At 43.0% G+C, this 72,089-nt stretch overlaps 1 protein-coding gene across 1 annotated transcript; it reads left to right on the top strand.

Annotated features, from left to right (window-relative positions):
• Positions 1 to 24,774: 24,774 nt before the first annotated feature.
• Positions 24,775 to 69,604, top strand: rin2a (Ras and Rab interactor 2a). The gene is made up of 12 exons (XM_070915954.1): positions 24,775 to 24,785; positions 35,577 to 35,682; positions 40,469 to 40,569; positions 43,234 to 43,444; positions 44,613 to 44,724; positions 49,531 to 49,603; positions 50,330 to 50,421; positions 57,488 to 59,134; positions 66,671 to 66,979; positions 67,098 to 67,229; positions 67,367 to 67,530; positions 68,132 to 69,604. Exons 2-12 carry the CDS (start codon positions 35,623 to 35,625, stop codon positions 68,606 to 68,608), a joined length of 3,378 nt encoding a protein of 1,125 aa, XP_070772055.1. The 5' UTR covers positions 24,775 to 24,785; positions 35,577 to 35,622; the 3' UTR covers positions 68,609 to 69,604.
• Positions 69,605 to 72,089: the final 2,485 nt, after the last annotated feature.

Below are 72,089 nucleotides of genomic sequence, written 5' to 3'. Positions count from 1 at the left end.
TTGAGTTGTGTTTGAATTCAGTAAGTGCCACTTGGTGGGGTGGCTGTACATGACATATCCTACAGTTTGTAAGAGAAGAGATGCCATTGGAATCACATTCGGATCACCTCAAATGGAGACATTGATGATTCTTGTGGTCATAAGTGCTTCTCTTTGGGGTTGTCTTGGTTGTGAGTTCTTCAACAGAAATGTAATCCTTTTCACTTGACCAGCTAAATGCATGAATTTATCACCAATATTACCCAAACACAAGCACTCACATGAGTTTTGAATGCAGTAAGTGCTTCTTGTTGGGGTAGTTTTGCTGATCCCTGAAGCCCCCAGAGTTCATCAGGACAGCAATTTTAGGTCATTTCTTAGTGGAAGAAGAAAACTGTTTTGGCATTTTTTTTGCAAGTCAGAAGCATTACCCTGACTTGAGCATTGACTTGACTGTTGACTTCAGTAAGTGCTACTTGTTGGGGCAGTTTTAATTGACAAAAGCAACAGAATGTATTGGATGCCATATTTTGTGAGAATCAATCTCAGATCACTTCAAACAGAGCCACTGGTGATTCTTGTGTTCATAAGTGCTCCTCTTTGGGGTTGTCTTGGTTGTGACCAATTCCTCAATGGAAATACAACAAGCTGTTGGGGTACCATTTGAAAAACTTCAATAGGAGATACACTGATTTTACTCACATACTGAGATGCAAGACAAGTCATTATGATGCACTCCAATTCTAGAATGCAAGACATGAAAAGTGCTTTGATGTTGGGATTTGATTCTTCACTCAATTCCTCTTTGTATTGCTTTACAGCATTTCTGATGGTGCTGCAACTGCATGAGACAATGAGTTGCATCAAGAAACCCCATTGGAGTCTGATTGACCACTCATCAACTTCTAATGGAATGCAAGAATGATGGTTGTCTGTTCAAGTACAAATAGTGCTATTGTTTACTTCCCATTGTCAAGACCATTGAAACTTCATGGAAAAGGAGGCGGAGTTGTGGACATTGCTGCATTCTGGATTTAAGATGGGCAAATCTGTGCAGGAAACATCTCTTCCATTGCAACTGGAACACAGCACAGAAAATACCAGAAAGAAGCATATGGACTAAGGAGGAAGTAAGCAAAGAAGATTGCTGACAGGGTGTCTGTGATATTGACCCAACTTGAGTATTGAGTTGTGTTTGAATTCAGTAAGTGCCACTTGGTGGGGTGGCTGTACATGACATATCCTACAGTTTGTAAGAGAAGAGATGCCATTGGAATCACATTCGGATCACCTCAAATGGAGACATTGATGATTCTTGTGGTCATAAGTGCTTCTCTTTGGGGTTGTCTTGGTTGTGAGTTCTTCAACAGAAATGTAATCCTTTTCACTTGACCAGCTAAATGCATGAATTTATCACCAATATTACCCAAACACAAGCACTCACATGAGTTTTGAATGCAGTAAGTGCTTCTTGTTGGGGTAGTTTTGCTGATCCCTGAAGCCCCCAGAGTTCATCAGGACAGCAATTTTAGGTCATTTCTTAGTGGAAGAAGAAAACTGTTTTGGCATTTTTTTTGCAAGTCAGAAGCATTACCCTGACTTGAGCATTGACTTGACTGTTGACTTCAGTAAGTGCTACTTGTTGGGGCAGTTTTAATTGACAAAAGCAACAGAATGTATTGGATGCCATATTTTGTGAGAATCAATCTCAGATCACTTCAAACAGAGCCACTGGTGATTCTTGTGTTCATAAGTGCTCCTCTTTGGGGTTGTCTTGGTTGTGACCAATTCCTCAATGGAAATACAACAAGCTGTTGGGGTACCATTTGAAAAACTTCAATAGGAGATACACTGATTTTACTCACATACTGAGATGCAAGACAAGTCATTATGATGCACTCCAATTCTAGAATGCAAGACATGAAAAGTGCTTTGATGTTGGGATTTGATTCTTCACTCAATTCCTCTTTGTATTGCTTTACAGCATTTCTGATGGTGCTGCAACTGCATGAGACAATGAGTTGCATCAAGAAACCCCATTGGAGTCTGATTGACCACTCATCAACTTCTAATGGAATGCAAGAATGATGGTTGTCTGTTCAAGTACAAATAGTGCTACTGTTTACTTCCCATTGTCAAGACCATTGAAACTTCATGGAAAAGGAGGCGGAGTTGTGGACATTGCTGCATTCTGTATTTAAGATGGGCAAATCTGTGCAGGAAACATCTCTTCCATTGCAACTGGAACACAGCACAGAAAATACCAGAAAGAAGCATATGGACTAAGGAGGAAGTAAGCAAAGAAGATTGCTGACAGGGTGTCTGTGATATTGACCCAACTTGAGTATTGAGTTGTGTTTGAATTCAGTAAGTGCCACTTGGTGGGGTGGCTGTACATGACATATCCTACAGTTTGTAAGAGAAGAGATGCCATTGGAATCACATTCGGATCACCTCAAATGGAGACATTGATGATTCTTGTGGTCATAAGTGCTTCTCTTTGGGGTTGTCTTGGTTGTGAGTTCTTCAACAGAAATGTAATCCTTTTCACTTGACCAGCTAAATGCATGAATTTATCACCAATATTACCCAAACACAAGCACTCACATGAGTTTTGAATGCAGTAAGTGCTTCTTGTTGGGGTAGTTTTGCTGATCCCTGAAGCCCCCAGAGTTCATCAGGACAGCAATTTTAGGTCATTTCTTAGTGGAAGAAGAAAACTGTTTTGGCATTTTTTGCAAGTCAGAAGCATTACCCTGACTTGAGCATTGACTTGACTGTTGACTTCAGTAAGTGCTACTTGTTGGGGCAGTTTTAATTGACAAAAGCAACAGAATGTATTGGATGCCATATTTTGTGAGAATCAATCTCAGATCACTTCAAACAGAGCCACTGGTGATTCTTGTGTTCATAAGTGCTCCTCTTTGGGGTTGTCTTGGTTGTGACCAATTCCTCAATGGAAATACAACAAGCTGTTGGGGTACCATTTGAAAAACTTCAATAGGAGATACACTGATTTTACTCACATACTGAGATGCAAGACAAGTCATTATGATGCACTCCAATTCTAGAATGCAAGACATGAAAAGTGCTTTGATGTTGGGATTTGATTCTTCACTCAATTCCTCTTTGTATTGCTTTACAGCATTTCTGATGGTGCTGCAACTGCATGAGACAATGAGTTGCATCAAGAAACCCCATTGGAGTCTGATTGACCACTCATCAACTTCTAATGGAATGCAAGAATGATGGTTGTCTGTTCAAGTACAAATAGTGCTACTGTTTACTTCCCATTGTCAAGACCATTGAAACTTCATGGAAAAGGAGGCGGAGTTGTGGACATTGCTGCATTCTGTATTTAAGATGGGCAAATCTGTGCAGGAAACATCTCTTCCATTGCAACTGGAACACAGCACAGAAAATACCAGAAAGAAGCATATGGACTAAGGAGGAAGTAAGCAAAGAAGATTGCTGACAGGGTGTCTGTGATATTGACCCAACTTGAGTATTGAGTTGTGTTTGAATTCAGTAAGTGCCACTTGGTGGGGTGGCTGTACATGACATATCCTACAGTTTGTAAGAGAAGAGATGCCATTGGAATCACATTCGGATCACCTCAAATGGAGACATTGATGATTCTTGTGGTCATAAGTGCTTCTCTTTGGGGTTGTCTTGGTTGTGAGTTCTTCAACAGAAATGTAATCCTTTTCACTTGACCAGCTAAATGCATGAATTTATCACCAATATTACCCAAACACAAGCACTCACATGAGTTTTGAATGCAGTAAGTGCTTCTTGTTGGGGTAGTTTTGCTGATCCCTGAAGCCCCCAGAGTTCATCAGGACAGCAATTTTAGGTCATTTCTTAGTGGAAGAAGAAAACTGTTTTGGCATTTTTTGCAAGTCAGAAGCATTACCCTGACTTGAGCATTGACTTGACTGTTGACTTCAGTAAGTGCTACTTGTTGGGGCAGTTTTAATTGACAAAAGCAACAGAATGTATTGGATGCCATATTTTGTGAGAATCAATCTCAGATCACCTCAAATAGAGCCACTGGTGATTCTTCTGTTCAAAAGTGCTCCTCTTTGGGGTTGTCTTGGTTGTGACCAATTCCTCAATGGAAATACAACAAGCTGTTGGGGTACCATTTGAAAACTTCAGTAGGAGATACACTGATTTTACTCACATACTGAGATGCAAGACAAGTCATTATGATGCACTCCAATTCTAGAATGCAAGACATGAAAAGTGCTTTGATGTTGGGATTTGATTCTTCACTCAATTCCTCTTTGTATTGCTTTACAGCATTTCTGATGGTGCTGCAACTGCATGAGACAATGAGTTGCATCAAGAAACCCCATTGGAGTCTGATTGACCACTCATCAACTTCTAATGGAATGCAAGAATGATGGTTGTCTGTTCAAGTACAAATAGTGCTATTGTTTACTTCCCATTGTCAAGACCATTGAAACTTCATGGAAAAGGAGGCGGAGTTGTGGACATTGCTGCATTCTGGATTTAAGATGGGCAAATCTGTGCAGGAAACATCTCTTCCATTGCAACTGGAACACAGCACAGAAAATACCAGAAAGAAGCATATGGACTAAGGAGGAAGTAAGCAAAGAAGATTGCTGACAGGGTGTCTGTGATATTGACCCAACTTGAGCATTGAGTTGTGTTTGAATTCAGTAAGTGCCACTTGGTGGGGTGGCTGTACATGACATATCCTACAGTTTGTAAGAGAAGAGATGCCATTGGAATCACATTCGGATCACCTCAAATGGAGACATTGATGATTCTTGTGGTCATAAGTGCTTCTCTTTGGGGTTGTCTTGGTTGTGAGTTCTTCAACAGAAATGTAATCCTTTTCACTTGACCAGCTAAATGCATGAATTTATCACCAATATTACCCAAACACAAGCACTCACATGAGTTTTGAATGCAGTAAGTGCTTCTTGTTGGGGTAGTTTTGCTGATCCCTGAAGCCCCCAGAGTTCATCAGGACAGCAATTTTAGGTCATTTCTTAGTGGAAGAAGAAAACTGTTTTGGCATTTTTTGCAAGTCAGAAGCATTACCCTGACTTGAGCATTGACTTGACTGTTGACTTCAGTAAGTGCTACTTGTTGGGGCAGTTTTAATTGACAAAAGCAACAGAATGTATTGGATGCCATATTTTGTGAGAATCAATCTCAGATCACTTCAAACAGAGCCACTGGTGATTCTTGTGTTCATAAGTGCTCCTCTTTGGGGTTGTCTTGGTTGTGACCAATTCCTCAATGGAAATACAACAAGCTGTTGGGGTACCATTTGAAAAACTTCAATAGGAGATACACTGATTTTACTCACATACTGAGATGCAAGACAAGTCATTATGATGCACTCCAATTCTAGAATGCAAGACATGAAAAGTGCTTTGATGTTGGGATTTGATTCTTCACTCAATTCCTCTTTGTATTGCTTTACAGCATTTCTGATGGTGCTGCAACTGCATGAGACAATGAGTTGCATCAAGAAACCCCATTGGAGTCTGATTGACCACTCATCAACTTCTAATGGAATGCAAGAATGATGGTTGTCTGTTCAAGTACAAATAGTGCTACTGTTTACTTCCCATTGTCAAGACCATTGAAACTTCATGGAAAAGGAGGCGGAGTTGTGGACATTGCTGCATTCTGTATTTAAGATGGGCAAATCTGTGCAGGAAACATCTCTTCCATTGCAACTGGAACACAGCACAGAAAATACCAGAAAGAAGCATATGGACTAAGGAGGAAGTAAGCAAAGAAGATTGCTGACAGGGTGTCTGTGATATTGACCCAACTTGAGTATTGAGTTGTGTTTGAATTCAGTAAGTGCCACTTGGTGGGGTGGCTGTACATGACATATCCTACAGTTTGTAAGAGAAGAGATGCCATTGGAATCACATTCGGATCACCTCAAATGGAGACATTGATGATTCTTGTGGTCATAAGTGCTTCTCTTTGGGGTTGTCTTGGTTGTGAGTTCTTCAACAGAAATGTAATCCTTTTCACTTGACCAGCTAAATGCATGAATTTATCACCAATATTACCCAAACACAAGCACTCACATGAGTTTTGAATGCAGTAAGTGCTTCTTGTTGGGGTAGTTTTGCTGATCCCTGAAGCCCCCAGAGTTCATCAGGACAGCAATTTTAGGTCATTTCTTAGTGGAAGAAGAAAACTGTTTTGGCATTTTTTGCAAGTCAGAAGCATTACCCTGACTTGAGCATTGACTTGACTGTTGACTTCAGTAAGTGCTACTTGTTGGGGCAGTTTTAATTGACAAAAGCAACAGAATGTATTGGATGCCATATTTTGTGAGAATCAATCTCAGATCACCTCAAATAGAGCCACTGGTGATTCTTCTGTTCAAAAGTGCTCCTCTTTGGGGTTGTCTTGGTTGTGACCAATTCCTCAATGGAAATACAACAAGCTGTTGGGGTACCATTTGAAAACTTCAGTAGGAGATACACTGATTTTACTCACATACTGAGATGCAAGACAAGTCATTATGATGCACTCCAATTCTAGAATGCAAGACATGAAAAGTGCTTTGATGTTGGGATTTGATTCTTCACTCAATTCCTCTTTGTATTGCTTTACAGCATTTCTGATGGTGCTGCAACTGCATGAGACAATGAGTTGCATCAAGAAACCCCATTGGAGTCTGATTGACCACTCATCAACTTCTAATGGAATGCAAGAATGATGGTTGTCTGTTCAAGTACAAATAGTGCTATTGTTTACTTCCCATTGTCAAGACCATTGAAACTTCATGGAAAAGGAGGCGGAGTTGTGGACATTGCTGCATTCTGGATTTAAGATGGGCAAATCTGTGCAGGAAACATCTCTTCCATTGCAACTGGAACACAGCACAGAAAATACCAGAAAGAAGCATATGGACTAAGGAGGAAGTAAGCAAAGAAGATTGCTGACAGGGTGTCTGTGATATTGACCCAACTTGAGCATTGAGTTGTGTTTGAATTCAGTAAGTGCCACTTGGTGGGGTGGCTGTACATGACATATCCTACAGTTTGTAAGAGAAGAGATGCCATTGGAATCACATTCGGATCACCTCAAATGGAGACATTGATGATTCTTGTGGTCATAAGTGCTTCTCTTTGGGGTTGTCTTGGTTGTGAGTTCTTCAACAGAAATGTAATCCTTTTCACTTGACCAGCTAAATGCATGAATTTATCACCAATATTACCCAAACACAAGCACTCACATGAGTTTTGAATGCAGTAAGTGCTTCTTGTTGGGGTAGTTTTGCTGATCCCTGAAGCCCCCAGAGTTCATCAGGACAGCAATTTTAGGTCATTTCTTAGTGGAAGAAGAAAACTGTTTTGGCATTTTTTGCAAGTCAGAAGCATTACCCTGACTTGAGCATTGACTTGACTGTTGACTTCAGTAAGTGCTACTTGTTGGGGCAGTTTTAATTGACAAAAGCAACAGAATGTATTGGATGCCATATTTTGTGAGAATCAATCTCAGATCACCTCAAATAGAGCCACTGGTGATTCTTCTGTTCAAAAGTGCTCCTCTTTGGGGTTGTCTTGGTTGTGACCAATTCCTCAATGGAAATACAACAAGCTGTTGGGGTACCATTTGAAAACTTCAATAGGAGATACACTGATTTTACTCACATACTGAGATGCAAGACAAGTCATTATGATGCACTCCAATTCTAGAATGCAAGACATGAAAAGTGCTTTGATGTTGGGATTTGATTCTTCACTCAATTCCTCTTTGTATTGCTTTACAGCATTTCTGATGGTGCTGCAACTGCATGAGACAATGAGTTGCATCAAGAAACCCCATTGGAGTCTGATTGACCACTCATCAACTTCTAATGGAATGCAAGAATGATGGTTGTCTGTTCAAGTACAAATAGTGCTATTGTTTACTTCCCATTGTCAAGACCATTGAAACTTCATGGAAAAGGAGGCGGAGTTGTGGACATTGCTGCATTCTGGATTTAAGATGGGCAAATCTGTGCAGGAAACATCTCTTCCATTGCAACTGGAACACAGCACAGAAAATACCAGAAAGAAGCATATGGACTAAGGAGGAAGTAAGCAAAGAAGATTGCTGACAGGGTGTCTGTGATATTGACCCAACTTGAGTATTGAGTTGTGTTTGAATTCAGTAAGTGCCACTTGGTGGGGTGGCTGTACATCACATATCCTACAGTTTGTAAGAGAAGAGATGCCATTGGAATCACATTCGGATCACCTCAAATGGAGACATTGATGATTCTTGTGGTCATAAGTGCTTCTCTTTGGGGTTGTCTTGGTTGTGAGTTCTTCAACAGAAATGTAATCCTTTTCACTTGACCAGCTAAATGCATGAATTTATCACCAATATTACCCAAACACAAGCACTCACATGAGTTTTGAATGCAGTAAGTGCTTCTTGTTGGGGTAGTTTTGCTGATCCCTGAAGCCCCCAGAGTTCATCAGGACAGCAATTTTAGGTCATTTCTTAGTGGAAGAAGAAAACTGTTTTGGCATTTTTTTGCAAGTCAGAAGCATTACCCTGACTTGAGCATTGACTTGACTGTTGACTTCAGTAAGTGCTACTTGTTGGGGCAGTTTTAATTGACAAAAGCAACAGAATGTATTGGATGCCATATTTTGGATCACCTCGAATGGAGACATTGATGATTCCTGTGGTCACCAGTGCTTCTCTTTGGGGTTGTCTTGGTTGTGAGTTCTTCAACAGAAATGTAATCCTTTTATCTTGACCAGCTAAATGCATGAATTTATCACGAATATTACCCAAACACAAGCACTCACATGAGTTTTCAATGCAGTAAGTGCTTCTTGTTGGGGTGGTTTTGTTGATCCCAGGACAGCAATTTCAGGTCATTTCTTACTGGAAGAAGAAAACTGACCTGAGCATTGACTTGACTGTTGACTTCAGTAAGTGCTACTTGTTGGGGCAGTTTTAATTGACAAAAGCAACAGAATGTATTGGATGCCATATTTTGTGAGAATCAATCTCAGATCACCTCAAATAGAGCCACTGGTGATTCTTCTGTTCAAAAGTGCTCCTCTTTGGGGTTGTCTTGGTTGTGACCAATTCCTCAATGGAAATACAACAAGCTGTTGGGGTACCATTTGAAAACTTCAATAGGAGATACACTGATTTTACTCACATACTGAGATGCAAGACAAGTCATTATGATGCACTCCAATTCTAGAATGCAAGACATGAAAAGTGCTTTGATGTTGGGATTTGATTCTTCACTCAATTCCTCTTTGTATTGCTTTACAGCATTTCTGATGGTGCTGCAACTGCATGAGACAATGAGTTGCATCAAGAAACCCCATTGGAGTCTGACTGACCACTCATCAACTTCTAATGGAATGCAAGAATGATGGTTGTCTGTTCAAGTACAAATAGTGCTATTGTTTACTTCCCATTGTCAAGACCATTGAAACTTCATGGAAAAGGAGGCGGAGTTGTGGACATTGCTGCATTCTGTATTTAAGATGGGCAAATCTGTGCAGGAAACATCTCTTCCATTGCAACTGGAACACAGCACAGAAAATACCAGAAAGAAGCATATGGACTAAGGAGGAAGTAAGCAAAGAAGATTGCTGACAGGGTGTCTGTGATATTGACCCAACTTGAGCATTGAGTTGTGTTTGAATTCAGTAAGTGCCACTTGGTGGGGTGGCTGTACATGACATATCCTACAGTTTGTAAGAGAAGAGATGCCATTGGAATCACATTCGGATCACCTCAAATGGAGACATTGATGATTCTTGTGGTCATAAGTGCTTCTCTTTGGGGTTGTCTTGGTTGTGAGTTCTTCAACAGAAATGTAATCCTTTTCACTTGACCAGCTAAATGCATGAATTTATCACCAATATTACCCAAACACAAGCACTCACATGAGTTTTGAATGCAGTAAGTGCTTCTTGTTGGGGTAGTTTTGCTGATCCCTGAAGCCCCCAGAGTTCATCAGGACAGCAATTTTAGGTCATTTCTTAGTGGAAGAAGAAAACTGTTTTGGCATTTTTTGCAAGTCAGAAGCATTACCCTGACTTGAGCATTGACTTGACTGTTGACTTCAGTAAGTGCTACTTGTTGGGGCAGTTTTAATTGACAAAAGCAACAGAATGTATTGGATGCCATATTTTGTGAGAATCAATCTCAGATCACTTCAAACAGAGCCACTGGTGATTCTTGTGTTCATAAGTGCTCCTCTTTGGGGTTGTCTTGGTTGTGACCAATTCCTCAATGGAAATACAACAAGCTGTTGGGGTACCATTTGAAAAACTTCAATAGGAGATACACTGATTTTACTCACATACTGAGATGCAAGACAAGTCATTATGATGCACTCCAATTCTAGAATGCAAGACATGAAAAGTGCTTTGATGTTGGGATTTGATTCTTCACTCAATTCCTCTTTGTATTGCTTTACAGCATTTCTGATGGTGCTGCAACTGCATGAGACAATGAGTTGCATCAAGAAACCCCATTGGAGTCTGATTGACCACTCATCAACTTCTAATGGAATGCAAGAATGATGGTTGTCTGTTCAAGTACAAATAGTGCTATTGTTTACTTCCCATTGTCAAGACCATTGAAACTTCATGGAAAAGGAGGCGGAGTTGTGGACATTGCTGCATTCTGTATTTAAGATGGGCAAATCTGTGCAGGAAACATCTCTTCCATTGCAACTGGAACACAGCACAGAAAATACCAGAAAGAAGCATATGGACTAAGGAGGAAGTAAGCAAAGAAGATTGCTGACAGGGTGTCTGTGATATTGACCCAACTTGAGTATTGAGTTGTGTTTGAATTCAGTAAGTGCCACTTGGTGGGGTGGCTGTACATGACATATCCTACAGTTTGTAAGAGAAGAGATGCCATTGGAATCACATTCGGATCACCTCAAATGGAGACATTGATGATTCTTGTGGTCATAAGTGCTTCTCTTTGGGGTTGTCTTGGTTGTGAGTTCTTCAACAGAAATGTAATCCTTTTCACTTGACCAGCTAAATGCATGAATTTATCACCAATATTACCCAAACACAAGCACTCACATGAGTTTTGAATGCAGTAAGTGCTTCTTGTTGGGGTAGTTTTGCTGATCCCTGAAGCCCCCAGAGTTCATCAGGACAGCAATTTTAGGTCATTTCTTAGTGGAAGAAGAAAACTGTTTTGGCATTTTTTTGCAAGTCAGAAGCATTACCCTGACTTGAGCATTGACTTGACTGTTGACTTCAGTAAGTGCTACTTGTTGGGGCAGTTTTAATTGACAAAAGCAACAGAATGTATTGGATGCCATATTTTGGATCACCTCGAATGGAGACATTGATGATTCCTGTGGTCACCAGTGCTTCTCTTTGGGGTTGTCTTGGTTGTGAGTTCTTCAACAGAAATGTAATCCTTTTATCTTGACCAGCTAAATGCATGAATTTATCACGAATATTACCCAAACACAAGCACTCACATGAGTTTTCAATGCAGTAAGTGCTTCTTGTTGGGGTGGTTTTGTTGATCCCAGGACAGCAATTTCAGGTCATTTCTTACTGGAAGAAGAAAACTGACCTGAGCATTGACTTGACTGTTGACTTCAGTAAGTGCTACTTGTTGGGGCAGTTTTAATTGACAAAAGCAACAGAATGTATTGGATGCCATATTTTGTGAGAATCAATCTCAGATCACTTCAAACAGAGCCACTGGTGATTCTTGTGTTCATAAGTGCTCCTCTTTGGGGTTGTCTTGGTTGTGACCAATTCCTCAATGGAAATACAACAAGCTGTTGGGGTACAATTTGAAAACTTCAATAGGAGATACACTGATTTTACTCACATACTGAGATGCAAGACAAGTCATTATGATGCACTCCAATTCTAGAATGCAAGACATGAAAAGTGCTTTGATGTTGGGATTTGATTCTTCACTCAATTCCTCTTTGTATTGCTTTACAGCATTTCTGATGGTGCTGCAACTGCATGAGACAATGAGTTGCATCAAGAAAACCCATTGGAGTCTGATTGACCACTCATCAACTTCTAATGGAATGCAAGAATGATGGTTGTCAGTTCAAGTACAAATAGTGCTATTGTTTACTTCCCATTGTCAAGACCATTGAAACTTCATGGAAAAGGAGGCGGAGTTGTGGACATTGCTGCATTCTGGATTTAAGATGGGCAAATCTGTGCAGGAAACATCTCTTCCATTGCAACTGGAACACAGCACAGAAAATACCAGAAAGAAGCATATGGACTAAGGAGGAAGTAAGCAAAGAAGATTGCTGACAGGGTGTCTGTGATATTGACCCAACTTGAGTATTGAGTTGTGTTTGAATTCAGTAAGTGCCACTTGGTGGGGTGGCTGTACATGACATATCCTACAGTTTGTAAGAGAAGAGATGCCATTGGAATCACATTCGGATCACCTCAAATGGAGACATTGATGATTCTTGTGGTCATAAGTGCTTCTCTTTGGGGTTGTCTTGGTTGTGAGTTCTTCAACAGAAATGTAATCCTTTTCACTTGACCAGCTAAATGCATGAATTTATCACCAATATTACCCAAACACAAGCACTCACATGAGTTTTGAATGCAGTAAGTGCTTCTTGTTGGGGTAGTTTTGCTGATCCCTGAAGCCCCCAGAGTTCATCAGGACAGCAATTTTAGGTCATTTCTTAGTGGAAGAAGAAAACTGTTTTGGCATTTTTTTGCAAGTCAGAAGCATTACCCTGACTTGAGCATTGACTTGACTGTTGACTTCAGTAAGTGCTACTTGTTGGGGCAGTTTTAATTGACAAAAGCAACAGAATGTATTGGATGCCATATTTTGGATCACCTCGAATGGAGACATTGATGATTCCTGTGGTCACCAGTGCTTCTCTTTGGGGTTGTCTTGGTTGTGAGTTCTTCAACAGAAATGTAATCCTTTTATCTTGACCAGCTAAATGCATGAATTTATCACGAATATTACCCAAACACAAGCACTCACATGAGTTTTCAATGCAGTAAGTGCTTCTTGTTGGGGTGGTTTTGTTGATCCCAGGACAGCAATTTCAGGTCATTTCTTACTGGAAGAAGAAAACTGACCTGAGCATTGACTTGACTGTTGACTTCAGTAAGTGCTACTTGTTGGGGCAGTTTTAATTGACAAAAGCAACAGAATGTATTGGATGCCATATTTTGTGAGAATCAATCTCAGATCACTTCAAACAGAGCCACTGGTGATTCTTGTGTTCATAAGTGCTCCTCTTTGGGGTTGTCTTGGTTGTGACCAATTCCTCAATGGAAATACAACAAGCTGTTGGGGTACAATTTGAAAACTTCAATAGGAGATACACTGATTTTACTCACATACTGAGATGCAAGACAAGTCATTATGATGCACTCCAATTCTAGAATGCAAGACATGAAAAGTGCTTTGATGTTGGGATTTGATTCTTCACTCAATTCCTCTTTGTATTGCTTTACAGCATTTCTGATGGTGCTGCAACTGCATGAGACAATGAGTTGCATCAAGAAAACCCATTGGAGTCTGATTGACCACTCATCAACTTCTAATGGAATGCAAGAATGATGGTTGTCAGTTCAAGTACAAATAGTGCTATTGTTTACTTCCCATTGTCAAGACCATTGAAACTTCATGGAAAAGGAGGCGGAGTTGTGGACATTGCTGCATTCTGGATTTAAGATGGGCAAATCTGTGCAGGAAACATCTCTTCCATTGCAACTGGAACACAGCACAGAAAATACCAGAAAGAAGCATATGGACTAAGGAGAAAGTAAGCAAAGAAGATTGCTGACAGGGTGTCTGTGATATTGACCCAACTTGAGCATTGAGTTGTGTTTGAATTCAGTAAGTGCCACTTGGTGGGGTGGCTGTACATGACATATCCTACAGTTTGTAAGTGAAGAGATGCCATTGGAATCACATTTGGATCACCTCAAATGGAGACATTGATGATTCTTGTGGTCATAAGTGCTTCTCTTTGGGGTTGTCTTGGTTGTGAGTTCTTCAACAGAAATGTAATCCTTTCACTTGACCAGCTAAATGCATGAATTTATCACCAATATTACCCAAACACAAGCACTCACACGAGTTTTGAATGCAGTAAGTGCTTCTTGTTGGGGTAGTTTTGCTGATCCCTGAAGTCCCCAGAGTTCACCAGGACAGCAATTTTAGGTCATTTCTTAGTGGAAGAAGAAAACTGTTTTGGCATTTTTTGCAAGTCAGAAGCATTACCCTGACTTGAGCATTGACTTGACTGTTGACTTCAGTAAGTGCTACTTGTTGGGGCAGTTTTAATTGACAAAAGCAACAGAATGTATTGGATGCCATATTTTGTGAGAATCAATCTCAGATCACTTCAAACAGAGCCACTGGTGATTCTTGTGTTCATAAGTGCTCCTCTTTGGGGTTGTCTTGGTTGTGACCAATTCCTCAATGGAAATACAACAAGCTGTTGGGGTACCATTTGAAAACTTCAATAGGAGATACACTGATTTTACTCACATACTGAGATGCAAGACAAGTCATTATGATGCACTCCAATTCTACAATGCAAGACATGAAAAGTGCTTTGATGTTGGGATTTGATTCTTCACTCAATTCCTCTTTGTATTGCTTTACAGCAACAACACGAAATTGTTTGAAGAAATCACGTCTACAATTGATAGACAAATTTTAGGCAGAGATACTCTTCAACTTAAGTATCTGACTTCAACACTAAGACATTGCTATACAGTTTGGGTGTCAGTGTGATTGGATTTAATGCATACAGTTGTATTTAACAAATGGCTGGGCAATATGGACAAAACTAATTACAATATCTTTACCCAAATATGTCTGTTTTTAATAACATAGGGATTTCGATAAAGAGGCACTTGTAATATCTATGTGATTACCAAATAAATACAGCTGCCCTACCAGAATATTTATAATGTGAAGCATGACAGCACAAAACGACAGCATGTCTCAAGACAATAAAAATATGATATACGCCCCAGCCTTGTAAACTCTGACAGTAATTGAAATCTGCAGCCATTTATATGAAAATACCATATTTACATCTACCCTGTGTTAAAAAGGGGATAAAATGAGAAACTGAACATCGGCACAACTATAGGTACGTAGCCATTGTAGGTTTTAACTAAATATTTGACATCACATTTTTAAACTCACAGCACAGCGTTGTATTTGTTTGTAAGAAATTCTTCAATAAACCTCCAAAAATCCGACGTGGATGTACCTCTGCCTTCTGGGAAATGTAGTTCTGGAGCCGCTCCCAATGTTATTCCAACATTTCGGTGACGTTTAAGCAACGTGACATCACGCGCTGGGAACCGGCGCTTCGGCAACAACTTCCGCTCTCTCCCTGTCGCAAGGCGAGCGGGAGGGAAACGTTATCGAAAGGTTCCGGAAGGTTTTCAGGAACGTTCCGTCGGATCGCAGTTTGGACGAACTTAAATGGAGCTCGACAATAGCGACGACCACGGGTGGCCGATGCAGCGACGAGTGGAGGGACTTGTGAGCAAACATATGGCAGACATTGCCGTGGAAAGCCTGCAGCAGAGGCTGTCCGCGGTGTCCGACGAGATGCACAGCCTGGCCGAACACGTCTCCAGGCGCTCGGGGGAAGAGTTCAAAGGCGAGCCGCGGCGAGGGGACGTGAGCTTCGGCGTTGAGCCGCCGCTCCCCTCCGCCTGTGGCTCCGGAGCCGCTGCCAAGTTCGTGTCTGCCCCCTCCACAGGTAGACGGTTAGCCGTCAACCGTGTATTTCACTCCACAGCAACACCTGGAAATAGTTTGAATTATAATGTCAGAAAGACGGATAAGAAAGTTAATGTTAGATTAGACGGTTAAACTTTAGGGTAACATAAGTTAATTTAACTTTTTACCGCAAAATGCACGATTAAGTGCTTTTTATGTTTAAAGCAATGGTGTGTGGTGTTGTGTAAATTCTAATGCACGTATTTCCACTGTATGCCAGTGTTCGTTCCCTGTTGTCAAAAATAGAATAATAATAATGCAATTTGACATATATTCAAAGACTTTGGGGGGGTATTATTGTAACACCCTGTAATCTCCCACTTTACATAAGGACCAATGCTGTATTTATTCCGAAAATAGAAATATAATTGCTGAAATTTAAACTCACTTTTTCACTCACCTCTACACTTCTGCCACACACACACACACACACACACACACACAAAAGCGTTGTTATTAACAACATAATAACACAAAGCACAGATGAGACTGTGCTGACTGCTCCATCGCCAATAAAAGCAGCCTTGTGGTAGGAACCTATTTTCCAGACTGCCCAGCTCTCCTCTCTTGGATCAGCCATCACCGTCTCTGTCTGGCAGTGTGATGCTGGTGGAGCTCAGGATGCGCTCCAAGACGATTGTTCTCAAACCCACGAACCGGTAAATGTCACCATCTTACTCGGTGGTGCTTCTTCTCTCTCTGGAGTCTGTGCATCAACAGTTTGTACTCCATCTGAGCCTGTTCTGAATTGACCACCCCCACTGTAGTGTGTGCACGGCTGGGGCTGCTCGAGCGTTTGAGAAGAGGTAGGATCTCGTTGCTTGAATCCGTCTGTTGCAGAGTGAAAATGAACCGGCATCTCCTCTTTTGGACGCGTCTGTGCCTGATTTTGCCGGACAGCTCTGTTTCGCAGTCATCCGCGAGCTGTGCAGCTGTTGTCCATCATCAGTCAGTGTGAGAATTCTACTCAAGGCCACCAGATGGAGACAGAACTCAAAACCAGTGGCTTCCCTCAGTGCCATTACAGTTCCTGATGTGTCCCGGTAAAATGCGTCACTGGTCTGAATCTGATTCGATGTCTCAGTGCACAAAGTATGCCCTCCCACTGCTCTGTTTCATGATAGCTTGCACACCCCGATGTGTTCCAGACATAGCAGCCCAGACACCATATCCTTGCCCGCTGATGTTCCATGGTCTCCATGAGATTCTTGGCAAGACCAGCGCCAGTTGCGTCTTTCGCATGCACTAAATCGATGAGGCACTCCTGTGTCTTGGCCGCTTTGTCAACAAATGCGTCTGGAGTTTCACCAAAGCACATGGAGAACAATTTGACCTCCTTTACTTCTATCATTTTCCCTCTGAATTCCGATACATGCCATCATCTCATTCCGACTCTGTGCAGACGGATAACTTGGGACACCTTTAGGGTGCATCTTGGCAGATTCAATGTGTGCACAAAGAACTTCATCATATCTTCCAACCAAATCAGTGATTTCCCTGACAACACCTTTGTTGTTTTTTTGAAGTCTCTGATTTGTCATGGCCTCGAAGGGGCAATCTCAAGTGGGCTAGTGTGGAGGTTATGTCCGCTAGCCGAAGGACAGCGCTGCGTCTGCTCTCCTGTTCTTTTGTCTTCGGCATTATCTGATCAGCTCTTTGGGCTGACAGTTGTTCCATCAGCCGGAGTATGTCAGTCATCAAATGCACCTGCCACTTTTGAAAGTTTTCCACATGCTGTCGGCTTGCATTGTGTGTGGCAAAACCTTTCCCAGTCTTCGAGGCTGAATCTCTGAAACCCTCAACAGACAACTTCCTGTCATAGTTTAGAGTGCATCCAAAGACAACAGGCTGCATCTGTCGTCTCATTGTACTCTATTGGCCCATGACACAATTAGAAGAATAGGTTTGACTCATAGTATAAAATGATCATAACCACATATTATAAAAAATAATAGTAATAAAATAAAAAAATGTAACATATCTAGATATAAAAAATCTCTTGCATGGGCATGATGCGTCTGCCCTGTATAATGTGTCCTGAACAGTATCCTATTTTCATATTATTATTTCCAAAGGCAACCTTTTTATTTTACTCTAAAATTCAAAACCAGCATCATTATCTACTCCCTATTTTATTTGGCTTTTTAAAGTATTATTTATTTATTGAGTAGTATTGGGTGATATGTAAAAAGTATTATTTTGAACATAGTAACTAAAGCATTGAAAAACACATGGTAAAACACTACAAGCCATGTTCACCTCCTTGAATTTATATGAAAAAAAAAATGCAATGCTATACTAATAAAATTTGAAATGACGTCATTAATTAAGACCAAAGAACTGCGAACCCAAATATCTCGGTGGGAATTTCGCCATGAATATATACAATAAAATTGATTATGATTATGATCAAATATTATAGCTCTGTATTAACTTGATGACATTTTAGTTTAGGTTGTCCTTGGTGCTAGCCGGGTGAAGTCCCCTAACTTGAACGCTAATCTTCACCCTTACCCCATCCGATCACACTCTCCTCTCTACTGCTTCCTTTCTAGAGACCGCTGCTCAGCGGAAGATCATCTCCCTGCTGGTGGAGATCAAAGAGGAGCAGCAAAGGCAGTGGGCAGTGCTGAGGGACCTTCAGGCCCAACTGCAGTGTCAGACGGGCTACAAGGACGAGGACGTCGAGGCTCTGGACATGGATCTCCCCCTGAGGACCCTCGAGCAGCTGGATGAGATGGAGAGCCAGCTGGAGGACGCCGGGATACAGAAGAGAATGGTAGTTAAAGTGGTGCTGTTGGTGTGTGATGTGATGCTCAAGGCCACGTGTACCTTGAGCTGCTCGCGGTGCGAATGCTCAGTGCCTGCCGCGAAGCTGATGTTGATGCCTTGTCCAAATTCAAGGTGTCTTACCTGTCGCGGATGGGCGGGGCTACGGTTGACGATGCAGTGCGACGCCTTATGCAAGCTGTGCTTTCGTTCGCTCTCGGCTCGGAGCTCAACTGGGTGGGCCGCGGACAGAAGAGAAGCTTCAGGAACACTCGTCTCCAAGGGGTCCTCTTCTGTAAGTACTCATGCTGCTTGAAACAAGGCCTCTGTGATAAAACACTTCATCAATAGCAATAGGGAAACTGTTTGATGGAATGTTCGATAGTTTCACTTAAAGGCATCAGATGCAAACCACCATGAAAGCACATAACGAATACCCCACAAACAGCCAATTGTGTCCCTTGAAAACGGAGCCACTGCGAGTGACACGCAAACAGCCAATCGTTCAACAGGCGGAGGGAGAAAATGAGCGCAGACGGTGAGGAAAATTGTCAGCTCCCGAGTATACTTTCTCTGGGTATGAGACTAGCTTGCAATTACAGCAAATTCAAGTTAAATGATTACATTGGTTAAAGTGGTTCAGTTCACCCTATTTTGTCCACGTCTTTATTAAAAACAGGCAATTGAAAATGATCAATAATTATCAACTGAAATGACACATTTTATTGTGATAAAATGCTCAGCTGTATTGCCCAGCCCTACTTGAAACTACTGAATATAATAGAAGATAAACTCAGTTGATCCCACACAGGGGGAGTGAGTTGTCCCAGCAGCAAAAGAAGCACAGGAACTGATGCATAATATACTGTAGATCTGTAAGCTTAAAAGGTTGTCTGGTAATGTTCTTTATTCGTCTTAATGTAAACGAATAACATGAAAAGACTAAAATTAACGATGAGTTGATCCTGCTAAAAAGTGTCATGAACCGGCTCAGAGTTCAGACAAAACAAGGGAGACCACACAGATGATGACGGTTTAAACAAAACAAATTTATTTAACCGATGCTAACCCATACACAAAAGAACAAAGAAACTGGTAAATCAGTATTATCAGTGGTGAAGGGAATGCATGAGTGTGGGCAAAAGTAATGTAAATAAAATGGATAACATAAAGTAAATCTAATAGAACCCAAAACACAACCAAACAAAACCCTTCTGGCTGGGGGAGAGAGAGAGAGAGAGAGAGAGAGAGAGAACTGCCAAATCCAGCCCTCTTATATGGCAAGCAGGAAGAGCAATCAGGAAGAGTTGATTCAGATGTGGCTCATCCTCCTGGCACACCTCTGCCACTCTGTATCGTACACAATAGGAAACACAAGAGAACACACCAGAAGCCACAAGCAAGAGTGGGAGAGGGGTCATCACACAAGTATTAAGAAAGCCAGATATATCTCATATATCTCATCTTATCTCAGCCATAGAGCCCCATTTTGGTCCAAAAACTATGAAAAACACACGCCAGGTGACATGTTCCTTCACTACCATGAACACACACTGTAGTTTATTTGGCTCAATACCGCTTACACTGTCCTGCAACCCCAAATACATTAATTCGCAGCTGAAAATAGTCCCCAACAAATGCACCATTTCCTCCCTTTTGAGGTCACGACAGTGACCAGCTGTTTTGAGGAAATTGCTGAGCCTTTCTTAAGATGTGATTGTGAGCTGCTTTTAAAGATTCACCTCTTCAGGAGGAAGCAATGGGCCTCGGAGCTGAGAGCCGCAGACAGGGTAGGGAACCAACACGTCGTTGGCTTTGGTCTGTTCATGAGATTTGTTGACAGTAACAAAAATAGAATATCGCCTGCCATATTCTTTTAAAAACTAGAATACCACAGCATACATTACGGGTGCTAATTTTGAATTTTTTTTTCTAAAATGTGCTATATAGACTGGACATATGTCTGTGGGCCCATTAAAAACAAAAACTAATAGGCCTGTTACAAATGTTTTTTAGGGTTCATTTTTACATGTGCAGTGGCAGCACAAACAACAACATAACATGTAGGCTGACTGTATGGAACATTTAGTAGACACAACAGCCTAGGTCTCCCGTGCATAAACATATTTTATAACTTAATAATATAAATAGCCCCGGAAACAGGAGCCAGGCTTTTGTAAGAGGCTAATTACTGATCAAGATAAGTCTTTAACTGATAGCATTAATCGGTCAAAATTCTTATTGTCGGTGAAACGGTTAATTATTAACGTCCCCAGCATACAAACATTAGGAGCCTGTACTATATAGAGGAACTCTAATGTCCCATGCTGTGATTAAGTAATTTAATTCGTATGTCATTCTTTCTGTATATATTTTGTGAGTCTATTGTATATTTTATACATTTGCCTAGCCATTGAAAAGCGCTCCTGTTTAGTTTTCACTTTCACAATAAGGAAAAAACAGCAACAACAATGTGTGCGGTGCTACGCATCCAGGTGTTTTTTTTTCCACTTGGGATGTCCTGATCAAGTTATTTTGGTTCCTGATCCCAATCTGGGTTATTACGGTTCAATAGCTATGGTAAATGAATGACGCTGAGCTGCACGAATGATGAATTCCCAGCTTCTCCTCTTAGGTGCCCTGAAACGAACACCGGTGGGCAAGGAGGCCACACATCACCAGTACGCTGACGTGGTGAAGAAATGGCTGCGGTTTGCCCCGTTCCGGCAGGGGGGGACTGGCCGCCGCTGCTGCAAACCTCCGCCGGAGTTCCCAGATTCGGAGGAAACTGACAGTTTTAAACAAAGCTGCACACATTGACATTTATCTCGCTTATTAGCTATCCCCAAGATACCTAAACATTAGGGTTTCCATTCTGGAACATACTGTGCAACACTTTTTTGCTGTTATGATAGCAATATCATTATAATTATTATTTTCTTAAAGGCACATGCACACGGTACACGTCTGGTATTTTACTGCCTCTAATGGGTGCTAATAGTTCAAATGTCCTTCTTAAAGAGCTGAATGAAGAGGCATTTTCTCCATTTCAGTGAGCTGTGGTAGAGAAGGGAAACCTGGCAATGGTGTGCCTTTCAGAACCTTACTTTTAAACATTTTAACATGTTATAAGGGTGCAATCTTTCTTATGAAAAAATATCAGTGCACATCAACCTCAACTGTTCATAAATGTACAGTATATGTAGAGTCTTGAATTGAATCTGCGTTGATGCATTGTTTCACCTCTTGTGTACCTCCAACAATATTGTTCCCATTTAATTGACTAATGCAAGTTTGTAACTTTACTGAGGTTTGCACGATTTGTACAGTGGATGTTCACGGTTTACGCTGTAGGGGGCGACAAAATCAAAGCATTTGTCTCAACCACACTGGATCATATTTCTCAAAGTGGCATCCACGTCATCCCCCGCCTCCAAATGGAACAGCAATATCTAACAGTATTTAATCATTTATTAGTAAATTGAGTACTATATCGCCCGGAGAAAAAAAAGTGTCTCCATTGCTTTTTCCACTTGTTCTTGTGTAGTTGGAACTGCGAGATCAAAAAACATAACCCAACGAATCCAAATGAGACACAGGAGGAAAGTGCTTCAAGTGACGATTTGGGAATAATTTTATGCTTCAGATATTTCAGGAAAGGTACGTAGCAACACATATGGATTATAAGGATTTCTTTAAGCACACACATGTTGGTTACAGCTTTATAACATGGCCTTTCTTTATTTATTTATACCTGAAATACACAAAGACTGTTAAAAACACGCAGGATTTGACCTCATCTTTGATTAAGTAATGATTTTGCCAGATGTAGCCCAGCAGCATATAGACAGTGCGGTGATAACTGCAGCACATCAGGTTAAACAATGTAAATACAAAGTAGTCCGGAGTTTCAGTTATTTAATTTGGACTATAATGTGGTTTTGCAAGTTTTTAATGTAAGGCAATGTAAAAAATTGGTGTTCATGATGTGCTTCAGATAGAATGTTCTTACTTCTTAATGTGTGTTTCTGTTTTGTTTTTAACTCCAGTGAAATTATACACAACTCTTCATTTCAGAAGGAAAGGAAACTCAACCGGTTCTGTGTAAAACGTCTTTTCAAGTATAAACCAAGCTGAACTAAATGAAATGAGTCTCTGTGGGATTTTATCCCGAGTCAGGATGCTACTTCAACTATGCTGAACCATCTGTCCGTCTTCAGCCTAACTCACAACAAGTACCCATTCATATTTATTATTATTTTTGCATGACAATTGGTCACTTGGGATAATGCATCAAAAAAGAAAGTTTGACATCAGCTTGACGTTCCTCACCTTTGTGCTTCATTTTTTTGTTACCCAGATAGGATGGCGCAAGAAGACGTTTAGCTGCTTCAGTTTCAGGCTGCTGGGATTACTATTACGATTACTATTACTACTAATACAGGTCAAAATGTCTGCTGTGAAAAAGGCCTGTTCTAATGCCATTTATTCTTAATACTTAATACTCAATAAATGCCTCTGTAAAGATACAAGTGCCATGAATACAGCACGTTTTTCTGTTTGTCATGAAATGTGTGCAGGTGCACAAACCTCGGATGCTTTGGAGCTGAAAGTGGCACATGGCCACAGTTAATATGATAATAATAATATAATATAAAAATAATATAAATCAAACTAAATGTAATCCCATGCCGTTTCAACTCAGCGACTCTAAACCCGAAAGCGGCAGGGCTCTGATAAATATAAGTTGGTTTGACAGTGATATTTCTTCTACAGAGGTGCAATATCAAAAGTATGATATATTCTTTTCTTTTCCTCTTTCCACTTTTGATGATAGCGCTGGCTTCAAAACCTCAATGAAGGGGACGTACATTTAATCACCTGAGGAAAAATAACAAAACTCTTACAATGTTATACAATTGAAAATCACTACAATAGACTTTTTTCTTTCGTGAACTAATTTGATTTGTAGAAGCAGTAAAATCTTAATGTACTTATGTTATCATATACAAACATTCTCCATCCATTTCAGCGCGCTGCATTTTTCACATTTGAACTGTTGTCTTTTGTCATTATTGTGCTATCAAAATGTACTTAGTCTTCCTCTAAGAGCATCGTGAGTCATTTTCGAGAGGGGCATCACAGAAGGTTGATATTGCCCTGGACTGGGGGGAAACCCTCAATCTTCGGAGAGGGACCCACAACATTTTCCCAGTCCGGACACGTGATGTGAAAGTTAATGCAGAGTTTGTTTTTGCTCCTTTGCAGTGCTTTGGGGGTGGGATGGGTTGGGGGGGGCGGCAGCAAGCTGGCCAGTCAGGAGAAGAAAACATCCGGAAGTAGTGCGGCTTTGCTTTTTAAATTAAAAGCATGGGATTTGAGACCAATGAAATGCTGCTGCATGACAGGTCTTTTCACCATTCGGGTATTAAAGCAGGGTACATTTGGGAATTGATTTATATTAGACCATAAACTTTGGGATGAGGGATGTAACCCCCCCCCCCCCCCCCCCCCCCCACAACTTTATAAGTAACGCATAGTATCCTGTTACCCCAGACCATATCATGGCTTTATCTATTTGGGAAATGCTGTTGTCACGTTCATGTGCACAACGGCACCGTGTCAGACAACTCTGTGTGCCGTTATTTTGTGTCGTCTTTACACGTCTGATCAAGTCAAATCAAATCACTGAACCAACTGATTTTCTACTGACCCAACTCTATTGTCTGGCCAATTAAGTTCAAAAACCCACTGAATAGGTCAACTGAGCTTACGTTGCACCATGTACTTTGGAGTATCCTCAGGGAACAATAAACATTGGAAATAAAACAGTTTACCACAGGAAGCAAGTTACTAAATGGAACTTTTTTTGTGTGTGGAAACAGCACAGATCCACAAATCTACTTCTCCCCCCCCCCCCCCCCCCCCTTTGCAGTAGGTACATGGAGTGTGCTGCTTTACAGGGACGCGTATTTTATTTTGAAAAGTATAAACGGAAGTCCTCTCTGCTCCTGGCTCGTTTTACACAAAGGCAACAACGCAGCCAGCCAACGGCTCCTCAGAAGAGTTTAGGACCATGGAGGCAGCCGGCGCAGGACGGACCCTGTTCACTTGTTTTCCTCAGCCGAAACTATGAGAAATACGTTTTTAAGTATCCGCCATGGTGCTATAATGGTATCGACATACCCAGCAACTCTCGGAGCTGCGCGGTTGCCTTTAGCCAAACTGGAATAACACTCGCCCCGCGATAGGTAAGTAACGTTAAAGTTAGCTGTCCTTTGTGTCGGACACCCTGCACTGGCGAGATACCGTGTTTTTGTCGTCTTTTGCCAGCTGTCAAAGCCTGATATTTAGCCCCGTCTCTCGAGAAAGCCTCAGGGTCGCTGTTTGTCGTTGCACTGTCCGTCGTGAAGCAGCATTATGTGTGAGGAATCCCGCGGGACGTGTTGCACAAGTTATCGCCACCTGTTGCGAGACGTCAGTGTCTAACCAGCCCCGATGAAAGCGAATGCACCACTGATGCACATCGCATTTCGCTTAAAAGAGGTGTGTGTGTGTGTGTGTGTGTGTGTATGTGTTATGCGAGGTCACGTAGAGCGTAAAGTGTGATTTTTTTTTTTGTTTGTTGTTGTTTTTTTGCGAATCTCTGGGAACTAATCTTCAATTCGGCATGCTAATAATCCAAAACAACCTGCATGCAAATGTTTAAATCATTTCTATAAGGCTCAGTAGTATATTTAGTGTAGTATTTGAATACAGTATCTTGATATCTTTTACAGCTCGTTATACGCTATTGTTGCTGTACCATACACTCCATGGCCAGTACAGACAAATGTGAGCTCATTAAATAGGCAGATTTATGAATAGAGTTTGGTGTATACAGTACTGTAGCTGTGTGTCCTTCTTTATTAGAGCCATTGTTATACAGCGCTGTTGACAGGGAGATAACGACTGGGATTAGTGAGAATAAACTAGAGTTAGAAAAAAATGCTGTTTGGAAAGTGAGGAATTAGTTACAATAACCAAGTAAATAAGATCTGAATCATCATGTCAGGGAAACAAATTGAGCCCCCCCCCGAAAAGAAAAGGCTCTAACAGCCTGGAGCATCTGTTATTGTGTGAGCAGTGTGATATTTCAGCTTCGCCTGGAAATCCACTTGTCTGCAGTGGTGTTGTGTAGCTGGTGACTCAAGACCCAGCTTTCTTTGGCCCCCTGAATGTTTCCAGCTCACAGGCTGGTGTGTCATCTATTGTTTGCATGGTAATTAGGCTGCTGTTTAGTCAGTTGCTGCCAGGCATTTGCAGGGTTCTCGGACTATAACCTTACCTATTATCGCCGGCCACTTGCATCATATATCGTCTCCCTTCATGGGAGAAGCATGAAAAAGAGGCCAAGCATTTCCGGGTACCGGCCAAGACCCTGGTTTTCCAATCTCCTCAGAAATCCTGCTAATGTGCTTAGGGCTCAGTGTCGGGACCAAGTCGGACTTGCACTGTTGTCACTGGTTAGGAATCCAATAAGAGTCCATTGGCCTCCTTTGGAATGTCAAACTCACTCTCTTTGCACAGGTGGAGCGACAGGGTTCTGGGCTATTTCAGTGTAATCAGTTGCAAGAATGGGTCAAATCAACTGTTACCTTTACATAATTACCACAAACAAATTAGACAATTGAGTGTTTTCAAGTCCACATTTCCCGTATACCTTGTTGCCTGCTGACCCTTCCTGTTTTTTGATACTGAAGCAAAGACCTGGGTAATTACGGGTTCTTTGAAGCCCTGCTTACTACCAGGGGTTTTACAAGGGCCAACAGTGACAGTGGGGACTTCTAGCCTCCTGATAACCCCTTCAGACCCTCACAATGATGCAGGTCAAACCCACACTGACAGTCTATCTAAAGGGGTCAACGCTCATTGGCCGCCCCCTCCTCTTGAACAGGGTTGAATGCAGTTCAGACACCGCCAACCTTTGGTGACCAAAGGCACATACATTTGACATGCGACGGTGGGGAAAACGCACAGGTGTAATGAATGACGGCTAAATTCCATTAAGCTGCTTCAGTTCCAGGGTGTCACGGCTTACTGGGACACTTGAATTGAAACAGAACCACCGTTGATGTTATTCGTTTCCCACTATGACCAGTCAAAATGTCTGCTGAGAAAATGAAACCGTCATTAAGCATTGCATATGTACAAGTTATTCATTTTATATCTGCCAAGAAGGCTTTTACAGTAACAAGGAACACACATGGCGTAATAAGCTGTTGCTTCACGCAACATTATTTCCCTCATTTCTGCATTATTTCTGATGATTCATTCTTCTGCAGACAACATCATTTTATTTTCCTCGTCATTGTATTTCCTGCTCCAAGAAGACACAGTAGTAGTTTACAGTAAGTTACGTCCTTTTGTGATAAGCGCCGCTCAGAAGACGTTTCTGGTAACAGAAAATGAAGGGGAAAATGCAAATAATGTCTCACTAAATGAGTAAAAAAGAAAAATTCAATGTGAGAGTTCATCATTGACGTGTTCAGGTTTTTAGATACTGTTTTCTGGTCCCAGGAGGAGAGTGTGCGAACCTCTCTGTGTCGGGAAGGTCTGGACTGAATGTGAGGTGTATGCCAGAATTCTTTAAAAGGCACAGTGCCATGCACGTTATACATCACAGCATATGCTTGCATATGCTTTAAAAAATGGTCTCGACATATGGAACGCATGCGTAGAGTGTTTTGATCCAGAGGCGCCCCATTCCTAACTCTAGGCCACATTGTCACATCACAGAACCCTCTGTAGAGCACAGGGCATTGCCCAACACCACAGAAATGTTGACCCAGTGGCAGCTCACTGATTTTCAGAGGGAAGAAAGTATCTTGGGGGAAAAGCTGCCCGAAAACAGGGCCCAGTGCCATTTACTATAACAAGGCTAAACATGTCTAGGTGCTAAGCTGCAAATTTGAGGTTTGCCCAAGTTGCGAGAAGCTCCTGGACCTCTCCATGTAACCGCCTCACCCTCGCGTGGCCCTTTCTCCTGTTTTACTCGCAAATCAAAAAACTCACCCCAAACTATAGCACTCCTGTGCAGTGCTTTATTCACTCCAGTAACCATATGTTCATTGTTGTTTATCATGCTTTGTCTTGAGATGTGCTAAAGTGTCATCAACAGTTCCTGAGGTAGCATCAACAGCAGCTTATGAACAGAGCATAACATGCATTTGATTTCAGCACATATGCAAATGGATTCATGTTGAAAGCCTCCAACATGGTTCTTGAAAGAACCTAAAAAAGCTACTATTGACCGATTAACTTGTTCTTTATCTGCAGGTAAGGCACCGTTGAAGCGAACTGGTTCTGTGTATATTACTTTGAAGTCGAGTTTGAGTCTTGATTCAGACAGATTTTCACGGAGGTAGGGTGTCCACCATATATAGTTCAGCACTTTTACTGAGGTGGTGTAGGCTTTGGCCCGGAGTACAGGGTGTGAGGGTGGGTGTAATGTGTAGGTAGCTGCCAAAGTCCTCAGCGGTGGGTGTGCGTGTGTAAAGAGTGTGGCTACAGAGCGCTTTCTCTCTTGTCAATCGAGATATGTGTGTGTGTGTGTGGGTGGTTGTGTTTTTTTCCATGGAATAAAACTTTGCCCTGAAAAGCGGAGACACACACCCAGCCAATGTAGGAGGAAATGGAATGCACACTTTTAGGTGCTAAACATAGGCATTTTATGTGGGAGGAGCTAAACGGCTGCCTTCATAGCCCCCAGTTTAAACCACGACCTACAGGAAATCCCGTCAGGAATGGTGGATGTTGACAGGGTCAGGAGGTTCGTCTTCAGAGCTGCTCTTTCCAGCCTGGTGCACCGCTTCACAACCCAGCCCGGACTTTTGATTTAAGGGGCCAGCAAGCTCAGTCAGAGGTGCCTGTCAGATGGTCGAATAGCCCCACCCGCACCTTTCGGACATCGGATTGTGTCCGACCATTTGTGTAACTTTTTTCGAAACTGGCGATCCGGCATTCACACCCACCTCACGCACCCTGTGATTGGCCCGGAGGTGAGAAAGTAAGCGGGGCAATTCTTTACGCAAGTCTTTTTGTCACTTTTCAAGCGAACACCCAAGTGCAACAGTATGAATGTCTTCCAGGGGGGGGGGGGGGGGGCTGTCTGGAAATGTGCACTGTTAACCCCATTTTTAAAAGTTTCTAGTAGGGGCGCAGCGGCCCTTGTATTTGTCCCGAACCGTTCGCTGCAGGACGTTCGGTTCGGTATGCGAGTTCCTTGGTTCAGTACGCCCTGCGACCCAAACAATTACTGTCACTTGACCCTGGATCAGGTTGACAGCAAAATGGGTACAAACCGCTGCAGCAGGTGCCTTATACTTAGAGGCAGGTTGATATTTTGACGCCTCCACCCCAGCTGCCCCTTCTTCTCTCCGGAGCACTACCTGGGAGTATCTCCCTGCCCCCCGCGGTCAAGGTCTGGAACTGGTTTGGGGTCTGTATTTGTGTAAAGGTAATAAAGCAACAGAATGATAATGGGAAAAACAGATCACACACACTTGGCTAAAAGACCTTCCACTTCTTCTGATGCACTGGGGACATTAGTTTCTGAATGCGCATATGTACACCAGAGATGTTATCCGAAAGCTAAAAACCAAATAGTGATTGTGAAATTGTCATTTGAATTCCGATGTAAAAGTGAGTCATGTAGGACTTTTGGGAAAACCAGTCACACCAATGGAATCTAGCATGCTACAGTGTTATGCTAGCTTGGGAGGTTGGGTAGTATGACACAATTGCTTGTGGCTGAGATAATGTGTGTGAACTCGACACATTATAACCCAGTTGCCTCACGTCTCAACAGACAGGCTTGGACATGTGGCAGTGACCTCAGGCGACATTCAGCTGCAAGACACAACCAATATTTACCAATACCCCTAACCCTACTTCATGCAGTGATCGGTCAGCTGTGTGTGAAGACGGGAAAGAAGGCAGGGTTTGAACTTCTCGAGCTCTCTTTTTTTTCATTTGTCACACGACCACTTCTGTCACTTTGGTGTTTACAACAAGTGTAACACCACGAAGACCTTCAAGGAAAGGCAGTGTAAGTTAGCTGGAAGCAGCCAGAAGGAGGCTACAGCGGCAGTCTTGTCACCCCGCCTTTATGTGCAGCCGTTCAGAATAGGTATAAAATACATTTCTTTAGACGTAGTCTGGTGACATGTCAAATAATGATAGAAAAAAGGTCACATTTCACAGGTGAACCACAACTCTAAAGTGCTGCTGTCAGTTTTGAAGGCATGAGCTTCAGTATTTTGTTCATGCTGGAGATGAAGAGATGTGTCCAAACCTTCCTGCTACAACAGCTCCAGACTGATGTCAGACCAGGACTTGGTTTCTGCAGATAAAATGATGCAGACCGTGATCAGCCATTAGAAACTCTGTCAGTAGATCCTTAGTGAAAAGCCTTATTGTTGACTGATGGTGACGTGGAAAGGCATGCAGCTTATGTGCTTGAAAGTAGATTGTCTGAGTCAGACGAAACAGGAAATTAGAAGACCCAACAAGGTTTTATTGGCGTGACGAGGCCAAAGGTCACTAAGCATTCACCATTGATATAGATTAACACACATTTGAGCATGTGTTTCATAAGTGTATAACCGTAAATGCGGCTTAGCTGCCGCGTAATGAATTCAGTTCCTCAGTCTGACCATGCCGCCTCACGTTTGTTATGAGGACTAAGCAGCTAAACCAGTTCGTTAGTCTAGACTCCTCTGATGTCATTCCGGGTGCTGAATCTTGCGTGGCACCTGCAGGTCCATGGAAGTTCACTTGAGCACTGATGCTAGGAGTTGTGGCTTTTAAATCCCATTGTACCCTTTTATTATACAACATTTTACCTGCGTCATGGAGGGAATCATGGGTTTTCAATCAAATAAGAAGCGATTCGATGCATCAGTCAGGTGAGGGCAGCTGAGAGCGAGAGGTGCCGGGAAAATTAGGATTTGACTTATTACCAATGTATGATTCGTGATACATTGTATAACTTTGATTAGAATGTTGGATGGTTAATTTTCTTTTAAAACCTCATGAGAAGAAGGTTGTGCATTTGGTATAATTCATAGTAAAAGGATGTGGCCCCTTGGTATGCTCTGGTTTTGAATACCTTTGTAACATAGTGGACTAACTATGCATATGCCTTATCATTATTATTATTAGTCCTAGCACAAGGACTAATACCAGGACCCTGACCACAATACATGTGACCGATGAGTAGTTTCTACTATAAGCCTGAGTTGTAAAGGGAATTTGGATTGTAGGTTAGAAAATATGACTCATCTGAGATGCTTGGCCATGATTGTAGAATCAGACATTGCCTAGCTGGTATTTCTCAACATGGCTAAACTAAAAACATTTTGCTTCCGCACTTCAATTCCAAGAATATGAAAGTACAGGTTTTCCTTTTGTTGACATGACTTATGTGTTGGGTTTTCTACAGAAAATGGAAACTACTGGAAGTCAGAATTACTCACCATGTTTCCTGTAATTTGAGATGTCCATTAAGCAGCCAGGTTTGCTTCACAGTTGAATAAATAATTAAGACAAAAAAAAGAAGAGAAGAAAGAAAATCATGCGACACTGTGCTGTGCTGGGTGTTTTACGGTGAAGATGGCAGACACACACACACACACACAGGCATGATTCATTTTCCCATTTCCCCATTTTGGACGCTTACAGTATAGACCCTGTGTATGTGACTCATGAAAGGAAAAGCTGAATAAATGAGTGGAAGAAAATAACTAATGAAGATGCTTCCATACTGTATGATACAATTTAAGCCAGAAGAAGACACTGTGGGGGGGAGGGGCACGGATTAGTTCGTTGAAGTTGATATGGCATAGTCTAAGTTTTGGAACTGTAATTCCCATAATTTGGGTATAATGTTGCCATGGTGTCAGTAAGTTAGCTGTGGGCTACAGTTTATAGCGTATAGGCCTATTTGTTCACCCCTTGGCAAATTGTAGTGCGTATGCAGAATTAGCGATTAGCAGTTCCTGTTTGCAGTGTACCCATGCATGTACAGAAAACCATCACTTAGATACTACAGGTTCTGGAGTTATGAGGAGAACCTTTTCTTCCCCCCTCTGATTTCTAAGTGGTTCAAGGACGTCCCACATCTCTCCTTTCATACCCTCCTTTGCAACCCGTCCCCTAACCCGTGTTGAACACAACACTGCCGGGATCTTTCTGGAGCCTTAAGTATTTCTCTGTAAAATGTTCATGATTAAATAAGCAACAATCAAAGTTGGACTCAGGACTGTGTGGGGATGGTTGTAGCACATTGACAGCGACATAACAACCCACTAACTGTAAACGGATAACAATTAAAATGTCGCCTTTTTTTTGCGTTTGCATGGAAGTATGTGACATTACCTTTTTTCAATTGAGCCCTGCCCACTTTCCGACCGGTAAGAAAAGAACACAGGAAAACGGAAACGAAATAACCAAAACTGTTTCAACTATGGAAGAAAACAGTGAGTTTATGTGGGATCCAACCACTCATAGTAATAGGCTAATTGAGAACATTGGTTTGCAGGGTCTTTAAAAAAGGGCCTTTAAAAACGTTGTTTTAAACGTTCCATCTGTCTGCCACAGTCGTATTACTAACGATGACGAACCCAAGCTTCGTGTGCTTCCAGTGTCACAACTGTGCCAGTAAGAATGTGTTCAGTTCGGTCCTGCTACCGCGGTAATGGCCACGCCGTGAGAGGGCACAACGCATAAATCAGCTTATTAGTCTATATTGGGATGGAAATTTAATTTGAATCAATATTAGCCAACTCCCAAAGAGAGAGAGAGAGAGAGAGAGAGAGAGAGAGAGTCTCGATCAGTAGACTCCAAACTATCTGCATGGCTGCATACAACCATGTGGCAAAATGTTTTTTTTGTAATTCTGGGTGTAGCAGCCCTTTAAGACTTGCCACTTGTGTCTGTAGGTCATACAGTTTAAAATAAGTATAAAAGATGCAGTCTATGTGCCTCAGGGGCTTTGTAGTGTATCACTGGACAACTGGCAGTCCGGTGTTTAATTTTCCTTGACTGACAGCCACAGGGGCCTTCCTGTTTACTAGGTCTGGTCTGGTCTGCGACCTGCACACAAGCTTGCAGTCACACACGTGAAAACACACACAGGTCTTGCTCCAATCAAAACAACCCCCAAAAAGCCCACCCCACTGCTTTTGTTTTGATAGAGTCCCACTAGAGCTGTGAAGAGGAAGGGGGGGGGGCTTCTGTCACTCTATGGCTGCCGTTCCTCAATCTTGCATGCACACAAACGCCAGTAAAAAACATGGGGATGTTATCCAGTCTTTTCTCCTTTGCCCAAAAGCTAGAGGCCTTATAGCTATATAGGCCTTACAGGGCTATGGCCTTTGGAGTAAAGAATTTGTTCACAAAACCATTCTTCAAAAGATAGATGTCGCCTAGGAGCCTTTATTTTGAGCCTTATTTGAGCTGATCTGCGCAATTTGCACAATTTCTAGATTCCACAATCAATTTGAAGCCAATATTAAAAATGTCACAAAAAAACTAGAATGTGAATTAAATGCGTTTCCATCAGCTGGTTTGAGGCAAATACACTGTATTTGCCCCCCCCCCCCCCCCCCGCCTTTATTTGAGAAAATACAGTATCAGACTTATACAATAATAGTTAATTGCAGTTATTTGTATTATAATTAATGATCAACTAAAATTGCATTGATTGTGACAGCCCTACACTTGAGTAGCTCATGTATGACTTCTTAATGCATGTCAATATCGGGCTATTACAGAGTGTATCCACCCATCCATTTGCCACCACTTGTCGGAGGGCAGGTTGCGGTAGCAGCTGGCTGGGTCCGAACTACCACACTGGAAGGTGGGGCAAGAATATGAATGACTTTTCTCAACGTCATTCACAATGTTGCACTCCCTGGTATGCACAAAAATTGGCTGAAGTAGTTGCGTTGCAAATCCTGCTTACTTTCTCATGTTTCTCTATAGAATATACAGTGTGTGTGTGTGTGTGTGTATATGTGTATGTGTATATATGTTCAGAGGACCTTGCTGGCTCTGGGATCAAAAGCATTCCAACAGTAACTGAACAGCAAATGTTTTGTCCAGCAGGTTTTCCTCTGAGTCCCTCCAGTGAGTCATATAGCAAACACTCCACTCCAAGCAGCAATAGCCACAAAATGCTTTCGCAGCCACCTGCCCAAACACTGTTGTTGAAGCCTCTGTGGATAGGAATTTGTTGTCAGTGAATGGATGCCGAAGGTGTTTTCCTCTTTCACATGTGTCTTTCTTAAAAGGCAGGTTCTGGGGGTGTGCTTGCACGCATTGCCACAGCTGGCTCGCATCAACTGCTGAAACACGACCCATCACAACATCTGGGTCAAGCGTGCCTGTGTGTATGTGTACATGTGTTCTGCCTCCGTTTGTGCAAAATCAGTAATGGCACTGTTGGTAGTCATTATTTGTTGAGTGGAACGGCTGTCAGAGCTCCATTTAGGACCTAAAGAAGAAAAGATTCTTGTTGCTGCAAGTAAGCTGGGTCTTTTGAGAGTAAAGGGATTCCAGCTTATGTTTTATCTACGTTTAACAACGGGATGTCTGTTCTGTAAGGTGAAATTGTAGACTTTATACTTTAATACCAGCCGAAACTTTGTTTTTCTTCGGATCTCCAGCAGTTGAGGTTCTCACCTGACTGTAGTGATGTTGGAGTGTACTCGAGGTGTGTTCAGGTACCGCATTTCAGTGTTGGGTGTGGTCACAGGGTGAAACACAGCGCGCTTTAGACTACACCCAACAGCGATGCTGGTCACGTTAAACTAATTATATTACAGGGGTTGACCCATTGGTGGATGACTCTTTACAATCTCATGCTGTGCAGCTGATATGATAAAATCCACTGTTTTTAAAATGCACATTTTGATTAATTGTGCAACAAAGAAAAATATGGAGTGTCAACATCATACAGCTTCAATAAAAGTATATGACATTGTCAGTAAGTGTGAATAAGATCATTTTTTAAAATATTAAACCCGCAATAACAGCCGTTTCACAAAGCAATGGAAACAGCATTGACACATCATCACCTGTTAAAGTTAAAAGTGATGGCGGCCTTGTTAGCAAGCAGTTGCTTATTTCCACGTCCAGCGGTCACAGAGCAACTTTAGCATTCATTTGGAGTCGGGTTTGTGTCAATTGATGGATATAAGTCCAATATTCTCTCTCTTTTAGCTCTGTTTTGGTCTCTACCGACTCCTGAGGGAAACATCTGGCTCTTTAGCTGCTAAACGCTCCGCTACGCTCACCAGGCTAGTCTCTAACCCTGTCTGTCTGAGGTTTGGTGCTGAGCAGGTAGTGCACAGTGGCTTTTTTTTGTTGTTGCTGAAAACACCTTATGGGAGTGCTGAGAGTGAACTGAAATAGTAAAGTTGTGGGCTAGACAGCCACACAATGAGCTGAAATTCACTATAAAGCTCTGTAAAGCCAAGCTCGCACTGTAGGTTCATCACTATGAGCGACCCCTTTTTCATTGTCGCACTATCAGAGAAACATGGATCATGGCTACGTTGAAGCTAATGCTAAAAACCTAATGTTAGGTAGGACACACGTGGCTGAGCTTCAGAGTTTTCGACGTTGGAGACAGCAGTTGGCAAAACAGTCTTACCTCACGGTCCATTCAATAGCTGCTCTGGAGCTTTCGGTCATATGACATGATCTTCATCGGCAGATCTTGTCTGCCCAGTTGCCATGGAATCTGTGGTTGTAAAAGTTGAGTTTCAACACACTCTTAGTAATTAAACAGCCTAATGATCAGTGGACAAGTGTTTGGAGAATGGCGGACAAGGCGAGAAGACCACGTGTGACTGGGAAACAGATATAATACATACAATATATACAATAACCTCTTTTTCAAACCGCTTTTGACTGATCTCGTGGGGAAAAAAACGAGCTGCCTTGTTTTGTGGTTCATTGCACGTGTAGCTCTTAATGTCCGATTTCCCTCACAGACGGTTCAGCAGGCAGAGGCAGACAGACGAGGCTCCACAGGCAACCATGTCCACCGGTTCCACCAGTCAACCCTGCAAGCAGGAGAGGAAAGGCAGTTTCTTCAAGGTACGTGCCACTCGATAATTCCATGGGGCAAAATCATTGTCACGCACAGCAACTGTAAAGACGGTAGGTTTTAGCCATTGTAGTTTACATACAGATCCTGGACAAGGAGACGTGGTTAGGGGGCATTGAACTTTTCAGTTGCAGGCAGAATCATGGAGAAGATTAAAGAGGAGGAACACAGAGGTGTGGTTTGTTTTCCAGTCAGGCTTTTCATCTCACTTTGTTCTGGTAAAGCTCAGTTTCTTCTGGGTTGCTGAACAGAGGTTAGTGTTCAAGGGAGACGTAGTAGTAGATTCATCAGACAATGGGAAATAGGGCTCTCATCAAATATTCCCACTTATGGTGTGATGTAAAAGAAAACAGGTTAGTTAAAACAGTTTAGCAGATGATAGCAGATTGCTGCTGCTGCTAATTTTAAGACGATTCATTTATTTATTGGGCAGTCCAAATCAGCCTGCTGTGAAATTCAGCATATCATGATTTGTATGCTATCCGCACTTTCCTGACATAGTGTCTACAACATAAATGGGTTCCTCAAAGATTTATGTTATTTGCTGGAGTTGATGGATCAGGTAACCGTGCCCGGGTACTGTACACAGCGTTCACAGTAATCAACAGGGTCAAGTGTACTCTGATCCGGGCTCGGGTCCCTGATGTGAAAGCCCCCTGGTCCTTGCCAGCCTGTAGAGTAAAGGCTGCGTTACTGTTTATCTGCAGCCTGTAATAATTACAGGCCTGCCTTAAACAGACATGCCCTTGAAGTGTAACCACACCTCACAGCAACAAAGCGAGTGAGTGTAATGTACTAAAGTGTTGTCCCGTCAAAGCATTATTTAGAGTTTTAGACCAGGACCAGAATTTATTTCTACTCAAGATCAGGACCAGTACATCAGTACACCCCCTTGCACATCTGCCCTTGGCTTTAATTTGGCCAAGGGCAAATAGAGGTGGAGTACCAAGAGAACTATTAATAGAAGACAGGGGTCAGTAAGTCCAGGAGTCTCCCAGTACACCCAAGAGATAAAATGCCCTAATGATACTGTTGAACTGAGGAGCTAGAACGTAGGGAGATAGTTGAAACACTAACTTAAGATAACACCCTACACAAAAGTTGAATTTCAGTGTGGTTATATAATTGTTTTTTTTTTTGTTATAATATAAAGAAATATCACACAGAGGCTTCAAAAATAGGTGGCTATGAACATGGAAGCAAGGCCCTTTTGACCTATCTATACAACTGTATATCAATAGTACAAAATAAGGTGCTAGAACATCCTTTGATCCTACCATACAAATTATTACAGATTTATGGATTTGGAGACAGTATAACAAGTGAGTGCAGTTTTCCAGTGCCAGTCCCAACACCAAGCACACACACTTTCCTCATGATGCCTGAAAGGTGATTTTGTTCGTTAGAGGAGGTTGTTATTTGCATGTAGTGGGCACTTGACCCTGTGGAATTTCCAGCAGTGCCCACTGTATGCAATTTTGTGTCAGCGGCCGTCTCATTGCCAGATATGGCTTCACGTTTCCAGTTTCAGTTTCCCCATAAAAGGTACAATGAATTTCAGCTCTTGCATTACTCACAATAGCTGCTGTAGTAAATGTTTTCGTTCCTATGGTACCCACAGTTTGCAATAATGTTTTCCATAGTATAAACTGTTGCATGCGAGCACGCATCTCAAACACCTTTTTCGTAGTTTTCAATTAGTATTTAAAATGTTTTAGCAGCAGATTAATAATATAGTGAAGTTTGCAGTGGATCTGAATGTGGTTGTGCCAAAAAGCACTTTAAAATAAAGTTCCTATCATCAAAAGCAGGTCTAATCCTTGAAATCCAGTACACCTCTGAGGTGGAGGCCACATGCCTGCAGACTTCATTCAGAATGTGGTCCTGTCATTGTAAATATTTGAGGTTATGAGCCTCAAATGTGCCGTTGGCAAATCGAATGAGTCAAAATGTGACAGTTTCTTTTGAAACAGCTGAGCTAATTGTTTTCCTCGCTCTGCTCAAGCAGCTGACGTGATGTTACCCAACAGAAACATTGCCCAACTAGACAGACAACTGGGAAACGAAACAAACTACGCCTGGAAAATAACCACATACAGTATTCCTATTAAACAAACGCTGTTGGAGCTTGGTACTGAAATGTATGAGATCAAGGACTTGTTTACAGCAGCCGAACAAACTCGGGGTCGTTTTAGGCAACAAGCAACAGCCAACAGTGGAGCTGATTTCAGCGTGATAAAATTGCGCCGGTGCCTCGTTTTCTGTGAATTCCCGAGCAAGAAAACTACTACATAGAGAGGTAATTATAGAAAGTAAATAAGTTGACAGTTATTGCAGAAACAAATGCTGATTATAAATAGTATCAAAATTGGGGTTTGATTTCATGAAAACCTTTAAAGCTCCCATATTATGCTCGTTTCAGCTCTGTATTTTTATTCTGGGACTGTACTAGAGCAGCTTTGCATGATTCACAGTTCATAAAAAGTCCTTATTTATCTTCTACTGGCTCTTTTTATGCAGCCCCTCAGTTCACCCTCTGTCTGAAACAAGACGTTTTAGACAAACTAGAGCAGATGACCTGCTGGGGGGGTGTGGCTGAGTGCGGTGACTGCATAGTTGTGACATCGCAACCTTACAGAAGTCCTGACGGCTCGTTTAAAAGGCACAGTTTCTGAATAGGGACCCAGACCTGCTGTATAATCAAACAAGACATGGCCATCTCACTTCCTACAATATGGGACCTTTTAAGGATTATACCTTTTAAATCATTCAGAAGTAAAAGAAAAAAAAAGAAGGAGAAGTAGGCCTGTCGCAATTATTAGATGATCGCCTGATCATGATTATTTGAGCTGACTATCAAGGGGCGTTTTGCAGTTGAATAATATTTGATATTATTTGCATGTTGATATTTTGTCATATTTGCTGTTGTGGATTTTGGAATATACAGAGATAAATGGCGGCCATTTCTTTTTGTTTAGTTTATTCTCATATGAGGGAATGTGGAATAATAAACGCTTTGGTTTTAATCGACAAGAGGAAGAAGAAACATGTGTCGACTTAAGGGCCACATTCTGGACCAGGTTTTTCACCATCAGCTGGGTTGAGGCAAATAAACGGTCTACCTGAGCACAAGGTTACAAAGTCAGGAAAAAAAACATGGCTGTTTAGACCTCATTGGGCTATTGATGACAGAGAGGTGCCAACAATGGGTCTCTGTATTTATAGCAGAGAGTCTCAGCTCTTAGGAAAGTTATGCTGGAGCTCATATACAGACAGTCCTCCGCTGCTTCATTTCAGTTTATTTAAACCCAGTCTACACTTGCACTTACAAACAGCAGATCTGTCATGTCATATTTGCTACATCATTTATTCGCCCATTTCTGGCATGAACTCTTTATGAACAAAAGGGGGGGGGGGGGGACACTTCAAGCGAGCATAAAAACCTTTTTAGCGATATTGTGGAAGTGAAAGACAGGCTTTTCTAATGAGACAATTTGCATAAAAATGCTTGGATGCAAACATGCCTTTGTGTTTCCCCGTCTTCTGAAAATAAAATCAGGCATCCTTCCACATGAAGTAACTGTCTTGAACCCCTTTTTTGCGTGACCATTAGGTAGGCCCACGCAACAGTTCTTGAACAAGCTATACAAAATAAATGTATGTGCAGCAAAGCGAGAGGTGACACGCTCACACTCCTTGTAGCAGCCGAACCCAACATCACTGCTGTGTGGCATTATAAAATTACCACAATTAAGACAATTAAATCGTTAATTGCAATTATTTGTATGACAATTAATTGTCAACTAAAATGTCATGATTCTGACAGCCCTAACGAGAAGTCCGTTAACATATAGAGGTGAGGCTCGTGTGTGTGTGTGTGTGTGTGTGTGTGTGTGTGTGTGTGTGTGTGTGTGTGTGCGTGTGCGTTGTCTTGACACTGAATAGCTGTTTGACTTAGAGGTGGTGTCAGGCTCTCCTCTCCTCTCAAAGGGAAGTAAATGCACTGATTCAGCACGGCTTTAATAGAACTAACACAGGGGTGAAGAGGAGGCCAGAAGCAGATTTCATAGTGTGCAGCAGATGTGTGGTTTGAAACGGAGACCTCTGCTGGTGCTTGTTTTTGGGGCCAAGAAAATGCTGATATGTCTTAATATTTGGTATTTTGACGTTTGGGCCGCAGAAAACAAATCTTGAGAAATTCCCGTACCACAGCAAGTCAGATATGTCTGTTCGTATTTTCTTTTTTTACTTTCTTTTTTTAAATCTTTATTTAACCAGGAAAAGCCTGGCTGAGGTTAAATCTCTCTTTGTTCTGGCCGAGATAGGCAGTATAACCGAGAATAACAGTGAGTTTCGGGCACACAACATAAAACTATTAGCACAAAATAAGAATTGAACAAAAATAATTTATTTATAATTATGAGGAACGTTGTTCTTACCTAAAGCAGTTCTACTGTGCAGACCTACCACCCTTTATGTCTCCTGGGACAAACTGTTCATTCACAGACAGGCTTTTTTGAATTGTTTCCTCTCTGTGTTCCTCTTTAGTAACTCCGGTGGGTCAATGGAAAGTGGTGAGGCTGGGGATACGTCTCGCACCCACCTACACACACACACACACACACGCCTACACCTAGGAACTTACAGAAATGAGAGCCAGTTCATACCTCAAGAAAAACAGTAGAAAACACCTGAACACACTTCTGCAGGCTGGAATCTTTGTACTGATCGCTGACCTGTTATTTTTCCTTAAAAATGAATGCGTCTCTTTCGCAGCTGATCGACTCATTTGCCTGGGAAATTGGCACGTTGAAGAAGGAAATGGGGAAAAAAGCTGAACCGGCAGAGGGAGAGCCCAAGACAGATACACTCCTTGGGTGAGCTCATAGTGTGTCTGCATGTAAGACAGTTTGCTGGTTCTGACAGTGTGTGTGCACATACATACTTTTCCATGTCCCAGCCAGTATTGCCATTTGATTTACTGTCGTGCAGTTCCCCGTGGCTACCAACAGAGAGTGCTCTTAAAAAGCCTTTTAATGTTGTGCTATTTGAAATGTTGTGCGAGTGACCAAATACTGATACATAGCTGTCACCAAGCTATGTCAGGAATCAGCAGATAGCATGACAAACTGATGAGCACTCTGGGAAATGTAGTGTGTGAGTGTGGACTTTTCCCCGTTAGTCAGAATAACGTCTTGTAGAAAAAACTAGATCCCTCCCCATCTCTGATGATAATGTCAGCAAAGAAGAGTCAGAATATGTATGTGCATAATCTCAAGTTGAGTTTCAATCAGGCCCAGCATACCTTTGCTGGAATGTGTAGTGTGCATTTCTGGTAATTAATTCCTCTTCTAAGACTTAGTTTCTGTAGAACTCAGAAAGTACCCATTAAGTGTTGAGGAAGTGTGAACGAGGCTGACCAGTGCTGCATACACATTTTAAAGTTTGTGCATGCTTGTGTAGTGTGTGTGTGTGTGTGTGTGTGTGTGTGTGTGTGAGAAGACCTGGGTTAACAGGGAAGTCATGAAACGATGCTTACAACTTGTGTGATTTGGACGAATACAGGAAGTAACTACCAGGGCTCTAACACAAGGAACATGTGGTCTGGACAAAGAAGTATCACTAGACTACGAAAGGAAAACCAGCAGTGTTGAGATAATGTCTGCATCTCCCCCCAAGGAACTGAACACCTTCCATACACGCTTTGAAAAGAACAACTGCCCCGGCTGAGGAGGGACCGAAGGCCCGGGACCCCTACCCACTCGTGATATCCAGGGCAGATGTGTGCGAATCCTTCAAAAAGGATTAATCCACGCAAGGCACTTGGACCTGATGGCATCCCTGGCCGAGCTCTCACAGTGTGTGCAGATCAACTGGCAGATGTCTTCACAGGCATTTTCAACACGTCACTTCTCAAGTCTGTGGACCCCACGTTCCAGGAAGACCACCATTGTCCCTGTCCCCAAAAACACCCAAACCCTCTGCCTAAGCAACTATCGCCCAGTGGCACTCACCGCCACCATCGTGAAGTGCTTCGATCGGTTCAGGATTCAATACCATTGGGCCCTCCAAGCTCATCATCAAGCACCTAGGGCTCAACCCCTCTGCGATTAGATCCTGAACTACCTGACGGGCAGACCCCAGGCTGTGCGCATAGGCACCATCACATCCTCCATCCTGAACACCGAAGCCCCCTCTTTACTTCAAGTTCACGCACAACTACGCGGCCACCCACAGCTCCAACACCATCAAGTTGGCTGACAAAACGACTGTCATAGGCCTGATGAGACGGGCTGCAGAGAGGAGGTCAGAGTCCTGACATCTTGGTGCCACGACAACAACCATCTCAATGTCAGCAAAACAAAGGAGCTGATTGTGGACTACAGGAAGCGATAAGGAGAAGGACACAAGCTCATCACCATCAATGGGACTACGGAGAGAGTGGACACCCATCAAAAGAACACCAAGACAAGGTCTCCTCTTCCTCCAGGATGCTATGCAACTTCTACAGGTGCACAACTAAGAGTATCCTGACTCATTGCATCACCGGCTGGCATGGCATTGGCACCACCGTCAACTGGAAGGCTTTACAGAGGGGGGTGAAAACTCAGCAGCTCGGCACATCCCCAGGACGAAGCTGCCATCCATGGAGGACCTTGACACCCAGCGTTGTAGGAAGAAGGCCAACAGGATCACCAACTCCTGTGATGGGAAGTAAGGCCACGTTCAGATCAACAGTGGTCCAGCTTGGGAAAAAACGCAGCCCTCTCATTCATTTGAACGGAGCCAGTCCGTCGGCCAATGCTGGGTACTCCGGCAAAAAAGTTGAACCAAGCCGAGTCATCCAGCAACATAAAACATGATGATTGTGATGATTTTCCAGAGTTGTAAAATCCTGTTTGAACTTATCACATACCGCCGTGCAGTGTTCTGGTGTCTGATAAACCTCTAAACCCATTAATCTGTTACTCAAATGGGACTTCCTGGATCATATTTCATCATCTCACTGGTTCCTGAAACAACACACATGCCCACCCCTGTGCTGTTTTACCGCAGGACTGTTTTCAGTCTGAATTCCTGCTATGTGAGAGAGTTAACTATTATTTCACAACCCACTTCATCAGGTTTTAGTGCAGACCCACAGCTCAGCTGAATGTCACGTCACTCTGATGAAGTTCACTTGCCTCCAGAGTTGAGAGTCATGTTGCCTGCATCTCTCTCCCTTTTCTGCACAGACTGCAGAATAAATTAGGAAGGCAAACTCTTTCTGATGAATTTGGGTTCTCTTCGGTAAATAACTCTAATCGTTGTCTACCTGTTGCCAAGTGTGTTGTATGTACTCCGTCATTCACAATGTGTTCTTTTGTGGCTGCCAAGGCTTTTTACTCAATGTATTGTGGTGGAAATAGCAATGAGGTGTGGTGTGTCCAACCTTTTGCCAGTTCCAAGAATTGCACAATCACACTGGAGTTAGTCTGACATCCCGTGTACTTTTGCATTTGTCAATGTACATTCTTCTGTTTGTTGGATCTTGTTTTCAGGCTGAACGAGGAGGTGGGAGGCCTCTTCCTACAGGCTTCACCTTGTGCCGGGATCGGAGCCGGGTTGGCTGGAGCGAGAGATTCGGGCTACGACTCCCTCCATCGGCGGCTTAGTGTTCTGGACAGGCTGGTGCACACGCATGCCGTGTGGCTACAGCTGGGCCTCAGCCACCGGGATGCCACCCGTATACTGCAGGGCCAACCCACTGGGGTGAGAGAACAGCAGCCACTGTGGCTTCTTGTATCCAACACTGCTGACTTCAAACTTTTGTGTAGGAGGCAGAAACAATAACTTCAACACCTCGTCAGCATAATGCAATATGATACACCACAATCTCCAGCCTCCAGAATAATTTCTGCCACTTAACTCCTCTCTAACACAGACCAACAAAAAATTAAACTTGGCACAGTATGAGACAAATGACAGTCTTGAAAATAAGTGAACGATGAACTGAACTACTGAACTAGGTACTGCGTCAGCCTATGCATTTTGTACATTTGTGTAGTTGACTATATGTTGGGCTGCAGTGGTAAGGGGTGCAGCAATTGATCACCTAGGGGGGAAAAAAAGACATGTAGAGAGTTTATATGTTTATAATCCAGGTCTAGCACCTTTTTTTAGGCATTTCAAATCATCTGTTTGAATGTAACCTATGACCCACCTATCTCTACATCTGCATTTCCTTTCCATCTGCAAACAGCTGACAGGATGTTTATTCACTGCTAGCAGTTTAGAAAAGGATGAAAAGGTCTATAGTAAATACAAATGGGGCCACTTTTTGTTTGTTACTAGCAAGCAAAAAATCTTTTAGCTTCCAAAAAATATTTATTGGACTTAAAATGGGAAAGTTTCAACCCGTTAATCGATGTTTTTAGGGGTGAATAATTCAGTGTGCAGACATTTTTCTTTCATTGAGTCTGTGCACCAAACTCCCTCTCTGTTTGTTTAAAAAACTGTAATAAAGTAACTTACATTTTTACTAATATATAGATTGATATGTTAAAATTAATTAAAACTCAAAGAAGAAACATCAAATCACTTAACGACAAGTACTTCCTGATTTAAAGCCTTAATTGTTTTCAAAGAGTTTATCACTCAAAAAGGGGAATGCTTAATGAACTGAGTACATATGACAACAAAAAAAGGATTTTTCTGATTAATGAATCCCCAGGTCCTATGTTCAAGACTATTCAATCAAGCAAGGATTCATTGTAGCTAATGCCTGCATTCTCAGTAATCTAGTGAATGTATAGGCACATAGTGTATTTTACTCTCATTTTGATTTTAAAATAATAGATATACATTAAAGTTTGACACAGCTTTGTACTAAACACTGAAGTATATGCTCTGATTGGATATTTTCTCCACTGGCCGGCAGACGTTCTTGGTGAGGAAGTCAGCCAGCTTACAGAGGAAAGTGATATCTCTACGCATGGACAAAGACTCTGCAGTTCCCGTCAAGGACTTCCCGGTCAAAGAGAGCCAGTACAGTAAGCATCTAGGAACCCCTACCTCATGGGGTTTTTTAACATTTTTTTTATGGGTTTATTTTTTCCTTCGAAAGCTGATTGCCAGATTTGTGCATTTCAAAGTCCTCCTCCAGCAACACAAAATATTAGAAAGTTGGTCAATCAAAACCTCTTTCAGTCCCAGGCCAGCAACAGTTTTTCTCTGCTAACGTCTTTTTATTTACCTCTCAAAGTCTCTTATTAGCTTCAAATATGGGTGTAATAGGGTAACCAGGACTGTTTGAAAATAAAGACATGTTTGACATAAATGATTGCATTCCAGATTAATGATGAGCTACATATATGTAGATGCATACACGTATGCTGGGCGTTGTGATTATATTTTGTATATGCAAAGGTATATATCATGATACAGTAATTCAGTTAAGAAATGGTTTAAAATAACCATACCATACTTCATGCTCTGTATTTACAATTTCACTGTCTCCCTCCCTCCATGTTTTCTTCGCAGTGATTTTTTTTGTTTTGTTTTGTTTTTCAGCTGCGACGCTTTGGTTGCTATGATATGGAAGTATGAGTTGCATGTAGGCTACCTAATTTCGGAGACAGTTTGTGTTATCAACCAATACTGAATGTAAAAATGTCGGCACAAGGTCGAGTCAGGAAAGAAATAATGATAATAAATACATAAATAATATGTAAAAGAAACATATTTAAAACATAAACACATGTCATCTATTACAGACATGGATACCCGGAGACCTACAGTATTTATTTCTCTTCCATTGATGTAGTTGTTCAGCAATTGTGCTTGTAAGCATGTGACGTTTGGTCTTTGTGGTATTTGTCCCGCCCCTCCCTTGTGATTGGACGGCTGGGTAAAAAGTTTCACCCAAAGGTGCTCCCATTGCAAACAAATTAAAAAAATATGCTGGCCTCAGGAAGAAAACGCGTTGGTGTTGCCAAATCTCAGGTATACACTGTCATACCGACCCTGCCCTCCAGCAAGACAAATTCCTTCTGTTGTCCGCACAGTACTTCCTTTCTTTATTCCAGGGTTATCTCATTTAATGTGTGTGTGTGTGTGTCAGAGGTTTCAGTATACTGTATCTCTGTTTGAGACAGCTTCACTTCTATCAATTGACTTCTTCCCCTTCCGTCACCCCGTCAAAATTAAGTCAGACTGTGTCACTGTTCTTTTCTTCTATTTTCAGTGTCCACAAAAAACGGGGATTTTCCCGAAGCTTTGACTAAACACTCCTCTGAATGTGTTGTGTCTTCTTCTTGCACCTGTGTGTGCTGGCATTTGAGTCTGGCGGCACCAGACTGGAATTTCCAAATGCTTACCTAGTGAGAGTATGTGCTGCTGAATCTCCGCCCACTGCAGCCTTTACTCCCTTGTCTTTTTTTTTTTCCAACTACTGGTAAAAGGTGTAGACTGAAGAGTTGGTGGTCTTGATCTTGATCTCTTATCACCTGAAGAGAACAAGATATACACAATTATAGTTACAATGCATTGAGAGGGAGGCTTCACAAATGACCATGCAAATGTAAAAACCTGTTGTCATCTTTTTGGATGAAGAATAATCTTATTATTTTAGTTATAGTTATTAAGGGGGAAGTTCACTCAGTCAAGAAAAAAACCCAGTAGAGCACTACCTACAACTAGCGACAATGCTTCGTAAATCAAAATGGTGTGATTTTGGTGTGTATGTCCTTGGGTCAATGACAATGGATGTAAAAACCTTTCGGATGATATGGGGGAAAAAAGACCTGGGTTGTACACTTGATGAAGAAACATGGGAGAGGATTCCTTCCAACAATGGGGAATACATCAGAGAAGCCAGAGGCAAATATATTCAATATAAAATATAAGATAAGATAATCCTTTATTGATCCCTCAGCGGGAAAATTTGCATCGTTCCAGCAGCATACAGGATGTGCAATAGAGACAAGATATAATAAAACAACAATAAAGACGGTTATAAAAAAAAGCTACTAAAACTAGAAAACAACTGTAATTTACAAATTTACAAATTCCCAGAAAGAAAAACAAAATAAAGGTAAAGGGATTTTACTGGATCGCACATAGAGGTGTGGGTATTGCACCATTCTTAGAAACACAGCAGCCGGGAGAAAAGACCTGCGGTACCTCTCCTTCACACACCACGGGTGAAGCAGCCTGCCACTGAAGGAGCTGCCCAGTGCTGCCAGAGTGTCCTGCATTGGGTGGGACATGTTCTACCACAGGGATGATAGCTTATCCATCATCCGTCTTTCTCCCACCACCGCCGATGCCACCACAGAGTCGAAGAAGGTCTTCAAGAGTGCCCCCTGCACTCCAAAAGACCTGAGTCTCCTAAAGCAGAACGTGGTACTTCCATGCACGCATTATTGGAATGCCCCACGGTTTTTCCCCGTATTGAGGAATGTTCTGGAATACATGGTTGGAATGTGAGCTGCCCAGATCACCAAGGTTGTGTCTCCTTGGGGGACAAAACTGTAGTGCCGCAGTTAAGTACGTTTGCATGTAGAGTCGGAAAAGAGCCTCAAACTCCTACGCTGACAATGTGTTAGTTATTTGTGTTATAAAACTCAATAAAACTTTGAATTGCAAAAAAATAATTATCTGTCTGATTTCCCGAGAACCCCAGATACTTGTCCACTTGAACCTTAAAGTCCGTGCATGAGAAACAGTGTCACATTGGAAATCCGCTGGATTCTTTTCTTGGCTACAAACAGTTGCAGTACCAAAGTCAGATTTGCAGGTGAAACAATAGTATGAGGAGAATATTAACTTAGCGAGTCATTCTTCACAGTCCGTATGTTTGCAGTAATGCATGGAAGGCTAATGTAGTGACATTTGATCCTATTTTGGATGGGTATAGTGTTAATCTGATCAGAGATCTAATCTTAACTATTAATTTGAGAGTAATAGGTCTGTGTTCAGTCCAACAACAGCACTGTTGCCTATTTACATAGGACAGTTGCCTATTTACATATCCAGCAGACACTGATCAACATTATCATTCAGCGTGGAGCTGAAAGATGCTAAAAGGCTCAGCATAGCTGCGAGGAACTGCAGGGCTGGGCCATGTGGTCCACCGTTATTGTGACAATATTGATTAGTGCAGCTTTAAATCATAATTGCATTGTTTTCCCAGTATTTTAGGTGTTTCAGCTCAGATTGTGAGCTAGCTAAGTTCTAAGTATCTGGCCAGCTAAATGTCAGTGGCTAGTAGTTGCATGTCAGCTGCTTTTAAGCTAGCTGGCAAAGCTAAAATCCAGCGGTTTATGTTGTTCATGCAGCAGGTCCTAGTGCGAGTAGTAGCTACAAGAACCAATGATTGCTCTTGCTTGCCATTAGTTCCTCAAAACCTAAGTGAATAATAGTGTAGACATTGACTAATGACCTGCGTACTGGTGTGGTCCAAAGTTTAGTCTGTCACATGCTAAAGCTGACAGACACTTAACCCAAGATGACGAGACATCTTTCACTTATAAAAGTCAATATTTGAACAAGACTAAGCTAAGCTCAGGGGAGGTTTGAGTTCCAAGTTGTGGGCCTACTGCCATTTAGCCATATGTTTGGAGTTAACCCACTTCCCTCTTTCAAATCCGAATCCAAAGCGTAAACATGTATTGTTCTCTCGCTATCTCTGCTATTCGTTTACGAGTCCTTTTTGGATTCAAATGTAAAAGGCATCACTGCAAAACATTTCCATTTCAGTGAGTGATCTCAAACGCTTCCTTTTCTTTCTTTTCTCCAACGTTGCCAACATTTTGTGTCAACAAGTGTGTCATTTTCGTCGTCTTATACAGACACACAGTTTTGTACACACACAAGCGCCTGTTATCCCTGTCCACATCCAGATCTCGGTCAGGACTGATCCAGTGCCAGAAGCCTCGACTGTAAACTGTTGCAATCCCGTGCCAAATTGTGAGCAAAACAAGTTCTCAATCAGTGTGTCACTGACGAGAAGAAGTTTCCCCTTTCCAACTAGTAGTGTGATGCATTACGAATCCATTAAGCAACAATTTGAGCCCACATGGGGAAAGTGGCTACCACCTCTGTTATTCTTGTTACTATTTGTTCCAAATACACTTAATACTTAATAATACCAGATTCCTTTATCCTTATGGGAATTCCAGTTAATATAGAGATTATAAAGATGACGAAACCATTCTTTTTAGAACTTGTACTCTTTGCCCTTTTCGGGTGAAACAAGTTAAACATGATACATGGTTGTCGGGTCAGCATGCTTTTATATGTTAGGGGTTGTTATAGTTTTTTGCTGAAAGTCAGAGGACTTCACATTTCTTTGAACCGTATTAAAGAAATTTTTTTAGAATGCTTCTCCTCTGACAGTCAGGATGGTCTTCTCAAGACCAGAAGAGAAAAACACACATGTTGCTTGGTAAACGTCCTTCTTACATCTGGAATCTGGAATCTGTTAAATGTCCCCGGGGTCCACTCAGAGCTTGGTAAAACTGCTTTCTCCTTATATGCACCCTGGGCATGGAATGAGCTGCAAAACACCATCTTAGATACACTCCCTTCTTTGAATACCTTCTACAAACTGCCCTAAAGGACACGTCATGTTGAACATAATCCTGGACTTGAGGTGGACTATGTTATGGATATCGCTGGTATGGCCTGAGTGCCTTTCTTCTTTTACTATTTCCCTTGTGCTGTTCCCTTTCCCTTATTTTTATGTGTTGGACGTGTTCTAACGTGAAACGGCTCGTTTCGCTGCCGTCTTGACCACCTCCTGGCTAAATAAAGGCTAGATAAAATACAAGAAATGTTGTTCTGTGCTCCTACAGCTTTCTCTTTGGAGGGATCAGGCCTGAGCTTCGCAGACCTTTTCCGCCTGGTGGCTTTCTGCTGCATCAGCAGGTGAGTTGATGAGTTGAGAATGAATTACTGATGATTGCAGAAAGGCAAAGTCAAATCTGAACACACAGACCTGATGCACATGTTTTTAGATTTAGTTTGACTTACATTTCTTGAGGAACTCCAGAACTTTTCCTTAGTATCAAAGTAATCCAGTAGTAATGGTTGTCTCTACATCAACCAGATATTTGCGCTGTGTTGAGAAAAAAAAAAGAGGTAAGCTATTGATAATTGCGCCTGCGGGGTGATGTGGGCTGTTTTTGTTTGGTAGATATAAGGTTTGTACCACGTACTGTTTCTTTTGTATACAAAAGGAGGCTTTATATAGGTACTTTCTGTGTTCTTCAGTCATCACATTTAAAGTGTACACGTTTCACTGAGAGATTATTTCCTTTGAGAAATCTGTAGGTATAATTTTCGGCTCTGATCGCTCAGGATTGCTTAATTTGAAGCCTTTACAAAGCGTGTAAAAGCTTTGAAAGGTCTCGTAAAAAGAGCCAACGGGGAGGAGAGCAGCAGGCACATATTACCCTCGGGCCGTGTGGTTGAATACTGGGTTCAGCCAGCACCACACACCCAGGCCAAGCCACGCTCCTCTTCTCCAACGCAGTGACTCACACACTTGTAGGAATAGGCTTTCGGTCCCGCCCCTCTTTCACTAGATTTTCCTTTTTCTCTGTTGGCCGAGCGTTTCTCCCTTTCACCCCACCGTTTCTCTTTTTTTCGTAGGGATGTGTTGCCCTTCACTCTGAAGCTTCCGGAGGCCATCGCTTCTGCCAGAACGTCTGCTGATCTTGAGGAGGTTGCTAAACTTGGAACAGGTTTGTTCGCTCAATGGAATGTATATTTGGGGGAAGCACGCCTGTCAACAACTGATGGCCGGCTGAAAGTGAGATTTAAAGACAAAGTTTTCTCGAGAAAACAACAGAATGTAGATACAAAATACAATAAATATGCTTCAATCAGCATGATTCTTCATGCTGAGAGCGATTCCTTTTTTTTTTCATCTGGAAAGAATTACCACAAAATTGGCCGATAGCATTCACAAATTTGCAAAATAACACTTGTTATGTTAATAAATGGGGGCTCGTCCGAGATAGAACGTCCATGGTATGAGGTAAATGTGTGTTTGGGCCTCTGTTTGAGTGTAGTAGTCATCTTTTTGGTTAGATCATGTGTAATTGCTGCTGCTTGTTTAGTTGGTGCTCGACTGGGTAACTGCTTCAGCTGCTTGGAGTTTTGGTGTTGAGCACCCTGACTACGTAGCCACTGCGTAGGGCAGTGGAAGAGCTTGCCACTTTGTTGTTTAGCCTTTCTTATTTTTGGTGGTTCAGCGTTTAAAGTCGCTTCGAGCTTGGCAAGCCACTGAAGACTTGCTAGGTTAGTTAGCCACCTTGGTAGCCAGGTAGGGGTCGGGGTGTCCCTCTACAGCTTGTTTCTCTAGTCTTGCCACTGTGCACAGCAACTTGGTTATGATCTTTTTGCACGAGATGATCTACTTTTTGGTTGATAAATGGCAAGTGGTTTGACTTATATAGCGCTTTTCAACCTTCACGGTTCCCAAACACTATTTGTTAAGTTGTAAAAATATAGTGTAGTACAGGGGTATTCAACTAAAATTCAAAGAGGTCCAGTTAGAGAAAGTGTCCTCAAGCAAAGGTCCGGAACATCATAATGTCTAACGTCTAATGTCTGGCGTTGTGATTTAGTGTGATATAAATTGAAGTAGCCTAGTAGTTGTATCAACGTCTGCCTGTCATCAACAACTGACTGTCAAATCAAATAAAGAAAGTACAATTCAAAAACATTTATTGTCACTTAACATTGAACTCTACAGATATATAATACTGTAGATATGTATAATGTTCTTCTGTCATTAAGTAAAAGGGCTACTTTATTTTGTCACAAAGCTCTTCTTTTTGTTTTCCCTCAAGTAAGGTTTCAGCTACTGCACTCATGCACTCCTTGACAACCCCTCCATCAGTAAATGTTTTTTTGTGTTGACCCAAAATCCAAGCAACTCTGAGGGAACACTCATTAGCACGTTGTTGGGCAGTGAATGAATGGGTCGGGATCCTGGTGGATTGGTCATGTCATATAAGACTGCTTATTTTCTGTGACCTCAGTTCAGACTTGAGTGGGTACGTTTGGTCACATCACCACTTTTAATGAACGCCATGGTCTCTGAGCATATGAGACGCACTGGTTTTGTGCTCTCAGTGGGAAGAATAAACATGAATGAGTCTGTCCATTCCGGGTTGAAAGCTCTGTTTTCGCTGTCCACTTTTCTCTTCTTAGCGCCATGTGCAGTTATTTTTCTCTGTTGTCTCTTACTCGCCTCTCCGTCTTCTCTCCCTGTATCGTTAACTCTTCTTATCATCTGTCACTCGCCTCTCACCTCTCTCGTTTGTCCGTATTCAGAGTCGCAATGTTCCTCGCCTGGAATGCACAGATTTGATTGGCTGAGTAGCGTCACGTGGGCTGGCTTTACTGGTGAGTTTCCTGAGCTGCTGAACCAGTGCCGTAAAGACAAGAAAAGCTTTGCCGGTTAAAATAGAAGCACCCCGTCAAAATTTAAAATCCCATAATAATTTATTGATTATAGGTCCGGGTCCGTATAGGAAGGCGTCTGGGTCCAGACTCAAACCGCGGTCCGCCTGTTAGTGACCTATGGTGTAGTAGCTCAGGCATGTTGAAATCACTAGAGAGGAGTCTCTAGTCTATAGTAGGTCATGTGTGCAGAGTGGTAGTATCACTGTGTCATGTTTATTATAAATCTTCCTTATTGCATCAACAGACACACTTCTCCAATCAGTGTGAAGCAATTAGTGGTAATATTGCATCTTTTTTTTTTTTTTTTGCAGCCGAACTGGTTTGTGCACTTCCCTCAGCCTGTTGCAGATTCAGAGAAGCAGGGAGGGTGTCATCCATCCCACATCTGTTGTGCGTAAAAAAAAAAATGTAGTTTTGTTTTTTCCCCCCGAGGCGTGACACTCGTAATTCCCATCCCAACACCCCTCCCCCACCCCCACCCCTGCTTGAAGGATTAACTGGCATGCCAGTGCTAAATGACTCACCCCCAGGGACAAAAGCCCCTTCCAGGCTCCACATCAGTGCTGCGCGGCTGGGCATGGACTCGGGCGAGAGCTGGGCGACTCTGGAGCTTGTCCTCCCTCCCAGCTGTGGGAGGCCTCACCACAACAGCTTTGGACACTTTCATTCATGTACTCTGACACGTGGAAATGAAGACTGTGTCATTTAATTTATGTGTTTTATTTCTTAAAAGAGCAGGCATTATTTTTTGGCTCATACCTGCTTCCTCTAACTTTAGCAGAATATACTATATACGTCTGTATTTAACTTAGCTGAGGCACAAGTAGTGGTTTAAAAGTGTGTAGGTGTTGTTGGACTTATTTTCCAAACCACTTCCCTTTTGCATATCTCACTCATGAGTGACCTTTCTGTCCATTCAGCCTCTGCTGCTGTGACTCAACTCTGAGCTATCATGTGTACTCTGGGCTGACTACTTCCAATGCCCCTCGGCCTGACCGCCTCCTTACTCTTAAAGAATTCGGCATGACACAATGACTGGATGACACCCTCCATTTTTAACGCTGCCTCAAATGATCTACAGACGTACATTTCCTCTCTCTCTCTCTCTCTCTCTCTCGCTCTCTCTCTTCATTCATAAAAGGGATCCTGTTTATTGAGGTGACACAATGATGGGTGTTGTGTCCGTGAAGGTAATTGAGCAAGGGTGAACAGTTGATCTAAAAGGCAATTCTGACGTACATGCGGGCAACGTTTGTGGCTGGGAAACGTGAGAAAAGAGCACCGTTGACTCTTGACGTCTTCACAGTGTCATATTACCTGTTATATGGCTCCCACCTGTAATGAGAGTTTGGTTAAGGCAACAGTCAGTCGTATTTTGTGATGCCTTGTTTGAAGGCACTTCTGTTGATTAATAAGTTATCAAGTTGAAGTATGAGAGACCAGCCAATATTTCTTCGCTGGAATACTACCAAGCCTCAGGTTTACTGTTTATCGGTTTGTCGTAATTTGATAAAATTTAAATTTTAGGTATTAAAAACTGGACTGTGACAGCCCACTATACGGGCCCTTACCATTTCACTTATTGGTGCTTTGGCGGTGTATTTTACATATTTGCAACCAAATTACCGCAAACGATTTGCCACACAGACAACTCGGGTCCTTCAGGGTCCTTCATAAAGGCTCCCCTTGAAGCTTGGTTGATTAGTTGCTGTATTTTGACCGAACCGTGCAAGTAGCTCAAATTGCATTTAGTTAATTGCATTGCATTTCTAGTTGTTTTTGCTAGTTTGGCATTTCTTTTCTAAAGCTACATCATCTGTGTAGCACGAATTAAGCAGCATGATGAAGAAAAGACAATGCAGAGAAGAATCGCAGCAGAGCTTAACTGTCAATCTGAACGATAGATGGAACTTTTCTTGAGGCATTTATTCCTGTGGTCTGAGCTGCCAAACTTCAAATGGCTGGAATCAACATCATGAAGGCCAAGATGCAGTTGAAATCTCCAGAAAAAAGTGGACCTTGAATCAAGATTATTTGTCAAACTACCATGTCCAAGGTCGACTTCTTACCTCTTCTGTATTTATTTAGTGGGACAAATACATCAAATAAATAAAATACGTTGACTTCTGGTGACTAGTCGACTGTTAGGATATTTATGGCATCGTTGTCCGTGAAATTGGTGTTACCCATCTGCCAAACTGCATGCACACTGTCTCATATTTAGCAACTTGTCCGTGCTTTTCAATCAAATGTTTTGATGTGCTTATGTGTCTTGTCAGCAGAAAGGTGGTGGTTGACGAGTAGGTTAAAAGATTGAGTGATTGCCTCGGGCCTGTGAGCGAGGGGTCGATAAGATCTGCTTTACTTTGCTCTGCTGCAGGTGTGCCTTATCTCCTGGAAGTCCAACGCTCCTGTGGTTTGCAAAATCTAATATAAACAGACATTCACGAAGATAATCCACCGTTTTAACAACACGTAGTCGAGTATTTTCCTAATACCTTTACGTAGCCACGCTGGTGGTCAGTGTGAAGAAAATTAAACTTGTCCCCGCACGTCTCTTTGTTTTATAGTCATGTTTACCAATCGGCAGAGTAAAACTGACAGACTCAGCCACATATCAGTTGAGATGATTTACCTTTTCTTATTTTGCGACCCTTTGAGATAACACTTGTTGCCTTTGTATTACTCAGCTCAAGTGTTGGAGCTCCGTAAAAGGCAGTCAAATACTACATGAGCCCAGTCAGTAATTAGGTCTCTGTCTCTCTACAAGTCACCCCCCCCCCCCCCCCCCCTCCCGAGTTACTCTTGACTTTCCCATTTCTTACGTCAACCACGCCAAACCACATTCCACTCTGCTCTCAATTCCAGGTGTACAGTGTGTGTGTGTGTGTGTGTGTGTGTGTGTGTGTGGACACAGTACAGCAGCGCTTTGCTGTGCTTTGCATATACTTGTGTGAACATGCCTGTACGTATCAAAATAATTCCACAAAATTAGAAGTGTCAAGAAAAGGTCATCAAAACTTTATCTCATGAGATTACACTATAGTATAGACCATCAGAGCATGTAAAAAAGGAGGAGATATTAATAGAAGAGAGAATAAACGAGTAGTGTGGGAAATAGGAAAAACTTTAGTCTCGATTTGTCAGGAAGAGAGAGAGAGAACAACAGACAGAGAAACAGACCACGCAACTTCAACTGAAAGGGAGGGAGGCGGGAATACTGCGCTAACAGCCCGCCCACACACACACACACACACACACACACACACACATTGACATGAGTGAGTCATAACACAGAGTCGAGCGTGAGTGAGCCAGTCGAGTTTCAGCCCGTGCAGACGCAGCAGTGTGTCTCCTGCAGCACCGTCAGAACTGTACGGAGAAGTTCGACTGAGTTTGAGATCAGCAGCTGGCCTGCGCGTCGCTCAGCTTGCGGGATCACAGTGAGTATTGTCGCCCTCTCTTTCCTGCTCTGCGGCTGTGCGAGGGAGCCGCTCTGTGACTGGTACGAGAGTTCTATTGTTCCCGGTGGTGTGTGTCTTGTCTCGTTGTTTGCTCGGTCCGGCACGGCTTGGATTCTAAAGGTTCAACAAACTGTCATTGCAGTCATTTTCCTCTCTCTCTCTCTCGCTTGCTGAGGCAGAGCCTCTCGGACTGAAAAAGTAAACAGCAGTGATTTTGCACTGAGCGGCATTTAGAGGCTCTCTTGAGGCTGGTTGTAATTACAGGACTTGCATTGACTCATTGAGAGTGGATGAGTGGACAAAATTGGCATAAGATAATCATTTTTCAGCATGTTTTCCTTGCTGCCGCTCACTGTGGCATAGCACAGTTTGCTTTGAGTCTATACAATTGTCTGCTACCAAAGGAACAGCAGGAGACAATTAGCTGACAGTTTCATTGTTAGGCTTAAATTGGCACACAAAACATGGCTCAATATGCACCATATTTTTTGGAGAGTAAAACCATAAAGTTTCTTTCCACTTACTTTGAAAACGCAGCACCTTTTAGGCTATGATTATTGCTTTTGCATATGCTCAGTAAGTAATCTGATACACACAAAGCTGTCAGTATTGTTCCAACTCCATTCCAAAACTGCGTATGTGATGGAAAAATGTTTTCATGGCATTTGCTATTGCTTTGGCCTAGTCTGAATCTGCAGCAAGCGGCTGCTCGAACACTGTGGGCAGAAGCATTGGCACCTCAGTCTGTTTTAAACTGCCTCCGGTAATCGACATAGCTAGGTGATGCAATCACAAATGGGTTAGCATGTTCAGTGAGGCTATTTTCAGACAAATCTTTGTCAACAATGGTGACACTATTTTGGGCTGATTACACCCACACCAAACAAGGGGGAGTAATGTGCTAGGAAACCTTAAGGGTTCCAAACAGGGGATTTATTGTCCAAATGATGCTACGAGCTGGGCTCATTAGCATAGTTTTGGTAACTGTCAACAACTAATAGAGTGTCAAAGCCTTCCGGTTGGAACACGTTTTAAGTTATGTTCTCGCATGCCCTGACATAGACTGTAATTACAGTGTATTAGACTTATAAGACTATAATTATTCAATTCATGGGGTTCACCAAACCAAAAGAACATGTGTAACAAACTGAATGTGTTATGCAGTGCAGTTTATGATGAATATACTGTTAGACCTCCAATTGTTGGCCCTCAATAGTGATGAAAATGCTTTGGTGTTTGATAAAAGGGGACTTCACAGACTTCATAGAGTACTACTACATATGTGGAAAAAAGTTGTATTATTATTATTTTACAACAAGTCATGTCACTCGAGTCGTTTTTAAAAATCTAGGGGCGTGGAAGTGAGTTTGCCAGACCTCTGTAGCCCACTCCTCATCTCTGCTTGAGGCTAGCGGCCCGGCGCTACATTAGCTGCTACTAGCGCAATAGTCCTGAATCTCTGACCAAACTGATGGGTCGAGTTGCCTTGTGGGTAATGCAGGCACCAGGTGTTGACAAAGGAAGAAGAATGTGTGGAATAACAACGATGATATCGCTGGTTCCGCTGCTTCCTCTTTATCCTTTTGTTTTTAAACTGTCCATCGTGAGTCCAACAATGTTATAGGAATGTAATGCTAAATCGGTGGAGTACTCTTTTAATTATTTTGTCTGAAAGCTGGTGAAAAGGCAGCTACCGATTATGAGGTCCAGGTTTGGCCAAGCTAATGTTGGCTTCAATCCACATACTACTATGTTATGCGGATCGTGGTATTGCTATCCCCACGGATGAGACATATATTGCCACTTGCATGTTGTACCACACCCTGCCCGCTTAATATAGGTCAAATATTTCTCTCACTGTCTCACACAGGCTTCTGGGATGCTCAGTTGTGCCACAGGGGGAAGGACTCAGTCTCCTTGGCAGGAATATCTGCTCCCGACAGACCACCTCCCCCTGCCCAGAGACCAGACTCCTTGGCAACCACCCCGGGGCGCCCACGGCTTCGAACTCGCACCCCATCTGAGCTTGAGTGTTGCCAGTCCAACGGAGCACTTTGTTTCATCAACCCCCTCTTCATAAAGGTTCATCAACCAGATGGCGACAACAGCACCACTTCAAATCCTTCTGGGACAGCAAAGCAAGGCCTGAGGGAGGAACCCATTAGCAATAGCCTAGAAACCAACAACAAGGACACTCAACACTCTTGCAGAGACAGTCCTCAGGTCTGTAGCGCTGATTGCAGTGACAGCAGCCAGTCCGGTCAAAGCAACCTGCAGAGCCTTGACAGAAACACAGAGCTACAGGACGATAACAGTGAAACCAGCAGCAGCAATCAGAAGCTTAGTGCTGCAGACAGTGCGTCACGGTCCCCACCTCCCCGTCCACCCCCACCTCGCTTTGCGCCGCAGCGCTCAGCCCCTCCTCTCCGACAGCGCAGTATGCCAGAGAAGATCTCCTGGATCAATGTCCCCAAGGAGAAGGTGGAGGAGAGAGAGAGGGGCAGCAGCCTCCTTTCCCGTCTGGGCTCCTCACTAAGCATTAGCCCCTCCTCCTCCCCTCCCAAGAGACTCAGCATCAGCTCCCCCATATCCATCCCCCGGCCCTCCCTGCCCATCTCTCTATCATCTCTCTCTTCCTCTCCACGTCGGGCCAAGCCCTCACCATCGTCCAGCCAGGAAGATGCCCAGTGCCACTTGGCGCTGGAGGAGCAGACTATTGAGAAAGCCCTCATTAGGGCCAAACTGTCTCAGCGTAATGCTACCAGAACCCCCGCCCAGGACTCCAGCAGTCCTTCAGACCCTTCACTGATGGCGACAAACAAGCGGGCAGAGGTAGCAGGAGGAGAGGAAGAAGCAGGCGAGGAATGCAGTGGCGGCGGCCAGAGGCTGAGTGACATGAGCCTTTCCACAGATTCCTCAGACTCTCTGGATTTCTCTCAGTCCTCAGTCTTCTTCCTTCCTCCTCTGCATGACCCCAGCCCCCCCACTGTGGCAGACTTTAACACCCACCTCCCCCTCTCCCTCCCACCATCCCACCTGCCTTACTGCAGCATGGAGGATGACGAGGACGACGAGGACGATGAGGACGACGAGGAGCCTGACTATGGCGTCAGCCTTGAGAGCGACCAGGACCAAGACCAGGACCTGACCATGGTGCCACCAGGCCACCGCACAAAGCGTCGCCCCAGTGCCAGCGCTTTGGTCCTGCAGAAGGCCCTGCGGGGGCACCTGCGCAAGATGAGTGGCGTTTTCAACTCGCTGCTAACGCCCGAGAAGAGGGCGATCCGCAGGGTGGTGGAGTTGTCCAGGGACAAAGGCTCGTACTTCGGCTGCCTGGTGCAGGACTACCTGAGCTACATGGGTGAGGGTGCGGGCACCCAGGCTTGGCAGGGCTACGCCTCCGGACTGGAGCTGCTGCAGACCCTCCGCCAGTTTATCACTCAGATGAAGAGCTACCTGCAGCAGAGCTCCGAGCTGGAGCCGCCGATTGAGAGCCTCATTCCTGAAGACCAGATCGGTGAGTACTAAAAGAAATAGTTTACTCTGGCTCTTAGCTCTGCTTTTTCACCTTTACCAGACCAGCAATGGCTTGTGCACTGCAAATATTAACTATTACCTCACTCTGGAAACAATGTCAGCTTAATGCTTTAATTATAGTAATTGTGGGTGTATGTCGTGGGCCTAAAACTGTTAGATTACTGCTGACATGCTGGGACTGCTCGATTGCAACATTTCTACAGTTTAAGCATTATGACCTTGTGTTTGGAGTCGTTTCTGTGTGTGTTTGCAAATAATCTAGTTTTATTTTTGGTTACTGTGAATGAGTAATGTATTTATGGGGAAATCTTATTCCTTATGGAAACACTATGTCACAGAAGGCACGTTTTAATGCAGACGCAGCAGTTTCACTTCGATATTTTAGCAGCCAGGTCATTGGAAAACGTGTCGTCACGTGTTTGCTGCTGGATGTGTGCACGTGTGTTTATGTGTATGTATATACTCATGGTGAAGCCATGGCCATCAGGCTAGCTTTAGTTAATTGTATGTTGGAAAGTCAGTATCCATTAGAAAAGCAAAGGACAGGTGAACACGGGGTAAAATCAGTCCTTTTGAAATGCAAATATCTTGTATTCCAATACTAATATTTGCATTACCCTGGTATTGCCCTTTATTCTATCCATCCTTTATTGCATCTTACAATACCATGACAGCAACATGAAAGGGGGAAACCAGACACAACCACGCACACCTGCCGGATGAGCGGTCTGAATCATTTAGGCCAAGACTCAGTGGCTGCATACGACCTTGGACAGAGTAACATGTAAACAAAGAGCACAAAGAGGGTTTTATCTCAAGAGGAAGGGGGCTGTTGAACCAACCTGTTTCTGCTAGCCCACGGTCAAATAGTTCACCAGAGGGCTATAATTATAAAGTCATGAACTGGGCGGAAAACTTTTATCAGTAGTCATCACATAACGTGATCTTGAACGCTGACATTTTGCGTTTTCAGGTTGGTTCGTCAGCCAGTTTCCCTGTGTTTGTCCCCGTTTCCTCCTCTGCCCTCACTTGCGCTGCCCAGGTGTTGTACATCTGATTCCACAATGAGGGGCACCTGGCCTGAGATGGAAGTACTTAAAAGGTCCTAGACCAGCATCAGAAGGAGAGAGGCTTCTGGCTTGCTGCCTCTCTGCCTGGGATTTTTGTGTGTGTGTCGTTTTGGTTGTCTTGATCCAGTGTTTTGGTTGCATATGTCTTTTGTATAATAAATCCCATGGCTTTGGTTGTTTTTAAAGGTGTCTCACTGTGGTTGATTTGGGTCGGTGGTGGAGTTTTTGTTAGTCCCATAGGGCCGCCCAAAGAGTGGGACGTAACAAATTGTTAGAATGAGATTTTTAGATGAGATTTTTTTTTTCTTTTTACTAATTTTGCATCTGTTACGTTATCTTCCTCAGACGTTCTTATTAAAGAGGCACTTCACGGTTGGGTCTTACATACGTTGCATTTGGAACTGCCCTCTGGGGAAAAAGTCTCACAGGAACTTGGCTTGGCTTGTTTCTGTTAAATCTTTCAAGTGAAGGGCTCTCTTTGACAAGTGTCCCGCAAAAAACTATTGAACGAGCTTCTTCTATTAGCTAGGAGATGCATTTTATTTCAATGGATTAAGCCCAGACCTCCAACTGTTAACCAATCTTCAAAGTTTTGCCGATGGAGCGCTTGAGCTCAGTTTTGAAGGGAAATAAGAGGGCTTTTTCTAAACTACCTCCCAGACGGCACGGCAGACCCAGTATGCAGGGGGGCGTTGTAATGTGGACTGGCCTCCCTCTTGAACCCCTGTGAATGCCTAATGCCCTCTCCTGGGTATTCTATTGCTCTGCCTTAGCTGTGTATTTCCTGATCCATGTGACATATCTAAGTTCTGAGATCACTATGAAATGTCCATGTTTTTCATCCTATATGGTCTGTGATTTGCCCCTACCAGTCCTAGCTGTCAGACACAAATATATTTGTGTGTTGCGTGTGGCGGTCTCCCCCTCTCGTGCCTGAGTTACTGAATGGCCTACTTTTCGCCGGGATGACACACTGCGGTTTTAGTTCTTGGAATGGTTGCATAATGTTTTGTTGTGGGAAGCTTCAGAGAATTGTTTTCTGCTCGACTCAAAGGCTGGCCAGCCCAGATGCATTCGGGGCGGCCGCCTGCCAAGTCGTACAATCTCTGTCTTACTCCAGCTCGTCATTTGAAACCAGCTCTCCAATCAGAGTGGGAGGATTTGCGGCAAGCCCCCTTCCACTTTCTGTCTCGCTCTGTCTTTCTCTGACACTGTTTTTGCATACATAGTGTTTCTTTTGCTGTCTTTTGCTCTCTCTCTCTGTATTTCCCTCCTTGCTTCAAAATAATGTGCCAGTATTTTGGTGCTTTCATGCAGCATTTAATGCATGGGGGGGAGCAAATTTAGAGCTGACATAGTAGCAAAGAAAACGTGTAACAAAATGCGTAACATAATTTTTCAGAGGAGACAATCACACAGTTTCAAATATGGACGATGCTGTTGTTGTTGTTGTTCCTGCCTAGCACTCACTCAGCAACCCAGCCATGTGTGTGTTTTGAGTCAGGATGTTCAGGAGGGGAGGGGTGAGGGGAGTGGTGGTGGGGGGTGGCAGAATAGAGTTCCTTGTATTCCACTCATCCCACACTGCGAGGCTCCCCTCCAGCAGACACAGCCAGAGGCAACTTGACATGAAGCTCTGTTTGTGTGGCGCGTCACACAGTGTTCATGTGTTTTTATAATAACATCAACAGCTGGATAAGACCCGGGGCTCTGCTGTATTTGCGTTGGAGGGTCTCGGATATTAGCTCGGATCCAAAAGCTTTCCTTCTCACCACCCAGAAAAACTCATTGGCATAAGAGAGCTTAGTGCAGTTGAGGCCTGTCCTTAATTATTATTGGCTTAATTACCGTGACTGGTATTTCTATCTTTCGAAAGATACCAACTAGATCTTTGTCCTGTAGCTGGAGCCAGCAGCCCGGCACACTTAAGAGGTGCTGAGGTTTGGTGGATTTTGTTCCTTTTGGGACAGAGCCAAGCTAAGCTAAGCTAGCAGGCCACAAGTCGAAGTGAGCAAGACACTGAACCCTAAGTTGCTCCCGATGGAGGCCAGCACCTTGCATGGCACCTCGGTCTCGGTTGAAAAGCGCTAATAAGTCCAAGTCCATCTAACTCTCAACAAGAACGTGAACAAGTGTACTCGATTTCATCCCTTGAACCTACTCCGATCCATCTAGAAGGCTAAATGCTGAGAGTAAACCATTTCTTTGGACCTCTCAACACTGGTCCCTCTACCTGCTTGTTTGGACGACCCAGGGTTAGGTACGACGGCTATTTTAAGGCGTTTATCATCGAAGCAGGAAGTATGCAATCTATGTATCAGGAGAGCTCCTTGGTTCAGTGACAGGACAGATGGACACACCTCGCGTCCTGATTACACCAGGCTATTTTTACTACAAGGACACACAGTCTAATGGTCTACATGTCTTTGCCTTTCTGTGTGTGTGTGTGTGTGTGTGTGTGTGTGTGTGTGAGTGTGTGGTTCTATTTGCCTAAAGTTTTCCCCTGAAAAATGTATCACAGTGACGTGGAGATAGTACTATATAGCTCATAAAGCTTTTACATTACAAAACATGCCACAGCAGTGAAAATGAAAAGGTTTTAATGTTGAAATTCCCTTGTACAATTGTCAAGGACAAGGTGAGAAGAGGACCGAGAGGATGTTTGGCGAGAGGATGTTTATATCAAGCGGGAAGAGGCCCTGCTTCGTGGCAAGAAATGCGTGCGTTTTTCTGTCCGACTGCTTTGTTTTGGCTGTCCTTGACTGATAAGTTGACTGCCTCTGTTTTTCTGCCATTTGCCTGTGAAACAACACAATTGAGACTCGGACTAAAAGGCGGAGTTTTTAAGCTAGGTGCATGAATTCAACTTTGAAGCCAGGACAGGACCCAGAAGTGCAGAGTGGTCAGCAGTTCACTCTTGGCCGTTCCTCTGAAGAAAACCCACTCGCACTCTTCCGAGCCTGTAAGATGCACAAGTTTACTTTGAGATCTGGACTTATCTCCCCTTTTTAGAAGTACATGAACAGAGCCCTTGACTTTATGCCCGGAGTGAGGAATGTTGGCACTGCGTTCCCTGCTTTTAATCACTTCAACAGACCTGTGGGGAGTCCAGTGATTAGTGAGCTCCTGGAGAAGTATTTGGGAATAAAGAAAATGCTAGAAATAACAGGCAAAATTCGAAAAAAGGAAAAACAAAGACTAGTTCCGACCATCATTCAGACCCCTCGCTGCATACTAGGGCTTCAACTAATGGTTATTTTCTCAATTTAATCATTTTGTCTGTAAAATGTCTGTAAATACGTGAAAAAAAAAGAAGCCATTTTATAAATCTATTCAATCGAATATAATTGGCTGATTAGTTCACAGCACGACAGTTACAGCTCTAGTACTGTCTTAACAAAAGGGTGACACAAGAGAAGTCGAAGAAAAAGCTTTGTTACAGAGAATCTTTATCTTTTTGTATTCCTTTTTCTAATTCTTATTAGTCTTTTAGCACAGCCTGAGAGAAGTGACGAATAAACCTTTGGAATCCTTAAACAGAAGGAGTTCTACAAATGGCTAATTGTGAAGAAAGGAAAAATTTGACCTTTTGAAATGCAATGAGGAAGTGGTTTCAGGCGGTAATGGTTGCCACGCACTTGTACATGTACCGAGACTTACATTTGGTTTTTCCTTGTACCTCTTGTGCCGGAAATCATGGCCCAAAATACTTGCCCTGGTACATAGTTTTTTATCTTTGTGAAAGTGGAGGAAATGTTTGATCAGAAGACTCCTGGCCCGAGCCACGGCGAGTTTCTGTAACACCTCCGGGAAGTCACGGGGAACGTGAGGTGATATAACGATGTCGGTTTCATCCCAAATAACCTGAGATCATCATCATCTCACCCTGGAATACTAAAATTTAGCCAACTAAATCCACTCTTCACCCTAAATCCGTGCCAGTGCACAGTAAGCCGAGCAAAAACAACACCCATTGTGCTGATGATGCCAGTTCAACGTGCTGGGCGCCCTACTTACTGGCAGCTCTCAATCAGTATGCGTGGCTAAGGAATGAGGAAGTGAGACTGTGCTGGCGGCTTCACTTCCAGCTGAGGTGTCAGCAGGTAGCAGTGATGTGGGATGCGGAGAAACTTTCCATTAAGTCCACCTAGGGAGGTGGAAGTCAACATCCCATAATGACAGCACCGACACAGGCTGGTTTATGTGAGTGGCAGATGCTGTGCTGGAAAGTAAAAATCTGTGTCTTCAGATGTGCTCAGCCAAAAAAAAAAAAAAAAAAAAGCTGCTGACTTTACCCTTTTCGGGATAAACGTCAGCAACACACACACACACACACACACACACACACACACACACACACACACACACACACACACAGCACTCGCACATGGTCCTTATTCAGCAGTGCTGTGGTTTGGCCTCCCTCTCTGCATCCACCCTGTCTGTGTTATGATATCATGGTGTGTGTTAGTCAGACTGCACGAGCTGAGTTTGTAAACGCTGATGTTGACACTGTCACCGTGCGGATGCACCCCCCCCCCCCCCCCCCCCCCTCCACACACACTCTGCACTCTGGATTATTCTGCTCCAGCAACAACAACACCCTCAGCTGTCTCGGACTTTGATTTACACAGACGTTGAACGTAGCTTGGCGTTCACACATGGCGGCGCCACGATACGACCTCGACAGTCTCGATGGAGCTTGTGGGTCCTGACTGATTTCGCTTCGGCTCACATTGTCCACAGCAGGACTGATAAGGGACGAGAAGCTAACCTTGACATTGTTTGCTCTGAAATTAATCACCTCAAAATAGACTTGACGGTGGACAGATAGACAAACGGGCTACTGCATACTGACACATCAGCACACGTAAAGGACTATTTAAGGTCACCAATTAGCCTAACGTGCACGTCGTCAGAGTCAGAGTGAACTATGGACCTCTCCACAGGGCCGTTATCTGAGGGTTGTATTTAGTCATCCTGCAGACGTCGAACAAGCGCAGGAGGGGCAGAGCACTTCTACTTCATGGGTGAAAATATCTATTGAATATCCGCAGTGTTAAAAGGAGTGGCGGATTGTACTAATAGAAACTGGCTAACTGAAATGTTTTCATCATAAGATGGGATATTTGTTGATGTGATGATCATGTGCTATGTACATCATATATCTTAGCTCTGTCTGTGTTTGTGTTGAAAAGCATCATGAAAATGTCATCACGAAAAGATTAATGGACTTCACTTATATGGCGCTCTTCAACCGCGACGGTTCCCAAAGCTTTACGGAGGTGGTCTCATTTACACACACACACACACACACACACACACACACACACTCACACACATTCACACACTGCCTCCCTGCTCTACCTCCCGTGCGACAGTGCACCACCATGCCACCGATTTAAAAAATAAATAAATAAAATAAAATAAATAAATAGATAAATAAATAAGGAACAAATTCCTCTCATACGAGGAGGAATTCAGCTCATTGCAACAGCCAATTGCATAGTTCTCCAGCATGTAGATAGGAGGGCATTTTGAAGTTTGCTGAGCCTGGTTTAATACAGAAATGAAATATGAAATAAATGTGTTGACGAACGAATTCAAGCGTGAACACGTAGCATGTAAACTAAAACAGGAACTCCACTGAGCTTGAGCTTTGAATGCCGTCTGATAACCGTCTACAACGTTCATCATTCATGACTAAATAAGCAACAATCCAGGTTAAAGTTCCTCAGTTATCACAGTCGAGCTTCAGGACTGTGTGGCCTGTATAGCCTGGCGACACAAGCAGACTTTCCACTACTGTCTTCACATTTTGTTCCAAATATTGCTAAATGTGGATTGGTGCATGGAAGTTCAAACCAGTGGAGATCGCTCAGACGAAACGGCACAAACACAAATGTCTCATGTGAAGCCACCAAAACTGTTGGTGCCAACTTTGGCAGAAAATGTGTTTATGAAGGGTCCTATCATATGAAATATGTTTTCAGGGCCTTTTAGTGTGTGTGTGCTCTGCTGCTTCCCTAGCCCCAGTTAATGCCTCTTGTGTATTACCCTAACATTTGAGTCACAAAGCTGAGAAAGGAATAGTACCCGGCAATATTGGAAAAACCCAGAAGGTCGTTTAACACCACTTCCTGCTCGTCTGAAGGTATTTCCAGACTCCAGAGACTCTTCCAAACATCTGGTTAAGTTAATACTCCCTCTAACTGATGTTGAAAATCTTCTTTATTGTGCTGCAAACTTCAGGGGAAAAAAAACTGATGCTCGGCTCTGGGACTGAAATGGTAATACAGGAGATGCACAAAAATGGTTGAGTTTGATTTGGCGTCAATAAAATATTGGTAATTTTTCAGAAAGCATGGACAGTGAAGTTTTGAGTTAGAAAAACAGTAAGTAAATCAATTTGTGCAAAAAGCCCACCTGCTTCCTTCTCTCCCCAGACCGAGTCCTGGAGAAGGCCTTGCACAAGTGCGTCCTGAAGCCCCTCAAGCCGGTGGTGAGCGTGGCCCTGCAGGAGTTCCAGGTGCGCAGCGGTGCCTGGCAAGAGCTGAAGGAGAACCTGTCATTGGCTAAGGCCCGGCAGCCGCAGGAAATGGGCGTGGCCGACACGCTGCCCCCGGACCCCGTGGCCATCGAGAAGATCAGGCACAAGTTCCACACCATGAGTAAACTGTACTCCCCAGAGAAGAAGGTCACCATGCTGCTGAGAGTCTGCAAACTCATCTATACTATCATGGAGGACAATTCAGGTAGATGCGACTGAATGTGTGAACGATTTTCACAATAACCCTCAGATCAATGGATAGAGTTTAAGATGATGAAACTGAAACTGTAGGATCTCACCGCCCTGGTCTGTCTGCCTCTCAGGTCGTCTGTACGGTGCTGATGACTTCCTGCCCATGCTGACCTATGTGTTGGCCCAGTGCGACATGCCCCGGCTGGACAATGAGATCCTTTACATGATGGAGCTGCTGGACCCCTCACTGCTCCATGGAGAAGGTATGTTTTGTTTAAACTGTAGAGCCTCCAGCATAAACTCCCCGCACTCTGATCAAGGTGCTGAGTTCCATTTGAATGATGCCTTTCTTTCTCTATACATATTGTTGACCTTCTGACCTCCGCGTGTTCACGTCCAGGTGGCTACTACCTGACCAGCGCCTATGGGGCTATGTCCCTGATCAGAAACTTCCAGGAGGAGCAGGCAGCCCGAGTGCTGAGCTCCGAAACCAGGGACACACTCCGCCAGTGGCACCGCCGGCGCACCACCCAGCGTTCTGCACCGTCCATTGATGACTTCCAGGTAAAAAGAAAAGAAAAAAACAACAGTAATGTTCACGTTGCTCATTCTCAAGATTACAACAAGTCTGGGGCACCTGGATTTTAGCATTTTTAAAGTTGTTGCATTTTAGCAATAGAGTTGATTTCAGTGATCCCGTTTAAAGCAGAGATTTCTCCAGCACCAAGCCAGTTCTGATAAGTTCCAGGAAGTAGACCTTCAACTCTACTTCAGATTGAAAACAAAAAGCCATAGTAGTCTTACCATTAAGGCTCCTACAGCAGACTTTGAAACATCCTGAAGAGCGTGTCCTGCTAAATCAGTATCACCACCATTTCCAGGGCTTCTTAACATTCACTGTCCTAAATTACAATTTACTTATGTATTCATCTTGTTTCAAGGACAAAGTCAAAAAGAAATGGGAGAATTGAAGAACTTTTTAAAGAACATTAAAACTAGTCACACACGATTAACGTGTAATTATGATTACGCATGATATGATTTGACTTAAATTGCGAGTTGAGCGTCACCTTAAGTACCACCCAGAAATAGTGTTCGGTTTGTGACAGAGTTAGGATGTTTGCCTAACTTTGTTTTTGTTTTGTTTTTTTTGACTGACCCTCAGAACTACCTGCGGGTGGCGCTGCAGGAGCTGGACAGCGGCTGTACGGCCAAGACCCTACAGGTCCGACCGTACGCCACCGTGGAGGAGGTGTGTCAGCTGTGCGCGCAGAAGTTCAAGGTGTCAGACCCTGAGAACTACGGCCTATTCCTGCTGATGGAGGGCAGCAGCCAGCAGCTGGCGCCGGACACCCACCCCCAGAAGATCAAGGCCGAGCTCCACAGCCGCTCGCAGGCCACTCCCTTCCACTTCGTCTTCCGCCGCTTGGCCAACGGCAACGCCTTGTCGCCGGCTCCCCTCGATCCCACACCCAACCTCAACGACTTCACCGTGGCCTCCGACCCCCAGGCCAACCTGAACGACCTCAGCGTTGACCTGCCGGCCCCCTCCCCCCCGCCCACTCTCGGCTTAGGCCTCAGTCCTACTCTGAGCCTCAGCCTGCCAACCAGCCACCTCAATGGCAACTCCATATCTATATGACTGTAGCAGGGGGCCGGCAGAAAGTTTGAACGGGGTCTTTGTCCCCCAGCTGCGACAGTGTTGCCCATTATCTCTAACAAACATGGTTCCATGGGACCTCAAAGGGCCAGGGTTCAACCGGGCAAAACACTGTGTCGTGCCAGTCTTTACAAAGCCTGACTTCTCCTTTTTGGACGACACGTCTGTCTCAGTCAACATCCCCTCGCTGGAAAGTTCTGTCTGACAGACACGGGTGAAAGAGGAAAAGAAGAAAGGAGGGAAGGAAGTGAGAGAGATGGAGTGTTTGTTTTTTTTTTTTGTTTTTTTTTACTTCCTTGGTTCTAGATTTGGCATCAAGTCTTTGCTGAACACAACTGTCAAAGTCTAAACACACAGTTAAGGTAGAGATATTGGGGGTCATGTAAAGTGTTATTAAAGACCACATTTACACACACAGTCCTGCCTTAATGCTGGTGCTTCAGGCGCTGCCTCAGGGTCAGCTGTTCTTGTTGTTACCTTTGGGGTACATGGAGGGAAATCAGATTCCAGATACATGTGAGATTAACCTTTGCTCAATCACTTTAAATATACAACAGCTAGTTTATTTGGGTGACAGGTGTGACTATGATTTACTCGTTACAGTTGCTGGTAAACTGTGTTATTGTGTTGTTTGTGTTTTGAAACTGTTAATCCTTCAGATCCTTGATGTGTTTTTGTTGGGTCTGGCGACACCCGGTGGCGACTAATGTACATAGCAATATCTCCAGAACATTTGTGGCCTTAAGTGGGGAGCTTTCACTGCAACAAAATTCATTAGAAGAAAAAAGAAGGGGAACACAGCTGTAACCTTAAGAAAACAGCTATATGATGTGTTTAAAATCATAAAGTCCTGTAGCAAGGGGACCCCCATTAGAAGATAATCCAGTTATATCAAATCTATGGTGTGACCACTGGCTTGTGGGTCAATGGTAATGCCAGTATTGTCAATGAACGTTAAAATGTGAACCATTGCCTATATATACAGTACATTGATTGGCTGTTGGGGGGGGGGGGGGGGGGGGCAACTAGTATGCAACTAGTATGCAACTACTTCTTCTTTTATCCCTCATTAAAAGAAAAAGAACTGTACAGAAAGAACCTCAACAAACCTCAGCATTAAAAGAGTACGGTAAAGGATCTTCCTTGTGAAAACCTGGCTCCTGCATTACCCACAATGCAAGTCAACCGCAAGCGGTTCGGTCCGGGATTTGGTTGCGTTACGCCAGTAGCAGGCAGCTCATGTAGCCTCTAGCCTCAAGCAGAAATGAGGAACCAGGTTTTTTTTTTCCCACTTGCAAACTTGAGGTGTTCAGCCCCTCAAGTCTTCAGGGACCTTTATCAGACTTCACACAGCTCCCTCTGGAGCCACAAAAGGCTTTTTACAACATTTTCCACACATGCAGTAGTACTCTGTTCACCTGTAAACACACTATGATGTGTGAAATTGGTGGCGTTCCCCTATAAGGATTTTGCAGAAGCAGAAATTTGAGGGAAAACTGCTGCATAATGTCAAAAAAAAAAAAATGCGATGATGCCAAGGAAAAAAGAAAGCCAAGATTTTGCCTTTTTTTCTTTGTGTACTTGGAATATCAGAGCCAAACAGTGCCTCCCGTTCTGTTTTTACGTGACATTGGAAGATAGTTGCCTGTAAAGCCCAACATCATCAACGAAAGGCATACTATGAAATATCGTATATGATAATCTTAAGGATTAACATTTTTAAATTTGTAAAATAATGCTCTTGCATGTAGTTTTGTTGTTAAAGTGTAATGTTAGAAACAGGCAGGTCTGCCAGTGTTTAGAAAATGTAACATTCATTTATGTATTTACTGATTATCCTGGTGATATGAAAGATACTGTACCATACTTGCTTGTTTTGAAGGGCATCTTTTCCATTCAGATCGACAACATGTGACAGAGGAACAGCTGTGGCTGGCTGCCATATTACAATTTCAACAAGTCTCCGTACTACTGACAAACGTTAAAGGTTTTTATGATGTGGTCAGCTATAGAAAGGACACGTGGGCTGGTCTGAGATCACACACGGTGAAAGACAAAGGTATGTGAGGATACAGTGGACAGGAGAGGGAACGTTGATGAGATGGGCCCGCCCTGCAATACAGTCTATGCCAGTATTGACTTTGGTACTTGAAATTTTTCTCGTGAATTTTAAAAGTTTCAGTGGTTGGAGAATGAAATGGATATGCTGTTTATTTCCTGAGTGTATTGAACCGTAACACTCCGTTCATTCCTGTTTTACATTGTCATGAGATGCGCATGCCTGAGGTTGCGGTTAGGAGGGAGAGAACTGAAAAGTGGTGCGGCTGAAGGAAACCTGAGAGCTTTTGGAGGCAGTTGAGTAGCGTCATCTGTATGTAACCTGTACATAGCTCACCACGTATATCTCTGGGGGCCCAAGAGTTTCGTAGTTTGAGTTGACACGCACCGCCTTGTTATTGGTGATCTAACATTCTTTGATTAAGCAAAATGAGTATTTATATGTCTCTGTGCGGGGATTTTTCACAGACGGCTTTTCCATGTCTAATATTCTTTATGGTGTCAAAATGTCATATGCATCCAGGAGACCTCTTCTGTTTTATTATTTGTCATTGAATGATATCATAAATATTCTTTTGCACTTAATAAATGTTGGAAATGCAACTACGTGCCTGGTGTCAAGTTTGTTTCAAAGAAACTTTATCAAGCCCTGTTGTACCAGTATTTCAACACTAGAGGGCGCTTACATCTCACATTTTCCAGTGCTACTTGTTTCATCTGGCCTCCCAGGTAATGACTTTGAAATAAAACCCACCTGACACAACACATAAGTACTATGATAAATAAAGTGTCTCATCAGCAAAAACATACGAGAACATATACATAGTATAGATAAGAATTACAACTACAATACTAAATACATTGGGAGCATCTTCTATATACAAAATTAAGCACTGAAAAACTAAAATGATATATTTTATATACAAACAAGCAGTATAAAGAAAAGTGGTATCACAAATAAGTGACAAAATTAGGAAGTTGAGACAATTACACTGTACATAAACTGTCTGCAGATAGCGCTGTTTGCAGGAAGGAATTATGAAAGCAAAAACAAAGTGTGTAAAGTGCCTTATAATGCAATGCAAGTAGTGCAGTGGGTTTTTCTGGAAGTTCAAGATCATTTCTATCACTCTGTTTCTTATTTTTGTTCATCTGTTCATTCACTGGACCTCATCATTTCCACTTTCTGAGGCTGTCCAAGCTGAAAGCCTTTCACTCACCTATCAGCAAGTGGATGCTGATCTTTAAAGGCCACTGCTCAACCTGTCAGTCATCTGCCATCTCCGTGGTCATTGAATGTATATCACCTCAACTCAAGGGCCATAGCCAGGACTTTAGAACGGTGGAGTTATTTACAGGGTTTGTACAAAGTTTGGAAAATGCTTTACTTTGAACCGTTTTAAAC

Source organism: Enoplosus armatus, chromosome 12, assembly GCF_043641665.1.
Source record: "Enoplosus armatus isolate fEnoArm2 chromosome 12, fEnoArm2.hap1, whole genome shotgun sequence".
Lineage (NCBI taxonomy): Eukaryota > Metazoa > Chordata > Actinopteri > Centrarchiformes > Enoplosidae > Enoplosus > Enoplosus armatus.
The sequence above is the reverse complement of the archived record's forward strand: the minus strand, read 5'-3'. Positions and strand labels throughout refer to the sequence as shown.

Excerpts from the sequence above, each read along its gene's own strand:
- rin2a (XM_070915954.1), top strand. The coding sequence starts at position 35,623 with ATGTCCACCGGTTCCACCAGTCAACCCTGCAAGCAGGAGAGGAAAGGC. Across the intron at positions 66,980-67,097 it reads TATCATGGAGGACAATTCAG|GTCGTCTGTACGGTGCTGAT; the intron begins GTAGATGCGACT and ends TCTGCCTCTCAG. Across the intron at positions 67,531-68,131 it reads CGTCCATTGATGACTTCCAG|AACTACCTGCGGGTGGCGCT; the intron begins GTAAAAAGAAAA and ends ACTGACCCTCAG.